Source organism: Capricornis sumatraensis, chromosome 19 (assembly GCF_032405125.1).
Source record: "Capricornis sumatraensis isolate serow.1 chromosome 19, serow.2, whole genome shotgun sequence".
NCBI lineage: Eukaryota > Metazoa > Chordata > Mammalia > Artiodactyla > Bovidae > Capricornis > Capricornis sumatraensis.
In genome coordinates, this window is record NC_091087.1 from 70,581,756 (window position 1) to 70,653,844 (window position 72,089).

Consider the following 72,089-nt stretch of genomic DNA (forward strand, 5'->3'; position numbering starts at 1 on the left):
GCTATGACCAACAGGAGATCGGAGGAAGAGAAGGCAAGATGGGGAAAAACATTTAAAGAGATGATAGCTAAGAATTCTTCAAACATAAAGAAATAGGTGAGCTCCAAGGCAGTATATACTGAGGGCAAAGCAACATAAACAGAAGTCTACATTTGGATATGTTATAGATAAACAGCAGAATATCGTGAATAAAAAGAAGATCTAAAAGGCAAATGGAGGGTAAAGCCAGACAACCTTCAAATAATGAAATTCTCAGGAGGAATAACAGAAGGTAGCAAGTTGAGGTAATTTGTTAATCACAGGCAAGAAGACTGGTTACATTGTGGCATTTAGGTTAATTGAATGCCAGGTAGCTATTTAAGGAGTTAAATAAATCTGAACGTGCCATCAGCATGATATCCAATATTGAAGGGGAAGAAAGAAAAGTTAACAGTCTAATGCATACCCAAATGTGTATAAACAAGCAATCGAAAAAGACCAACATGTGTATGGAATATACAGGAAACACATTTGCACACTCAGTTGTTCTGTTGCTAAGTCGTGTCCAACTCTTTACCACCCCATGAACTTCAGGCTGTTCAGCTTTCCTGTCTTTCACCATCTCCCTGAGTTTGCTCAGACTCATGTCCATTGAGTCAGTGATGCCATCCAACCATCTCATCTTCTGTCATCCCCTTCTCCTCTCACCCTCAATTTTTCCCAGCATTAGAGTCTTTTCCAATGACTCGGCTCTTTGCATCAGGAGGCCAAAGTATTGGAGCTTTAGCTTCAGCATCAGTCCCCCCAATGAATACTAAGGGTTGATTTCCTTTAGGATCAACTGGTATCTCCTTGCAGTCCAAGGGACTCTCAAGAGTCTTCTCCAGCACCACAGTTTGAACGCATCAGTTCTCCAGTGCTCAGTTTTCTTCATGGTCCAATTCTCACATTCATTCATACATGACTACTGGAAAAACCATAGCTTTAAATTATACAGACCTTTGTCACAGAGGCTCTTGGAAATTTTTAGAAAAGCTTGTAAAAAAGGTCATATTTGGGTAGCTGAAAAAGCTGCAGCTTAGAGGAAGAGAGATTTCTTTTTCACTATATATGCTATACACTGTTTGAAATCTTAAAATGTGTTTATACAATGCTTTCTCAGAAATAATTTCAAAACATTTCCAAATTGCATTGCAGACATCAGTGAAATAGAATGACATCATAATATTGAGGGATTATGGGTGTTATTTCTTTTCCCTTGCATTTTGCATTCTAAATTTTCTGCAAAGATTAGATAATGATGTTATAATCAGGGAAAATAAACTAAAATAGAAACAACTTTAATGTAAGTGGAAGTGCAATTTTCAGTTAAGTGCCCTTTCATGTAAATATAGGAAACTAAGAACTTCAGCCTTGGGAGGCATAAAATGGTGGTAGACCTAGGCTCGATCCAGGCCACAAGGAGAAATGCTTGTGATACAACATTGAGAGGAAAGGAAGAAAAGTGTGAATTTATTCTGCTTCTTTGGAATTATTTAGTTTTTGTTTTCCCTCTGGACAAGCAGTGGTTGTTGTTTTCTCTTTGATAAATACATAGAGACTTTATGTTCTTGGGCTCCAAAATCACTGCAGTTGGTGACTGCAGCCATGAAATAAAAAAGATGCTTGCTCCTTGGAAGAAAAGCTATGACCAACCTAGACAGCATATTAAAAAGCAGAGACATTTTGCCGACAAAGGTCATCTAGTCAAGCTACGGTTTTTCCAGTAGTTATGTATGGATGTGAGATTTGGACCATAAAGAAAGCTGAGCACCAAAGAATTGATGCTTTCGAACCATGGTGTTCGAGAAGACTCTTGAGAGTCCCTTGGACTGTAAGAAGCTCAAACCAAGTCAATCCTAAAGGAAATCAGTCCTGAATATTCATTGGAAGAACTGATGCTGAAGCTGAATCTCCAATCCTTTGGCCACCTGATGCAAAGAACTGACTCATAGGAAAATACTCTGATGCTGGGAAAGATTGAAGGCAGGAGGAGAAGGGGATGACAGAGGATGAGATGGTTGGATGACATCACCGACTTGATGGACATGAGTTTGAGCAAGCTCCGGGAGTTGGTGATAGACAAGGAGGCCTGGTGTGCTGCAGTCCATGGGATCACAAAGAGTCAGACATGACTGAGTGACTGAACTGAACTGAGACCTTTATACAGAGAACATCTCAGAAAACTTCTTGGCCATAGATGCTAAAGGTGGAAATGTTCAGATGGCTAGACAGCATCTTGCATGCAGTAAATCCTCAAAATCTATTTCTTGCATATTTGTCCTCTCCCAGTTTGTCCCATGGAGCTTTAGAAGGAGCCAGGATACACCAAAGCAAAGAGGCAAAATAAACCTGTAGAAACTACCCTATCTAGTTTTCCCACATCAATGAACAGTACCAGGTGTTCCAACCAAAATCCTCCATTTCTCTCTTTTCCTAACTACTCACATAGAATCCATAAGCAAGTTCAGTTGATTCCATCCCCAAGTGTATCTGGAATAATGCCATTCTCTTCCACCTCCGCAGCTACCACCCCGATTTGTGCAACCTCTCCACCTGCTCCCACTTCAACAGTTCACATTGCGAGTTAGCACTTCCTGCTTGGAAACCTCCTGAACAATGTTTCATGCAGCCTCTTCATCACTGTTTCTCAGCATCAGTCCTGCCTTGACTGAGTACTCAGTCTCCATCCCATTCCCCTTCTTTAAGGTTTGCTCTGTTGCACGCCACTCTTCTTGATTGACTGATGGATCCTTGACAGGTTGTCTGCCATCCCTGTTAGAATGTAACAAAAGAAGAGTGGGGTCCTTGGCTGCCACATTCACCAAAAAAATCCCAAAGAGGAGAGAGAGCTAACACATGGTAGGTCTGTAGTGAATTCTTGATGAATAAATGAACGAGCCGAAACATTCAGCGTATATTCTCTGCCAGACTGGGAGCATCTGGAGAATAGCATCAGCGTTGCGCATGCTTGCATCCCGACCTTCTGGTGCACGCAGTGTCACTTAGTCACTCAGTCCTGTCTGACTCTTTGTGACCACATGAGGCTCAGCCATGACCCTCAGCCCACGAGGCTCCTCTGTCCATGGGATTTCCCAGGCAAGAATACTGGAGTGGGTTGCCATTTCCTTCTCTGGGGGCTCTTCCTGACCCAGGGATCAAATCCACATTCCCTGCATTGGCAGGTGGATTCTTTACTGCTGAGCCACTGGGGAAGCCTCAGTACACACAGTAGGGCATCAGTAAAACATGTTGGGTTAATGAAAATTATGGCATACATCCCTTGAGACTTTACTACATACAGAGGTGGAGTTGATACACAGAGAGGCCACTCTCAAGCCTCCTCCCTCCATAAATAATTACCCTACATATACATAGAAGGCATTTACAAAGAGTTGACCATGTGTCAGGAGTGTCTCACATGCTTTACCCAAACTAACTCATCTATTTTTTTTTTAATTTCTTTATTTTACTGAGTGAGGTAAGCACATACTTTTGGTCTTCCCTGATAGCTCACTTGGTAAAGAATCTGCCTGCAGGCAGGAGACCCGGTTCAATTCCTGGGTCAGGAACAACCCCTGGAGAAGGGATAGGGTAGCCACTCTGGTACTGTTGGGCTTCACTTGTAAAGAATCCGCTTGTAAAGAATCCGCTGCGATGCGGGAGACCTGGGTTCGACCCCTGGGTTGGGAAGATCCTCTGGAGAAGGGAACAACTACCCACTCCAGGATTCTGGCCTGGAGAATTCCTTGGACTGTAAAGTCCATGGGTCACAAAGAGTCAGACGTGACTGAGCAACCTTCACTTTCACTTCACTTTCAAGCATATACTTTACATGGAATGTATCCTTAGCAGGTTTTTAAGTGTAGCCTGCAATACTGTTATCTACAAGCACACAGTTATAGAGCAGGTCACTTAATTATTTTAACAACCCCATACATAGATCAGGAGCTAACTTCATGCCCACTTTAGAAATAAGAACACTAAGGCACAGACAGGAAGAGGGTTAGAGCCAAGTCCGAATTTAGACTCCTCATCACCAGAGCTCTGGGGAGCTCATCCACTTTGCCCACCTGTCCCGACCACCACCTTTCTTTCTAAGCTCTGCTTACCTTGGGAGGACACTATCCAAAGCCACTGGCCCTAAGTGACACCATGTAAATCAATTACAGTTACATACGTATGAAAGTCCAGTTGCTTGGTGGCACTGGCCGAGGCGTCTGTCAATAGCCACTTGCAACTTGCTGCTATCTTATCAGAGAGCACAAAGAATCTCCCCTTTGTGGCAGAATGCTCTCAAATGCACTGCCTGGGACATGGATCCTTCAAGGGCAAAGATCATATCATACATTTATCATAATTTTTGGTAAGATGAAAGGGTCAGCTCCAGTAATTACTATAGTAGAAACCCATTAATAAATATTCAATGTTCATTCCTAAGGCATGTCTTTACCTCCTGGTGGCAAACTGGGATACCTTGTCACTAACAAGCAAGCGTTTATACGAGTCATACTTCCACTCCCCGTAAGGGGAAGGTTTAGGCCCTCTCATTCCCAGTGTTTCTCACTGCACCCCCATGCAAGGGCCAGCTTCCTTTATCTGCTTGTTCTCCTCCTAATTGGGGATGTTTATTGTAGTCTTTGTTTGTACATCTTTTTCTCAACAAATATATCTGACTGTTTAGTAGTTCTGAACTTTCAAAACCCAGGAGAGAAAGCTTGAAGTCAGGATCTACAAAAAATGTCTGCAACACTCAAAGCAAAGTCTTCCAAGACTGTGATTCTCTCTCTTTTTTTTTTTTTTTTTTTTTGGTGGTGTTGTTAAATTTTCTTCAGTAGCTGTCTTCAAATCCCATAGCATTCTAATGGATTTCCTGAAACATGTTAATCAAGACCTGCTGCTTCATAGGCCAGAGCCAGAGTTATTTGCAACATATTTGCAACTGTTCAGTAAAAGTAGCATACATGAAGGCCCTACTATGTGCCTGCCTTCTGTTAGGCATTGGGACTTTGGAAAGTTCCTACCATGTCTCTGGTCTGCTGCTAGGAACTGGGTATTTGGAGGTGGCCTCTGGACATCCAAAGGCTCCCCAACTTATGGAAAAGTGGGACATATAAATTTCCATTCATTCCTTCACTCATTCAATCAGTATTTATCAAGTACCTACTGTATGCTCGGCATTGTGCTAAGCAGCGGTATATAGAAGTGTGCAAAGCAGCATGAGTTCTTGCCTTTTCAGAAATTGTAGTGGGGAAGACAGTCCATAAGCAAGTAATATACAAATATGCAATATACCACATGCTGATAAGCAATGTTAAGAAACTTAGGCAGAGAGCAGAGGTTGTAAGGGAGGTTTTAGGCCCAGGGGCAGGAGACGCTCTCTGATTAGGTGATGTGAGTAGAGAGAGGGAGCCATGAGGGCAGATGGTGGAGGGAGTCCACAGCCTTGCCCCGGGGAGGTGCTCAGCCTCCCCGAGGAGGAAGCGGGGTCAGCAGGGGAGAAGGGCATCTCTGGAAAGGAACAGAATGCCTCACAGGCGCTGGAAGGACTTTGGATTTGATTCTGAGTGTTCTGAGCAGGGTTGTGACTTCACAGACTCACATGTCAGAGAAAGCACTCTGTACAGAGAACAGAGGCAGCGGACGAGGACGGAGACAAGGACTCAGCTGGCCAAGAACGACGATAATAACCCTGGGGAGAGGCCACTGGGTCTCAGGCTGGGCTGGTGGAGCCAGCAGGGTCTGCTGATGGGAGGAAGGGGAGGAAGAGAAAGGATGGGAGGAGGACCCCACAGTCAATCGGGACGGTGTGAGAGTTTGCCTCGGGGATGTGCACAGGCCTTGGGGACACACAGAGGATGATACCCAGCCAGGAGAGCCAGAGCTTCCTCAAGAAGTTTGACTTTCTGATGAACAAATCTTAATGTTTTTGTTGTTGTTCAGCTACTAAGTTATGTCTGACTCTTTGTGACCCCATGGACTGCAGCAAACCAACCCTCCCCGTCCCTCCCCATCTCCTGGAGTTCTCCCAAGTTCATGTCCATTGAATTGGTGATGCCATCCAACCATCTCTTCCTCTGCTGCCCTCTTCTCTTTTTGCTTCAATCTTTCCCAGCATCAAGGTCTTTTCTAATGAGTCAGCTGTAGGTATGCCCTGTTTGATACTTAGCGCATACTTATACTTTGCAGGTGGTACAGTGGTAAAGAATCCACCTGCCACTGCCAGAGAGAGTGTTCAGTCTCTGGGTTGGGAAGATCCCCTAGAGAAGGAAATGGCAATCCACTCCAGTATTCTTGCCTAGAGAACCCCATGGACAGAGGATCCTAGTGGGCTACAGTCCATGGGGTTGCCAAGAACCAGACATGGCTAAGCACACACACACACAGTTTTACACTAAAAAGGTCATTTATTGTCCATCTGAAATTTAAACTGAACAGGCTGTTCTGTGTTTTATCTGGCAATTGGACCAACCAAGGACTAAGTGAGGTATTGAAGACTGGTAGGTCTGGGTCATGTCAGTAAAGAAGAAACGAGTCCCGAGGGAGGGACTCACTCCTGTCCCTTCTCTGAATTTCTGTGGGGCTTCCAGAGAGCAAGACTCACACATCTGGTGGGTTGTGTGTACGAAGTAGGGAGTGTGGCTACACGTAACCCACTTTCAGTGTGTCCAGAAGTCGGAAATCACATCAAGGATCAGAGTTCTGGGGAAGCTCCCTTTAACTTAGGTTTAAGAAGAGTTTTCTCTTAAAGCCTGGAGGGTACAGGTTCACATTCATTGTTCACAGAGGAGAGGCCAAGATGCCCATCATTGGTTCCTTCCATTCTAAAGGTCTGCCTTGTGTAAGTTGAGCTGGAGCTGGAATGGACAGGATTTAGAGACGGGTTGATCATAGGAACCATCCATGCACAAAACATTCTGGAGTGTCTACCGTGCCCTAAGGGCTGCACTCAGTGCTCTGTGCAAATCCACACCCAGGCCTGACTGGCTTCAGGCACTGCTATCTTTCTCTACACTATTTACCCCCATCCCCACTTCCCCCCAAAAAGTGGTATAAACAAAGTGAGAAGGAAAGAGCTTGTTGAGCTGGAAAGATTGCTTGAACCAACATGGAAAGGTAGCTATGTGTGCTGTGATCAGGGGACAGTGAAGAAATCAGACTGATCTCAAAGAGCTCAGGAGAGAACAGAAGCTTTGTGTGGACCTTGAGTTCTGGCCACCCGCCTGTCTGTCTATTCTAGTGGGAAGTTTGGAAGACCTTGGTGATGGAAAGAAAGAGATGGCACAGCAGGAGGAAAACCAGAGAGACAGGCTGTTTTCCAGAGCCTACTCGCAGAAATAGCCGAGAATGAGGATGAGAAAACACCCTGCTTTCGTGAGATTTTTATTAAGAAGCAGAGCAAGACGTTAAGTAACGGCCTCTTTGAGTGCACATACTTGGCCAGGAAGCAGCCAATGATTTCGGAGAACTGTATTATTACTTTGTGTTTGCTTATCTTTTTCTCTCCTTACCTGAGAATCATCTGTAGCTCTATCTGTCTTTTTAAGGACATGTGAGAAAATAGAGAAGGTTACAGAGGACAGTCGAAGAATTGCATATTATTACCTGGCTTTCCAGAGCTGACTGTGCAATTGTTTGTTTTTGATGAGATAACAATGAAGATAGAATTGTTCAAAGCAAACGCTGTTCAAATTTCATACAGCCAGAGCTCGCTGCCCCAGTCACACGGATGGCTGCTCCCTCCCAACACTGAGGATCTCCAGTCCCCATCGTCACTGCCAATGGAACAGAGGGTAGGACGTAAAAGCCTCTTTGATCTCATATACCCATTGGGACCAATGATATTCCTGTGATATTGGGATGGTGCCAATTTCTGGGTACCAGGTTCTTACATAAAGTCCCAAACAAGCTCTTTTTGCTGGACCTTTTATTCCTTGCATCTGTTAACTCTTCCTGATTAAACAACACCCTCCTGCTTTTCCCGATCCACCTGCATTCCTCAAAAGCGCCGTTTTCCTCTGTTACGCTTTCCCCCAACACCCCAGCATATTCCCTCACAGTGCCTTTTGTTCCATGGAGGACACATGTTTCACACCTTCAGGAGGTGTCCCCTCTTCTTTATTCCCAGGTCTACCTTCCCGTGGGTCCATGAGCTCCCCAGGGCAAGGACCAAGTCTCTGCATTTCTGGAACACTGTGCCTGGCACAGAGTTACCTCGCCTGGGATTTTTGTCCAGTGAATGAATACATAACAAAATGTGTGAGTTTACTAGGAGTAGAAAGAGAGTATTATTTCAGGAGCCTTCTGTATGCTGTGTGGCAGACTCAATATCTTATTCCTATAATGCTTCTGGATGATTTTGCATTTTAAAAAAGAATCATGTTGACTATTTTTTTTTTAATTTTTATTAGAATATAGTTGCTTTACCATGGTGGGTTAGTTTCTACTGTATACAATGCGAGCCAGCTTTGTGTATATATTTGCCTCTTTTTTCTTGGATTTCCTTCCCATTTACATCAGCACAGAACACTAAGTAGAGTTCCCTAAGCTGTACAGTAGGTCGTCATCAATCCTACTCTCCCAGTCCAGCCCACTCCTCACATTCCCCCGTTGGTCCTCGTACGTTTGTTCTCTATGTCTGTGTCTCCATTTCTGTTTTACAAATAAGAGGATCACGCTGACTCTTCATGAGTCAGATCACAGATGTGGCGCCCATACCATTGATACGATGAGGGGAGCAGAGATCAGCCCATACCACTGGCGCCCATGCCATTGATACAATGAAGGCGGCCTGAGGTCAGCCCTCGATACTGTCTTCAGTCTCACCTAGAAAGTAGCACAGGCTCATACGAAAGACTCTGGCCTCCGGTGCCCAACCACTCCAAAAGCACACTCAGGCTCTGTTGCCTCCATTCTTTACAGCCTTGGGGAAATAACCTTTCACTATTCTCAGCCTCAATTTCCACAAAAAAAGAGGAAAACAAAAGTATCAACCACATAAGGATGTGGTGAGAATCAGATGAGCTAATAGAGGCAGGGCTGAGCACAGCTCCTGCTGCAGCAGTACTAAAATGCTAGGCAGCATTGCTGGTACCATCCTTTATTTTCATGCATGCGTGCAGCTGTTTATGACTTCGTCCCTTCCGCAGAGATACCTGTAGGTCTAGCTTCTTACTACACCACTGACCCCACGTACAGAATGGTTTCCATGAACCCATGAAAAGTCCTTGGGCCCAGTCCAGAGCTTTCTGTCCTTCTCTCTCCTGCTCTCCACTGCCCAGGCCAAACTCTCTGTCTCCTAGGATCCCAATCTAAAGATGCATCTTCCATGGACGGCTCCACCCTTCCCAGATCTGATGACTTAGCCATGGAATGGCGTTGGCTTTCTGTATGCAAGCTTGGGGTCAACATTGGTTCAGCTGCTACCTCCACCTACTTGAAAGCTGCCACGTGTCATATCTGCACTAGGCCAGGCCCTGAGATTTCACACCGGGAGAAGAATTTAAATTAGATGTTTGATGCAATTCCTTTCAGATAATGAGGTAGTGCTGAAATGGAAAATTTCACAGCTTCTGAGTTCTCTGTAAGTAAAATTGAATATAGATAATCTTTTGGAAGGGATCTGCCAGGGTTTATTTATAGCTGGGTTAATGAGAGTCACGGGGGGTAGAGTGTGGTGTGTACCAGACTCTGGCTAGACACTCACTGTTCTAGTTATGGCTGTGTAACAAAACTCAGTGGATTAAAACAACAATGTAATCTTTTTACTGCCCATGATTCAATGGGTCAAGAATTTGGAGTATATAGAGAATATATTCAACATGATATGATATATACTCTTCCCTGGTGGCATAGTGGTAAGGAATCCACCTGCAATGCAGAAGGTGCAGGTCCAATCCCTGGGTCAGAAAGATCCCTTGGAGAAGGAAATGGCAACCCACTCCAGTATTTTTGCCTGGAAACGTCCATGGACAGAGGAGCCTTGCAGGCTATGGTGCATGTGGCTGCAAACAGTCAGACACGACTGAGTGACTAAACCTCTTTAAGTTTACTAAAGCCCCACCTACAAGAGATATAATTAAATTAGAGAGTAAAAAGTCTTAACTCGGGTTATATTAACTAATATGTAGAAATGGATTCCGTGCAGTGATACACATTACCAGTTAACATGCATTAGTGTGTTGGTAACCAAATTGGTACATCCGAATATGTAGAGTTCCAGAAACCAACGTTGTATTATTCAAGAAATCCAGAAAAAATAGGCAATGGAATTATGCTGATTTTTAGATATAATTTTCCAGTAGTTTAAAAGGAATAAGTTTTTCATTTAAAAAGCCAGCAGGATCAGCAGGCAACTAAGTTCTGTTTTAGTTGGAAATCAGTGGGTGGGAATATAAAGTCACATTTTTTTTTCCTAAATGGAACAAGAGAAGCAGCAGATCTAACAAGTTGTAATCAGCCAAATTTCTTTTTTTATAAATACATGAGTAGAAACTTGGGGTTTTTCTTTTTTCCATGGTATTTTTTAATCCAGCAGAGCAGTAGCAAATCACCTTTGCAAATCTCCTTGCAAATTTTTGCTGCACAAAAGTCTTTCTTTGGAGGTCAAAAGAAGCTCTTCTGAAATCTCACAAATCTGTGGGAAACTGGGAGATTTACGAGGTCAAACTAGCCCAGGGCCTTTTGCATGTGAAAGTAAAAGGAGTGTGATTGTCTTACAGGCCCTCACTTGTCCTTACTCCAAAGGGATGTAAATACAGCAGCCTGGGGGGCACCAATTCCCTGGAACAAGATTGGGAAGCCAGGGGTGGGTGAGAGGGGTCAGTTATCTTAAATGGCTGAGAGTGCATTGAGCCAGGGGTGAGGTACAACCAGCGATCTGAGAAAGGCTTCTAGGGCTCAGGGCCAGAGAAGAAGGGTCACTGGGTGGCTGCAGATGGATCGTATTAGCCCGTGCCCCTTACAAGCCACCATCCTCAAGCCAGTTTCTTCATCTACATAGTAGGGTTTATGATGCGTATGCACCAGTTTTTGTGGGGTTTTGTTTGTTTTTTTTTGTTTGTTTGTTTGGTTTTTTTGGCCAATCAAGTGACAAAAAAATGCACGTGAAGGGCTCAGTTCAATTTCTGGCATGTAGGAATACCCAACAAAGGGTCCAAGAGGCAACAGCAGATCAAAATTGGTCGATGAACCAAGAGCTCAAGATCCAGCTAGGTACCCAGGGCAGAACAGGGTATAGGAAGATGTCCCCCAGGGAACATCTTGGGGGGATCCTTAACACCCTGTTAGGTAGGGGTGATTGGGCACTGATTTAGGCTGGTTGCTATCACACCCAACATAACAATGGCATTAAACACTAATGTAACTTCTTTTATTGAGACTGCTTCCTCAGTAGCTTATGTGCAGATGCATTTTGTGTGTGTGTGTGTGTGTGTGTGTGTGTGTGTGTGTGTCAGGAAAACTATTTAACAAATCTTATCCCATGTTCACTAACATTCTGTTTGCAACATAAACCCTGCAGTGAATCCTTTTGTAAAGGAAAGAATCTTCTAGCCAGGCAATTACACAGAGCATACTTTTTCTGTGGTCCATCTCTGATTAGTGTGTTCATTTTTACTGCCAAGCAATATCAAGGGTGTGGCACATGCTGGAATATCAGGGTGAAAATTCTGTCTCTTCAGTTTACTTAGGCAAGTGACTTAACCACCCTCTCTGTCTCCATTTTCTTATTTTTACATGAAGACAACGTCCATTGCTATCTTACCATGTTGTTAGCTGACGTAGTTGTGTATGGATGTGAGAGTTGGACCATAAAGAACACTGAGCACCAAAGAATGGATGCTTAGGAATTGTGGTGAGGAGAAGACTTGGGAGTCCCTTGGACAGCAAGGAGATCCAATCCGTCAATCCTAAAAGAAATCAGCCTTGACTATTCATTGGAAGGACTTTATGCTGAAGCTCAAATACTTTGGCCGCCTGATACAATGAGCTGACTCATGGGAAAAGACCCTGATGCTGGCAAAGATTGAAGGCAAAAGAAGGGGACAACAGAGGATGAGATGGTTAGATAGCATCACCAACTTAATGGACATGAATCTGAGCAAACTCCAGAAGATAATGGAGGATGGGGGAGCCTGGCCTGCTACAGTCCATGGGTTGCAAAGAGTCCGATATGACTTTGCAACTGAACAACAAAACTGAAGTGCACAATAAATGTTAGCTACTTTATCCTATTCCATCTCACATCATTGCTCCAAGATTTCCATTACCCACTTCCTTGGCCCAGAAATCTTGTAGGAACTTTGATAGCCTCCTTTCTACCATGCTTCCTAAAATGCATCGCCAACACTGTAAGATTCTACAGCCATCATGTGCTGGAGGCCCTGTCCCTCTTGTGGTTCAGATCATCATGAATCCATGCTGTGTTTTCAGTGAGAACCCCCACAAAATTTCCATACATCGTTGTTTATACTCCAACTCTAGCCTCTCCCAAAGCCACCCACGTCCGGTTTAAAGCCTTCTGCAGCTCCTCAAGGCCAATCCTGACCTGGACCCATGTTGCCTATTTCCTCATGTCCGTGTCCCTCCCAGGGCCCCCAGAGCCATCTACACTGGCCTTCTCCACTCACTTCTGAGGGCTCTCACTCTTTCTGGGCGCTCACACTCTTCTCTTTGTATTTCAAAAGAAGAGCTATTTAATTCTCTTATACAAACCAGGCTGTGCTGTCAGGGTCTGACCTCTTTTCTAGTTCTGTATTTCAATGTGCCTAGCTAAGCTTGATCCTTAGTGGGTGCATCATAGATATACAGTAAGTGGTAAGGAAGAAACCCCAGGTCACTCGAAAAGACAAACATTTTGGTGTGAATTTCAGAAGATGCCCTAGGTTGAAAAGTTACTCATCCAAGAATCTCTCACGAAGAGATAAGCCAGCTCTACTCGTTGAGTTGTCTATAATTAGACCATGACAAATAAGTTCAGAGCGTGTCATAAAGAGAAATATTTTCGTGAGCAGAAGCTCTCTTGTCCTTGAGATACTTTCAGTGTCACTCTCATCTTGTATTCTGAAATCTTGGTTATATTTCTGTCAGAGGCAACTCCTGATTTCCTTCTCTGTGGGTGGACAGTAGAGATATGAGGAGTCTCAGACAGTAGAGAAGTCCACAATTATATACGTTCAGCTATTTGACAACTCAGTGGCATTCAACATGATCAGTATACCCTTACTGAGTACCTAAGACAGGCAAAATGCGAAGCTATAAAAAAAGAGGGAAGGTGGGCAAAGACAAATGCAATGATTATCCAGTGTGACCAGAATATAAGGTGCTAATAGGTACATGTAGAAAATGCCCCTGGAGAGGCAGAGTCAGAGTCATAGAAAGATGAAATCCTAGCTTCACAATGATGAATTGCTGCAGAGGGTGCATGGGCCCCATCTCTTCGCGGACAGATGTAGACCTCATGCCTTTGCAGCGTGGCCTCTGCCTTGTTATACCAACAAGACTCATACCGTAAAATAAACAGGGTTCACGTTTCCACTTCATCTTTGTCGGGAGGTGGAAGGCTCTCAGGTCAGGTTGCTTCTGTAGGTCCACGGTCTGAAGAAAGTCCTGAGGGTTGGGGGAATGGATCCGGAATCCTCAGTTCAGAGGAAGCAGCTCAAGTCTTCCAGCAGGGAGAGACCAGGGTCTTCCTAGGAAGAGACGTGAGAAGTATCAGGGGGCTGCTGGTACCTGGAGCAGTCAGCGAGACAGGGTGCCCTGGAAAGACACCTTGATCTCCAGCAATAGATGGGTTCAAATTGTGGCTGGTTTTGTGGCTTTGGATGCCATTAACTTTCTGTACCTCTAATCATTCATCTGTCCAAGGGAGAAGACAAAGCTGAATGGACATCTTTTTTTTTTTTTTTTTCTAAAATTGTGTCCATTTCCCTAATGATCAATTGTTCCAAACTTAAAAAAAAAGAAGCTAAATCTGAACTTGGGATCTACAAATACAGTCTAACGAGATGAGCAACACCAGGACAAGGCAGCATCCACAAGGGGAGAGTCAGGGCAACATTAGACACAGATTGACTGTGCATCAGGAGGACAACTTTTTGACTTAACCCTTTCCTTTTCACCTTACAGGATAAATGGAGGGTTCTACCAGTGGGTTTACTACTTTATTTGGGGGGGGCGGGGGGCTCCAAAATCACTTCCCAGGTGGCTCAGATGGTAAAGTGTCTGCCTACAGTGTGGGAGACCCAGGTTTGATCTCTGAGTTGGGAAGATCCTCTGGAGAAGGAAATGGCAACCCACTCCAGTACTCTTGCCTGGAAAATCCCATGGACGGAGGAGCGTGGTAGGCTACAGTCCATTGGGTCTCAAAGAATCAGACACGACTGAGCAACTTCACTTCACTTCAAAATCACTGCAGATGGTGACTGCTGACATGAAATTAAAAGATGCTTGCTCCCTGGAAGAAAAGCTATGACCAACCTAGGCAGCATATTAAAAAGCAGAGACATTACTTTGCCAACAAAGGTCCATCTTAGTCAAAGCTATGGTTTTCCCAGTAGTCTTGAATGGATGTGAGAGTTGAACCATAAAGAAGGCTGAGCACTAAAGAATTGATGCTTTTGAACTGTGGTGTTGGAGAAGACTCCTGAGAGTCCCTTGGACTGCAGGGAGATCAAACCAGTCAATCCTAAAAGAAATCAATCCTGAATTTTCATTGGAAGGACTGATGCTGAAGCTGAAACCCCAATCCTTTGGCCACCTGATGTGAAAAACTCACTCGTTAGAAAAGACCCTGATGCTGGGAAAGATTGAAGAAAGGAGGAGAAGGGTTCAACAGAGGATGAGATGGTTGGATGGCATCACCAACTCAATGGACGTGAGTTTGAGTAAGCTCTGGGTGTTGGTGACGGACAGGGAAGCCTAGTGTGCTGCCCTCTATGAGGTTGCAAAGAGCTGGACATGACTGAGCGACTGAACTGAACTGAACATGTGGGTAACATCAAAGGGTTCTGTGAGATTTAAAATTAGATCACAGGAGAGATGCATGCACAATTGTTTTGTAATCTGTAAAGTCCCATAGTGATGTTGCTGGTGATGATGGTGATGATGACCATCTTGATGACTACGGCAATGATTCCTAAGGGTTCAGTCCCTGGGGGAGCATACAACCTGGGCCTGTTTTGTTTTGTTTTGTTTTTCCAAACCTTCTTATATACATATTTATATGTATACTCACTTACCTATACCCTATGTTATTGATAGAAAGGATTTAAGGGAGTTTCATAAAAACATAGTAATTTCATGTTATGAAAATAAAATTAAATTGAAAATAGAAACAAGAAACAGAGTAATGCCATTATTTGGGAGAGTAGAAAAGTCAGTATAATCTCTGGTCCCTCAGCTCCTGGTCACCAAGGCAAAGAAGAGAGCATGAACCATCCAATGCTTTCACTACCAGAGCAGAACAAACTGGCCAGTTCTTCAGGAGACGTGACCAATACCCTGATACTAAGCTCCAATAAGAATACTTCTAGGGGTTCTATGGTCAGAAATATAGTCCAGAGGAGCAGCTCACCCTGGCTAGGTTGGGGTCCAGCAGGAGCAAAGGCTTTGGGTAAAGGAGAGCTCAGGTAAGTCTTGAAGATGACCAAAATCAGATCAGGGAAAAATGGGCATTCTAGGCAGGAAAGCAGCATGTGCAGACATGGTCAAGGCAGCCGCTGCATTCCACGGCCACAGGCGGGTGTGCCATAAGTATCTGTCCAGAAGAGAATATGAATAAACCAGTCAGAAAACAAAACCGAAGGACTCGTTAGCTCAGAAATTCAACCAAGCAAACACGCCGGCCACATCAATGAGTCTGCGTGTTATTGACTACTATACTATGATAGTCACAAGTTTACGGAGATAATGGTAAAGAACCACCTGCCAGTGCAGGAGACATAAGAGATGCAGATTCAGTCCCTGGGTCAGGAAGATCCCCTGGAGGAGGAAATGGCTGCCCACTCCAGTATTCTTGCCTGGAAAGTTCCATGGACAGAGGAGCCTGGTGGGCTACAGTTCATAGGGTTGCAAAGAGTCAGACACGACTAAGAAGACAGCATACACACATATAAACTTAAACTGAAGCCTTCTTTGTCTTTCTCTTGCTACAATCTTTGTCTAAATAGTGCCTAGCGATAAGGCTTTTTCTAGAATATTCTAGCACCATAATGCTTCCCCACCAGGCATGGATATTGGCAGACTTCCAGAGGCAAGGTAACATAGGCTTCCTCCCCAGTGACAAATCCAGGCTGACATTTGGAATAAGAAAAACCGAAAAACTCCCAAAGCACTATGTTGATTAGCTGACCTAGTGGTACTGAGTTTGGTTAGTGTATTTTCTGCAACACGGTGATGCATAGATTGACCTTGGGGAAGCAGAGCTAAACGAGTAATGATGGGTAAGTTCAGAACCCAAACTGGGAAACCTGGCTTCCACTGCATGCCAGGTCAGGAAGGCACTAGACATCTGGATAAGTAATCCATTGCCCCATCCTTCGTTTCTGGACTCTCAGCCCCTCTCTGCTGTTTGATCCCACCTCTTTGCTCTCTCCCTCCCCAAACCTCTCTTCCTTCATCTCTTTCTTCTTCCTTTTTCTCTTCCTCTCTCTCACCTTCCTCTTCCCTTCAACTCTCTCTCTGAAAACATTTAGAATGTGCTTTATTCTGCGTCTCCAATATCACACTGGCATGTCTAGAAAATGGGTCATTTCCCCCTCATTCTGCCCCTTCCTAAGAGAGTTCATTCAATCCAATTATTCATCTATCCTTTCAGCTCTAGGGGATAAAAAATCTTCTATTATGTCTTTGTCAGCTTCTTACCCATCTACTTTCCTTTCCTCTCAATATATTGTATGTTGGGTTTGGTAGGCAGAACAATGGTCCCCCAAAGATGCTCATGGTTGGGCTCAGTATCCAAGTCACATCAGACACTTTGTGAACCCATGGACCATCATCCACCAGGCTCTTCTATCCAAGGGATTTTCCAAGCAAGATTACTGGAAAGGGTTATCATTTCCTCCTCCAGGGGATCTTCCCCACACAGAGATGGAACCCGTGTGTCCTGCGTTACAGGAAAAGTCCTTACCATTCAGCCCCCAAAGTTGCTCTTGTCTAGTTCTCAGCATCTGTGACCCTCAGCAGCCAGAGCAAGAAGAGGGCTCAAGAATCCCCACCTTCAGTCCTGCAGACGAGTTCTCTGAAGAAGGGAACGGCCCAGGGGACAAGGATTTCGTGAGCAGCTACTTGCTCCTCTGCGAACCTTTCAGACTGCACTCTCTGCCTTCGCAGCACATGGCAACAGACTGTTGAATCTCTAGGAGCCAGAACTCTGAATTTCATTTAGCATTTAATTAACTGGAATAGACTAAGAACTCTGTGGCAGCCACCTGATTGCAATCTGTGGATGGATGGGCGTTTTTATCTGAAAATGATGACCAGCTTATCTTCTGTCGTGCAGCTATCACACATGATATGTATCTCTCGTTATCCCAGCCAATCAAACACAGAAAGTTTATTAAGATTCTATCATTTGAAGTTATCACCAATGATAGGATTTTTCATCTGAATGTGCTTGTGTGGAATACCGTATTTTGTCTAAGAGACCCTCAGGGAAAAACGAGACAGGGGAGGTTATCACTAAGGAGCACGCAGTGAGTCTACAGTCAGTGACCAAGTCATTGAAGGGGTGTGGCCACCAGATGACTAATAACCTGATCATTTAAAAAGAAGTTTCTAACTCCTCTTTTTTTAATATAAATTTATTTATTTTAATTGGAGGTTAATTACAATATTGTATTGGTTTTGCCATATATCAACATGAATCCGCCACAAGTATACACATGTTCCCCATCCTGAAACCCCCTCCCTCCTCCCTCCCCATACCATCCCTCTGGGTCGTCCCAGTGCACCAGCCCCAAGCATCCAGTATCATGCATTGAAACTGGAGCCTATTATACAGAGTGAAGTAAGCCAGAAAGAAAAACACCAATACAGTATACTAACGCATATATATGGAATTTAGAAAGATGGTAATGATAACCGTGTATGCAAGACAGCAAAAGAGACACAGATGTATAGAGCAGTCTTTTGAGCTCCTCTTTCAAAAAAGAAAAAAAGTTGACATGGTTACAGAGGGAGGAATCAGAGTGATCTTACAGTAAGAAGGAAAAATAAAAAGAATTGCTTAGGTAACTGGAAAGGCAAGACTTATGATTCTGTATTTTGCTAAAAGTGATCTCTGAGCATCCTAGAAGCCATAGAAAAGAAGAAATGTGATCAATTCTGAGATTTGGGGATCTTATGAAATAAATCCATGATTTATGAGAAGCCAGCTTTCATCTGGATCATCTATGAACAGGAAATTTGGAGAAGAACCCAATTCCTCAAACACTCAAGTATTAATCCATGAAATCAACACATCTCTCTTGATACATGATTGCCCTACTGGTGCTGGATTTTCAGCGCTACATAAAACTTACCTGTGGACAAGGCATTCCGTGTGACAAGCAGGCGGTGAGACAACTGTAGTAGAATGTGAGAATGCTTCCACAGAGGTGTGCAAAGCATCCACTGAGGACCCAGGACCTCGGCTGATCCCTTGAGCTCTGTGAAATTAGGGATATTTTTAGGGACAAGACAGAGATGTAAAAGAGAGACTTTCATCTTGGAAAAGAGGAAGGAGACCTAAGTTAAACCAGGCATGAAGACGAGGCAACAATCATGCACTGTGATTGATTTCCATGTGAGAAGTTATTGATAAGTGTTAGCCACCAGGAGACTATGACACTTGCTCCTTGGAAGAAAAGTTATAACAAACCTAGACAGCATATTAAAAAGCAGAGCCATCACTTAGCTGACAAAGGCCCAAGGAGTCAAAGCAATGGTTTTTCCAGTAAGTCATGTACAGATGTGAGAATTGGACCATAAAGAAGGTGGAACACGGAAGATGATTTCAAACTGTGGTGCTGGAGAAGACTCTTGAGAGTCCCTTGGACAGTGAGGAGACCAAACCAGTAAATCCTAAAGGAAATCAACCCTGAATATTCATTGGAAGGACTGCTGCTGAAGCTAAAGCTCCAATGCTTCGGCTACCTGATGTGAAGAGCCGACTCATTGGAAAAGACCCTGGAGCTGGGAAAGATTGAGGGTAGGAGGAGAAGGGGTGGCACAGGATGAGATGGTTGGATGGCATCATCAACTCAATGGACATGAGTTTGAGCAAACTCCGAGAGACAGTGAATCACAGGGAAGCCTAGTGTGCTGCAGTTCATGGGGTCGCAAACAGTCAGACATGACTTCACCACTGAACAACAATCTCCATTCCCAGGCTGAAAGCTCTGTTGGACCACTCTGGCTTCCCTCTTCAGTGTCACATTCCCCGCACAAGATTAGACATGTTCCTAAGGAAACAAGAGAGTACTGAGCGGAACCTTGGTAACCCGGAGTTGCGGCAGATGCTCTTGGTAATTCAGCAACCAGAATTATCTGTTTAAGCCTTCACCTAAGTAATTTGGTCAGCATTGTTTGTCTAACACTGTTCAGACATCCACATAGAGGATTTACCAATTTTCCAAAGACCTCTGGAGTTTACAAGACCGCTTGACATCAATTTAAGCTGATGCCCACAAACACCCAATAAGGGAAAAATATCAGCCTGGTGGTGTGAGGCTGGGGATAAGTCTAAGGGCAACAATTTCTCTCGAACTTTTTCCCATTACATTGTTGTTGGTGTATAAGAATCTGTTTCTCCCACTTAGACCACAAACTCTCTGCATTTCCACGTGTTGCTATTGTTTCATCGCCAAGTCTTATCTGACTCTTTGCAACCCCATGGACTGCAGCTCACCAGGCTCCTTTGTCCACGGGATTTCCCAGGCAAGAATACTGGAGAGGGTTGCCATTTCCTTCTCCTGACCCACGAATTGAACCCATATCTTCCACACTGCAGGCAGATTCTTTACCACTGAGCCACCTGGGAAGCTCTGCATTTCCACAGCAAATTCCAAAATCTTTGGGTGAAATCAGAGTTGCACCACCTGGGAACCGAGCAAGCCTTAGGCACATAAATAATTAAACCTCTCTGAATTTTAAATCCCTCTTCAGGCAAATGTAGAGTGAACAAAATTCATCCATACACAACTCACAAGAGTTGCTAATCATCTGGTGTCTCCAAGCCCAATATGATCAACCTCAAAAGTCTTCAACCTCCACGCCATCACTCTCCTCTTTCAAGCCATCCCTACTACTTGGGAGCAGGTCTGAAAAACCGTCTTCTCCCCACTTCTTTTCACTTCTCCCTATCTTTTTAGAAAAATAAGGCATTGGCAGGCTCGCAGTGGGTTCTCTGTCTTCAGCCTTTCGTGTATGTCTGGGACCTCAGGACTCCCATCTTTCCTCACCAGCCCTCTTGTTTTCCTGCGTTTTTACCTAGTTTGGGGACCTACCCACCTCATGTTCTGACTCTTCTTTCCTAGAGCCATGGGGGCTACTTGAAATGCCTCTGACTCTGCCTTCTGGCACCATAACTCTTCACGATTACCTTGGAAACTCTGACAACAACCCTTCCTCAGAACTCATTAACTTGGCTTCCCCATTAATTCATTAGCACTCAGGAGCCCCGGCGAAGATCTTTCCTTTCCTCCCGCAGTCTCTGCCCTTACAAATTTCATTTCTGAGGTTTTCTCTCACATTTCGTTTATTGTGACATCATTTATAAAGTTCCCCCTCGACAGGAAAGGAGTCAAAAATAACTACATATCATTTTAAATTGCTCTGCTGGTAAGTCTGCGTTTTAAGAATATCAAGGGGGGAAACGTGTCTAACGACAGGCTACAAGTGGATAAAGAGCTGACAGGGTAATTGCGTTACCAGATGCTTCTCTACACCAGTTAGCTGCTTCCCGGGCCTATTTGAAGCAACGGGTGTCAGGTCAGTAATTAGGCTCTCACAGACAAACTGCAAGTACCATCTGATCACTTCTGAACACCCCCATCACTCCCATTTATGCCAAGTTCAATGTGAGACACACCGTCAACATCCTTTTCCCGCAAGGCTGCCAAAAGTTCCCAGGGACATCTCCCTCCCACCCCTCGCTCCCACATGAGTTAATAAAGTCAGTGCTTCCCCCGCATGTCAGAGAACTTGCTCCCAGGATGGCAGTCCTTTGGTGCCCTTTGGCAACAAAACCACCCCGTGGCAACTTAGATGCTGCTTTTTCGATTCTTCTGCTCTGACTGTAGGCTGGCTGACATTCACACTCAGGGCTTCTTTGCATAAATTTCTTTCCTTGACTTCCTAATGTGGTCACGACCTTGGATGAGTGTGAAGGCCACAGGAGATGAGAGAACTGACTTTATGTCCCATGTGCCATTAACTTGCTGCAGGGCATTGGATGGGGTCTGGCTCTGGGATCCAGCTAGACGTATGCCCATTTATTGACCCAGGATGGGTTCTACGGGCAAGGAATGGAACTGAGACCAGACTGAGTCCTGGGACCGTGGTCTCCTGAGAAGTGTCCTGTCCACCGTTCTGGATGAAGAGTCATAAAGGAAAGACTGCAGCAGGAGATGGCCTAAGGGAGCCATCTCTGTTAGAGGGAGGGTGCTGAACTCTAATCTGAAGGCAGCCAAAGGGAGCAACCTATCTCTGAAAGTGGATGAGAGCAGTCATCTTTGAAGAGGCCCATGAGTAGACTTTGGGGCGGGCTGCCAGGCCAAGGGAAGTCAGGAGCAGGTGGTCAAACCAGGATGACCCAGGAGCAGAATGGTTTTCTGCAACACATGGGTTGGGTTTTACCCACCCAAGCTAGATTACCTTTTTTGTTTGTTTGTTTTCTTTTGATAACAAACATTCTGGTTTCCTTTAGGGAAATGCCTTCTCCTACTGTCAACCCACATGGTCAAGTGAGGTTGACTTATTGCATTCTTAGTACAAGGGATGAATGTTATCCCCACTTCCTCAGCAGAGAAAGCCCTGGAACTGGTGCGGAAAGGATGCTTTCTGTCTTATGAGGATGGTGAGCTCATGAGATTGAGGGGAACACCTTAAGGAGAGAGATGATCTCAAAATAAAGCCAACGTGGAGGAGAGAGACCAACCTAAGTGTCGTCAAGCTCCTCCTGCCTGCAGTCATGCCTGAAACAGGAAGAGCTATTGGACTTGCCAGTTATGAGATGCAGTAAATCTCCTCTTATTTGGTTTAAGCCAGGTGCAGTTTGGGGTTTCATTTCCTGATGATGGAAAAATCCTAACCGATAGGCTTGGATAGAGCTCAGGCCTAGAGGAACTGGGCACTGGTCAGCTCTATAACCACGGCTCCCTTGACATGGGGAACATTCAGCTCTGAGAGAACTGAACACTGATGTAGGTACCAGAAAAGAGCAGAGACACCGTTGCCCAAACTAGAGCAAGATTCATGTGGCCCAGGGAGTCAGTACTGAGTCCCAGAGTGTCAGGGTCTTTAAATGTCTCCAGCTCAGGCCAAGGCAGGACGGGTATCCTGGTTGGGGCTAGGAGTTCAGCTGTGAGGAGCAGATGTGGGTCTCCCTATTCATACTAGCCCAGGGACTGCAGACAGGTCATTTCTTTCCCTGGGTCCTTGGTTTCCTCAAGTGTACAAGGAGAAGGTCAGATCATTTTCTTTTTAGATGACTCTCCAGCCCCTGAAACTATATAATAGCCTTTTCCCTTCTAACCCTAGCGCGCAGCAGCATTGAAACCAAAAAATAAAATGCCCAGGGAGGCTGTGAGTGTCTCGGAATGATGGTTCCTTGGACTAGAAGAGGATTTTTGAGAGAAAGGAGTCTGGCTTCTACCCTCATTATAAGAAACCTTCCATTTTCTATCACCTTTCAACCAGTCTTTCACACAGCTGTCTGGAAAGACTCCCAAAACACCAATGAGATCTTATTGTTTCTCTGGCTAAAATTTTTACTGGCTACAGAATACACTGAGTCTCTGTGAAGACTACGTGTGGCCAAAAATAACAGTTAGAGGATATGAAGCTGGAAAACCTTTTTCGCTGAAAATTTGAAATTTTATGTAACTCTCATTACAGTGCCTTTTACATTCTTTAAAACAAAGGCATAAGTGGCATCTATAAATGTTACATGGCATGATTTTATATGGTATGAATTTTATTATCCTATTTTTGTTTAATGCTTCTATAAAATCAGTAGAGAAGTTGAAAATATGGAAAGATGGAATGTGTGCTAGGAGTATGTGTCAAGACAGGGGTATAAATATACAAGGCCCTGTGAATTTTATAACAGAGTTGTCATTGCCTCAGTTCAGTCCTGTCCTGGATATGCTGTGTTGGCTCAAGCTTTTAACAGTTTGAGAGGTTCCTTGGCTTCTCGATCGTTGAAAAGTCGAGTCAGACTTCAGATATGACAAAGCAGCATCTTGACACCAGATAACAAGTTCCCTCTTCCATCACCCTTTCATGACAAAGCCATTTTTCAAACAATGTTCTATAAAAATTAGCTTTTCATGCTGCCCTGTGGGAAGCGTGCTCTAGACAGTGAGGTTTTTGCCAGTCTCTGAGCTGGATTCTGAGCAAGCGAAGAGAAGCTTTTTAGAGAAGATGAAACTCAAGGAATACCTTAGGAAAACAGAACCCCAGATGGATCATGTCAACATGTGGCAGATGCGGGGACAGAGATGCCCACAGAGGACCAGCGGAGGCCAAGCTACCACTCCGGGATGGGGCGCGAGTATTTCTGGTGGGTGTAGAAGGGAGCTGAGTTCCTGAAAATGGCCTGATGCAATCACTGTGCTGAATTTAAGCCGGAGATCTTCTAACCATGGCCTGACTAGTTTTCATGATCAAGGCTGCCAGTCACTGGTGGGGATGGTTCTGGTGACAATGTGGGTCACTTCTCTTCTTATTTAAAAAACAATAAAAATTTAGAACACTTTTATTTTTAAGCAAATACAAACAATTAAAGAATGGTAACAGCAACACTCACCACCATGACTGGGAGTGTGACAGCTAGTAGTCCTCAACCATTTTGGTGCCAGGAACTGATTTCATGGAAAACGATTTTTTCATGGACGAGGAGGTGGGGGTTGGTTTCGGGATGATTTAAGAGTGATCGATTTATTGTGCATTTTATTTCCAATTAAATGTTGCTGCTGATCTGACAGGAGGGACCTGTCCGGGGCCACAGGTTGGGGACCTCTGGCATAGACCACCTTGATCAGAGGAGGATCTCACTGAAGGATGGAGATTAACATAGAGAGGGAGGCAGTTCATTTGTTTCTCCTAACCAGGTGATTTCCTGAAAGAAATCAACCCTGATATTCATCGGAAGGGCTGATGCTGAAGCTGAAACTCCAATACTTTGACCACCTTATGCGAAGAACTGACTTATCTGAAAAGACCTTGATGCTGGGAAAGATTGAAGGCAGGAGGAGAAGGGGACGACAGAGGATGAGATGGTCAGATGGCATCACCAACTCAGTGGACATGAGTTTGAGCAAACTCTGGGAGATGGTGATGAACAGGGAAGCCTGGTGTGCTGCAGTCCATGGGGTTACAAAGAGTTGGACGTGACTAAGAAACTGAACTGAACTGAATTGAAGCAGGTGGTGATTTATCCCCTCAGTCAAAGCTGGGCACAGCAAGAGGAGGAGAGAGACTGGGAAATGTATAATGGGGCTTCCCAGGTGGTGCTAGTGGTAAAGAGCCTTCCTGCCAATGCAAGAGACTTTAGAGACACAGGTTCAATCCCTGGGTTGGGAAGATCTCATAGGGCCACACAGAACAGGACATGACTGAAGCAACTTGGCAAGCATAGCACAGCACATTGTATAATGGGGAAGTGAGAGAATTGGAGGGCTTCCCAGGTGGCTCCGTGGTAAAAATCCGCCTGTCAATGCAGGAGATGTGTGTTTGGTCCCTCAGTCGGGAAGATTCCCTGGAGAAGGAAATGCCAGCTCACTCCAATATTCTTGCCCAGAGAATTCCATGGACAGAGGAGCCTCGAGTGCTATAGTCCATGGGGTCTCAAAGAGGCAGACACGACTGAGTGATGAAACAAACAAGTGAATTGGAAGATTAAGACAGCATATATTTTCAATGTATTTTTTTCTCTCATTATTTTATTTGCATTGCCTGAATGAGTTAAAGGATGCCATGGTCAAATTTACAAACTTTTTAAGTTGGTTCTCTTCAGGTTGGTGCAAAACATATCAGTTGGGGATAGACTGAATTCTTGAGTTAGTTAACTGCAGCAGTAAAAGTACCAATAAGAGACCCTTCTTATCCAAGCACCTCTTAATAATTCTCATTAGAAACTAGTTAATGAACAGATGTTGATAATAAGTAAGTCAGGGCAAGAGTAGCCGGGAGAGGGGGCCTGATGTCAAAGCAGCCACAAGAGGTTATTAACATAGCCACTGAAAATTAAACTCAATGGAAAGAGAGCAGAGGGGAAAAAAAAGAATTATTGGGTCCTCTGAAGTTTCTACTATCTTAAAATTTTACTTTAAGATCTAACATGTAACATAGAGGAGAAAAAAAACAAGAGTAGGGCTTGAAGTTAGGTTACTTGGTCTTGAATGTAAGATCAGCGGCGTATCATTCAGTCAGATGATCTTTTATTTTGGGTTCCTCTTTCCTGTCCACTAGGATGGGGTAAACAAGCCTCACCTCATAGGGATTGTTGTTTGGATTAGAACTGAAACCAACAAAGAACCTGGCCGAGTGCCTGGACCCGAGTGAGCATTCAACCTGCTGTAGTCAATGTTATCATTGTCATGCTCAAGTTCCATTTAGCAAACGTGGCCACAATGTAAATATTGACCTGCAACCGCTTGGCTTTTTAGACCAAATTCTCAAAGTAGATTGTCTTATGTTTACGGAGATGTATAGGCCTCGGATTCTCATCTCTTTTAATCTGAGAGTCACAGCAATTGTTCTCTTGAAGATGGTGGAGGAAATGATATTTTTTTCTCTACTCTCAACTCTTAAACACTACCAAAAATAGTAATTTTTTAAAAATGAATGAGACTATCATATCTTCAAATGATGCAAGGGTATTACCACCACTTTAAACCATAAACTATGGAACATACCTGCCAAATACCACCTGGTCTAAACCTACATGGTGGAGGATGTTCAGCAATTATACACTCAAGCTTTGATCTCAAGAATAATGTACTGGCCCTAAGATGCCAAATTTTTGAGCAATGTAACCGATGGATATTTGATTAAAGATCTAGGGTTGTGCGTTAAATGCAGGAGATGTAGGAAATGCCTTTTTAGAGATCCTGTCCGAGAACACCGGATTGTCTAAAGAAGAGTGAGCTCCATAATGGTCATGTCCTTACCTCTTAGCTGATGAATATGGGTAGATATCAAGTGGATCTCCAGGAATGAAAGATGGCAGCACATTCATGATTGTAGCTCAGAGAATTTGTGGCCGTGCTGGTAGCCACAGCAAAATCCTAAATGTTGGAAATTCAGGCAAGACCTCTCCAGGGGATGAGAGAAATAGCAGGCCTTGTGGATAGGATGAAACACTTGATTGCCCCAGAGTTGTGACTTCAATTTGCTTAGCTCAGTTTACCCCCATCCTTCATGTCATTTGTCTATGCTGCTGCTGCTGCTAAGTCGCTTCAGTCGTGTCCGACTCTGTGCGACCCCCTAGATGGCAGCCCACCAGGCTCCACCATCCATGGGATTCTCCAGGCAAGAACACTGAAGTGAGTTGCCATTTCCTTCTCCAATGCATGAAAGTGAAAAGTGAAAGTGAAGTCACTGAGTCATGTCCAACTCTCAGCGACCCCATGGACTACAGCCCACCAGGCGTCTCCATCCATGGGATTTTCCAGGCAAGAGTACTGGAGTGGGGTGCCATTGCCTTCTCCGCATTTGTCTATAGGTAACCTGAAAAAATCTTAGCTATGAAAAGATGTTTGTTTTTGTTGTTGTTCAGTCACTCAGTTGTGTCTGACTCTTTGTGACCCCAGGGACTGCAGTATGTCAGGCTTCCAGGCCCTTCACCATCTTCCAGAGTTTACTCAAACTCATGTCCATTGAGTCAGTGATGCCATCCAACCATCTTATTCTCTGTCATCCCCTTCTCCTCCTGCCTTCAGCCTTTCCTAGAATAAGGGTCTTTTCCAATGAGTTGGCTCTTTGCATCAGGTGGCCAAAGTAATACCAAAAAAAAACTGTTAGTAATACCACAAGAAATATTAACAAAAGATATGCATGTATACTGCAGGTGGAGTTATTCAAGTTGATGGAAAAGGAGCTTAGAAAAACAATTCTGCATAGTTTTGAGGTAATTTTTCCTTTCTATAGATGAATTAAAGGAAGGCATACAGTGGTTCAAAGAAAAGATTATCAGATACTAAAAGAACTGATAATCCAGAAAATAATTTTTAAAACAGTATTAGAGATGGAAATCATTTTAGAAGTAAGAAAAACAGATAAACACAAGTGATTTTTTGTAAAAGTTGGAGAATAGGGATTTCCCTGGCAGTCCAGTTGTTGACTTCACCTTTCAGTGCAGAGGGCGTGGCTTTGATCCCTGGTCAGAGCGCTAAGATCCCACGTGCCTCACGACCAAAAAAATTAAAAAGAAGAAGCCAGTGCTGTAACAAATTCAGTGAAGACTTTAAAAATGGTCCGCATTTAAAAAAATCCTACAAAATAAACTGGAGCGTAAACTTGAAGAAATAACACAAAATACAGTGGAAAAGGAAAGCAACAAAAAGCATTACAGAAAGGTTGTAAATTTGAAAAGCTAAATAAGAGTCAGTGTACTTATAATTCATGCTTCTGAAGAAAGTACTCAAAAAACTATTCAATGATAGCTTGAAAGAAAGTTTTCTTAATTGAAGACCAAATCTTACAGAGCAAGTAATACATTATACCTCAAGAAAAAATAACAATGCAACTAACTTAAATCAAGGGCTAGAGAGAGAGGTGAGAAGAGTAGCCACTGACATGCGAACTTCTTTCTCTTTCATAGTAAAAACCAGTAGATGCTCTTTAACCTCCAGATATTTTTCTAAAAAAATCTCAAGTCTTTTCAAAACTTTTCTCTCATTTTTAATGAAGAGATATTTATTGAAAGATTGTTATTCTTTATAAATAAAATTAAAAATACATGTGATTTTTATTAAATTCATAATTACTTTTTTCTATAAATATTCTTTCTAGCTGTACTATAATGTTTCCTGTTAATATTATGTGCACAAAAGTGCCCGAATAATGATTACCAAATTTTGACAATTGTTACTCCTGAGTGATTTAAAATTAGATTTTTTTACCTTTTTCATTTCTTTTAATTGCTTGCATTTTTTAATAATTAGCAGAATTTTTAATAAAAGAACAATAATTTCCCTTTTGATGTAAATAATGTTTAAAGTCTGTATTGAATGTGTTACAATATTGCTTCTGTTGTTTTCATTTGCATTTTTTGACCCTGAGGCAAATGGGATATTAGTTCCCTGACCAGGGACCAAAGCTCCACTCCCTGCATTGGAAAAGCAGAGTCTTTTTTCTTTAAACTTTTTATTTTATTTTTGTGTATAACCAATTAACAATATTGTGATAGTTTCAAGTGGACAGTGAACGGACCCAGCCATACATATACATGCATCCATTCTCCCCCAAACTCTCCTTTCATCCAGGCTGCCACATAGCATTGAGTAGGTTTCCATATACTGTACAGTAGGTCTTTGTTGTTTATCCATTTTAAATACAGCAGTGTGTACATATCCGTCCCCAAATCCCTAACTATCCTTTCCCCCACCCCCCACCCCAGCAAACATTAAGTTTGGTCTCTAAGTCCATTAGTTTCTTTCTTTTTTTGTAATAAGTTCATTTGTATCATTTCTTTTTAGATTCCACATATAAGGGATGTCATAGGACATTTCTCCTTCTCTGTGGAATTGGGAGTCTTAACCCCTGGACTGCCAGGGAAGTCTAACAATTATTTACTTTTGTCACCGAGCTCAGCATCAGAGAAGAGCCAGAGGGACAAGTGATTAAGGCCCCTGGGCACACAGTCATCCATCCCCATTTTCTCACAGTTTCGTGGGCCCAGGTTACAGGAGAGCTACATGTGTGGTTGTCTACGGCTCTCCTGGAGTTTGTAGGTCAGAAACAATCCTCCCCCCATCACTATCCAGTGAGTCATTCTGCCAGCTAGAATCACCTGAGCCCCTGGAGCTCAGACCGCTGAGAAGAGAGGTTGGTGATGTGCCATCTTGGAACAGAGGCCTCTCTGCTTCAGTCCATGCCTCCTGGATACTGTCCAGTGCCTCCTACTGCATTTAGAGCAAAGCCTAGCATCTTCATGCGTCCCACAGGAACTGTGGCATCTGGCCACAGCCACCTCACTGCCCCTCCAGCCACACCAGCGCAGCGTCTACTTCCAAATGCTCCAAGCTTCTTCCTACCTCACTGTTGTTGTTTAGTCTCTTCAGTCCTGCCCAGCTCTTTGCAATCCCATGGACTACAGCCCACCAAGTTCCTTCGTCCATGGGATTTTCCATGCAAGAGTACTGGAGTGGGTGGCCATTTCCTTCTCCAGGGGATCTACCTGGACCAGACCTTGAACTAGCACATCCTGCATTGCAGGCAGATTCTTTACCACTGAGACCTTTGCTTTTTCTTTGCCTAAAATGCTTCTCCCCCAAATCTTTATAGAATCTCTCCCTCCAGACATCAGCTCACCACCTCAGCAAGGCCTTTGTGATGACCTTTCCACTCCACCCCTGAAACTCTTTGTCTCCTTCTTGACTCTTACCATTATCTGAAACTGGCTCATTCACTCATTCCCTTACTTGTCTATTGTGTCTCTCCCCCTCTAGGCTCTAGGAAACAAAGGACCACCTCTGGTTGTTCTCTACCATGTCCCCAGTGCCTGGAACTACCCCTGGCATATAGTAATCACCCAATTAATATCTGTGGCACCAAGACTGACCTCATGGGCCTGGGACTTGTGCAGATATACATGGTCCCAAGTTCAGACGGGCCCTTCACTTGAATTAAGCTCTGCTTGGGTCGCAAAGAGTTGGACACAACTGAAGTCCCCAGCACACACATTCACACATACGTGCACACACACACACACACACACATGCACACAGCTATTGCAGGACACTTCTCAGATACCACTAGTGGTAAAGAACCCACCTACCAATGCAGGAGACATAAGAGATGCGGGTTCAGTCCCTGCGTTGAGAAAATCTCCTGGAGGAGGGCATGGCAACCCACTCCAATATTCTTGCCTGGAGAATCCCATCGACAGAGGAGCCTGGCAGGCTACAGTCCACGGGGTCACAAAGAGTCAGCCACGACTGAAGCAACTTAGCACATTGCTATTGTGAGATTCTTAGTTTGGTGGAGAAATGTTTCTCATTTTCAGTGTTCATTAGCCTCTACAAATTAGGCGCTTGGCTCTCTGCGGAATAAACAAAGGAATGAATGAATGAATGCTACCATTACACCAATTGCTTCAGCATCCAAGCCTCAGTTTCCTGCAAGATATGGAGGATAATCCCTACCCTGCCTGACACACAGTGCTTCATGGGATCCTAACAGACAGTGTGCAGAAGGCACAGCCAGTGGGAATTCTTCAAGACATTCCCCTCCCAACACACAGCTCCTCTGCCCAGCTAACCAGACCCAGCCGACACATAGGTGTCACTGGTAGATTTTTGTCTAACTTCAAAGACCATCTGCACATGCTGTTTTCAGTTTGTATTGCCCGCCCCTGTTGTCTATGTGGCTAGCTCCTCATCACCATCAAGACAAAAAGAGGATATTGCTGCTCTAGAAAGCCTTCCCATCCTGAGGACCCATGGACCCTACTCCAAATTTCCTCAAAATGTTTTGCTTGTATTTATCATCACACTGTTCACCCTGTGAGGCAGGAATTATCATTTCTTCATTTCAGAAACCTCTCCTGCCCCCTCAGTCCTAAAGGAAATCAAACTTGAATATTCAGTGGAAGGATTGATGCTGAAGCTGAAGCTCCAATGCTTTGGCCACCTGATGTGAAGAGTCGACTCATTAGAAAAGACCCTGATACTGGGAAAGATTGAAGGCAGGAGGAGAAGGGGATGGCAGAGAATTAGATGGTTGAATGGCATCACCGACATGAGTTTGAGCAAACTCGGGGAGATAGTGAAGGACAGAGAAGCCTGGTGTGCTGCAATCCATGGGATTGCAAAGAGTCAGACACAACTGAACATTGAACAAACTTCTGCTCCTACACTTTGTACCAGGTTCTGTAATTAACACCTTGAATCCAGAGGTGTCTGAGGCTCCTCCTGGCAGGGCAATAGAAGGTCTTCCATCTCTTCTTCCAGCTCTGCTGAGGCCACAGTAGGTGCTCAGGAATCGTTTATAGGATGAATTAATAACTCAAAGTTAAGGTCAGGACTTGGGGGACCTCCTGATTTCTTACCAAGATGGCTGCACATTTGTGGAACAACCTTGGGCAAGTGGTTGACCCTTTCATGTGAAAAGTTTCCCCTTCTGCACAAAAACAGAAAGAAAAGAGCCAGACTAGATATTTTTTCCCTTGTTTCCCTCTTGTCTAGTGCCAAAAGTCTATAAGAAATCAATCAAAATAGCATTGGAAGTTGACATTTAATAGGTATGTCTTAGGTTCTGGACCTTGGAAGAGCAGGTCAAAAACTTCTGGTCAAGAACTTCACACAGTAGATAATTATTTTATCCCAGTTTTTCAGAGGAGGAATACATGACCTAGAAATCTCATACATTTTGTCTATTGTCACACAACTTTTAAATGACCATTTCAAGATTAGAACTTACTTATTTGATTCAAGGGCTTCCCAGGTGGTGTAGTGGTAAAGAATTCACCTGCCAATGCAGGAGACACAGGAGTCATGGGGTTGAGCCCTGGGTCAGGAAGCTACTCTGGAGGAGGAAATAGCAACCCACTCCAGTATTCTTTCCTGGAGAATCCCATGGACGGAGGAGCCTGGCGAGCTACAGTTCATGGGTTTGCAAAGTGTTGGACATGACTGAGCACCTGAGCGTGTATACATCTAACCCAAAGTCTCTGCTTCAAACTATTACACAGCGCTGCCTCACACCTCCTGGCCCCAACCTGGACTAAAAACAGAGAGCCAAACTCAGTTAAGAACATGGAGTGGAGGATTCCACATACTCCATGTGTTTTTTTCCACTAGCCACCCTCCACTTAGTTAGGGTTCAAAAGCTGGGCACCCACCTCTCCTGGCTGGCCTGAAGTCCCCCTCAAACCCATGAAAGTTAGTCTCCAAGGGGCTTCTGAAATTCACACCCACAGCCTGTCACTTACATGTATCTGAGACACTCAGAAGAGATGATCTTGCCCCAAGAAGCTGGATCCTGTGTTCCTCTTCAGTCCACCCAAAGTCAAGATGCAAGTGCTTGATTTGGTGACACAAGACCCCCTCCATGTGACTGCCAGGAAGTCGATCTGCTGATGGATCCTCCCGTGTGATGGATCCTCCCGCATAAAAGCACCAGCCCTTTCACCAGGCTCGCCCTCTGACAATTATTACTGCTGCAATAAATTCTCCAGTAAAACAAACAGACACGCTGTAAATTTATTAGTCTGGGCACTCGGTGTTACTTAACGTAACGGCTAGTCTTTAACAGGTAACTACTGCAGTAAATAAACCAGTGTATTTAGGCACTGTCAGCCCTAAGTGTTCACGGGGGCCTAGTGAAATGGCACTGGCCTTTCTAAGGCATGATATATGCCTACATAAATTACATTTGCCCACTCAGAGGTTTGAAGGCAGCAGACCACCTGGGAAGGGAAGAGTGTGGCATCTCAGAACATCTCCGTGAACTTCAAATGGGATATGAATGGGACACACGGAACTACGTATGTAAGCATAGATGTAGGTGGAATGTGTGTATGTAGTCTCCTTGTGAAATAAACCAATGCCCTAAATTTTCATAGTATGAGAATGCATGTGAAATAGATTGGTTTTCTGTTTGTTTGGTTTGGTTTATGCTGAGCTGTTTCCAGAGAACTAAATGGAGAAGAGAATATAGTAGAGGAGAGGGGATAATTAGCTTTTGATGAACTGGGTCCTTGGAGGTCAGCGAGCCTGACTCATCGTTTTTACATCCTCCAAGGCTTGGTGCCTCTCCAGGCACCAAGTGTAGGCAGATGACAAATGCAGACTTTCTGTGCCAGATTCTGAAGTAGGCTCTTTACGCAAATGTTTACTGGGGCAGGTATTAGACTCCCAGAGCTGCTGTAACACAGTCACCACAAGCTGGGTGGCTTAAAACACAGAGATTTATTCTCTCGCAGTTTTGGAGGCTGGAAGTCTGAAATCAAGGTGTCAACAGGGCCATGTTGACCCCTCTGGGGCTCTTAGGAGATCTTGCCTTGTCTCCTCCTAACTTGTTGCGTGTGACGGCCATCAGTCCTTGGTGTTCCTTGACTTGCAGCTCTATCACTCCAGTCTCCACCTCCATCATCACATGCCCTTCATCTCTGAATCTGTGTCTTCTCTTCTTATAAGGACACTAGTCATATTGGACCAAAGGCCTATGCAACTCGAGTGTGATCCCATGCTTATTAAAATTCCATTTGCACCAACCATGTTGCCAAATAAGTGCATGTTCTGAGGTCCTAGGAAGGACATGACTTTGGCAGACACTATCCAGCCAGTATAGACATCTCCCATGTATCAAGGTGCTTTAAAGAGCATCATCTCATTTTACCTTGGAATGCTTTTTTGAGTAGGAACTCTTATGCCCATTTTACAGATGAAGTCATTAAGATTAGAAGTCAGATCTTAAACAGTGCTCTAGAACTAGTCATTGATGAACCCAGTGTTCCAACTCAGCTCTGATCCCAAAGTCCTCCTTTCCCCCAAAATTCTGAGAGTCAATTATCTGTTCAGTGCTCAAACCACATGAAGATTCCTTAGAGCCTTGTCTATTTTTTAAAGATTTTTATTAGAGTTTAGTTGACTTACAAAGTTGTCTTCGTTTCAGGTATACAGTAAAGTGAATCACTTATACACACACACATATATATAAATTGTGGTTTTTCCAGTAGTCATGTACAGAAGTGAGAACTGGACCATAAAGAAGTCTGAGCATCAAAGACTGACGCTCTCAAAATGTGATGCTGGAGAAGACTCTTGAGAGTCCCTTAGACAAAGGAAATCAACCTTGAATATTCATCGAAAGGACTGATGGTGAAGTTGAAATTCCAATGCTTTGGCCACCTGATGCAAAGAGGTGACTCATTGGAAAAGACCCTGATGCTGGGAAAGATTAAGGGCAAGAGGAGAAAAGGCGACAGAGGATGAGAAGGTTGAATAGTATCATTGACTCAATGGACTTGAATTTGAGCAAATTCTGAAAGATAGTGAAGGAAAAGAAAGATTGGTGTGCTGCAGGTCATGGGGTCACAGAGTCGGGCATGACTTAGTGATTGAACAACAAAATATATGTACTGGAGAAGGAGGGCTTCCCTGGTGGCTCAGCCATAAAGAATCTGCCTGCAATGCAGGAGATGTAGGTTCCATCCCTTGGTCAGGAAGATCCTCTGGAGAAGGAAATGGCAACCTACTCCAGCATTCTTGCCTGGGAAATCCCATGGAAAGAGGAAGTTGACAGGTTACAGTCCATAGGGTCACAAAGAGTTGGTCATGAGTGAGCAAGTGAGCATCTCCATTCTTTTCCAGATTATTTTACCACATCCATTATTACAGAATATTGTGTAGAGCTCCTTAGGCTACACAATAGGTCCTTACTAATTATCTGTTTTATATAAAGTAGTGTGTATATGGGCTGACTTAACACAGTGCAGCATGGTGTGTATATATTAATCTCAATCTCCTAATTTTAGAGCCTTCTCTTTAAAAAGCTGTGTGTGTGCAAGCGGACATGTGTGTCTTTGTGTTTAATGACATTCATCGCATTGGAAGACATAGTTTGAATTGTTTAAAGGCCAACTGTCAAAGCTCAAAGAGCCAGGGCCAGGAGAAGACAGTATATAATGGGACCAAAGCTTTCTTCAGACCATATTTGGATTCATGGCCTGTTACCCATAGCCCTGAAAATAAATGGACCGATAAATAATTATTTCCTGCCCCACATCTTACCAAATATGACTGTGCCTGGCCTGGTGGTCAAGGAGCCAACCCATTGTTCAAATGCCGAGCCTCACCACCTACTTGGCTGTAAAAACAAATGTGGTTTCACTTTCCTGTGAATCCCAACTCAAAAAATAGAATGGCATACAGTCAGCAGATGCCTTGTGTTGGCTCCCCACTGTCAGGCCCTGGGATCAATTAGACAAACACCAAACAATGGGCTCCCTCCGAATATGGTCAGGAAAACTGTGTCCTTGGGATCTGGGGATTCCAGCACCATTGCTTGAGAGATGTGCTCAGTTCTTAGACAGCATCCCTTCTCCGAAGGTGGGAACATGTGGAAATCCATTGCACTTGGTCTCAGGGCAAGTTCTAAGTGAGAATGAAGACAGTGAATATCATGTATTGCCACCCAGGGAGGCAAGTAGCAACTAAAACAAAACCCGTGTGGTTTGGACACACAAATAGACCTAGACTTGAAAGCTCCTCCTTTACCACTGGCCAAGCTATTTCATCTCCTTGGTCTCTTTATGGGAAGTGAATTATGCCTACCCATGTATAGGCTTCCCTGATGGCTCAAATGGTAAAGAACCTTCAAGCAATGCAGGAGAACCAGGTTCAACCCCTGGGTTGGGAAGATCCACTGGAGAAGGGAATGTCTACCCACTCCAGTATTCTTGCCTGGAGATTTGCTTGGACAGAGGAGCCTGGCAGGCTACAGTCTATGGGGTCTCAAAGAGTCAGACACAACTTAGCCACTGAACAACAACAATGATGTATAGACCTAACAGGTCAGCACAGATAAAATTCCAAACCAGCTGTAGACTTAATCCTTAGAATTCCTCAGCCTATTTGCCACAAATGGGGAACGAAGGTGAACACTGACCATTATAATCTCAACTAGTAGAGTCAAGATGTGAAGGGCACTGTGCTAAGTGAAATGTCAGACAGAGAAAGGCAGACACTGTATGATATCACTTACATGTGGAATTTAAAAGGTACGACAGAGTTTGTTGTTCAGTCATGTCTGACTCTTTGCGACCCCATGGACTGCAGCTCACCAGGCTTCCCTGTACCTCAGTACATGCTCAAACTCATGTCCATGGAGTCAGTGATGCCATCCAACCATCTCATCCTCTGTTGCCCCCTTCTCCTCCTTTCCTCAATCTTTCCCAGAAGTAGGGTCTTTTCCAATTAGTTGGGTTTTCCCACCAGGTGACCAAAGTATTGGAGCTTCTTCTTCAGCATCAATCTTTCCAATGAGTACTCAGAGTTATTTCCTTTAGAAATGACTGGTTTGATCTCCTTGTAGTCCTAGAGACTCTCAAGAATCTTCTTCATCACCACTGTTCGAAAGAATCGGTTCTTCAGTGCTCAGCCTTCTGTTATCCATACATGATGAGTGTGGTCCAGCTCTCACATCCATATATGACTACTGGAAAAACTATAGCTTTGACCATATTTGTCAGAAAAGTGATGTCTCAGCTTTTTTATACACTGTATAGACTTGTCATAGCTTTTCTTCCAAGAAGCAAGTGTCTTTTGATTTTATGGCGGCAGTCACCATCCACAGTGATTTTGGAGCCCAAGACAAGAAAATCTGTCACTGTTTCCATTTTCCTCCCAACTATTTGCCATGAAATGATGGGACCAAATGCCATGATCTTAGTTTTTTTGATGTTAAGTGTTAAGGCAGCTTTTTCACTCTCCTCTTTCACCCTCATCAAGAGGCTCTTTAGTTCCTCTTCCCTTTCTGCCATAAGGGTGGTGTCATCTGGGTATCTGAGGTTATTGATATTTCTCCTGGCAATCTTGATTCCAGTTTGTGATTCATCCAGCCTGGCATTTCACATGATGCACTCTGCATATAAGTTAAATAAGCAGGGTGACAATATACAGCCTTGATGTACTCCTTTCCAAATTCTGAACCAGTCCATTGTTCCATCTCTGGTTCTAACTGTTGCTTCTTGATCTGCATACAGGTTTCTCAGGAGGAAGGGTAAAGTGGTCTGGTATTCCCATCTCTTTAAAAATTTTCCACAAAGAAGTACACACAACAAAAAGAAGCAATCTCACTGATACAGAGAATGAATTAGTGGCAACTGTTGGGAAGCGGGGGGAAGCGCAAATACAGAGCTGGGAAGTGGGAAGTACGATCTATCAGGTGCAAGATGAGTTGCTGTTGTTCAGTTGCCAAGTCATGTCTGACTCTTTCAGACCCCATCGACTGTAGCATGCCAAGCTCCTCTGTCCTCCACTATCTCCCAGAGTTTGATCAAATTCATTCCATTGAATCTGTTATACTATCTAATTATCTCATCCTATGCTGGCCCCTTCTTCTCCTGCCTTCCATCTTTCCCAGCATCAGGGTCTTTTCTGATGAGTCAACCCTTTGCATCAAGTGGCCAAAGTTTGGAGCTTCAGCATCGGTCCTTCCAGTGAAAATTCATGGTTGCTTTCCTTTGGGGTTGACTGGTTTGATCCTCTTGCAGTCCAAGGGTCTCTCAAGAGAGTTCTCGAGTACCACAATTCAAAAACATTGAGGTGGGCTACAAGACGTATTGTACAATATGGGGAATATAGCCTATATTTTCTACTAACTGTAGATGGAGTGTAACTTTTAATTGTATTAAAAATAAAAATTTTAAAGAAAGAAAGCCAAGAAATTATTTGCACCCAGATCTTCATCAGAGTCAATGGTATGCTTTCCAGGGTAGAAGCGGTAGAGGACCTCTTATAAGGTAATGCCTTCAGAAGGTGTATTTCTGCCCCAATGGGGTCTCCATCTAAAACACTGGAACTGTCTGTTCACATGTGTACATGACCCACTGGACCATGATCTCCTTGAGAGTGCAACCATGGATACTTCATCCCAGTCTGTCAAATGCCTGCTGGACAGCCTGGCACGTGGAAGGTTTTAACAAATATTCATTGAACAATAGAAGGGGACACCAACCCTCCCTGGTGCCCCCAGAGCATGTACACTTCACCTGCTATGGCCCCAGACCTTCCTGGAGGTGATTGCATGGATTTCTTCCTCAGAAGATTCAACCTTCATGGTTCAAGGATCCAAGGCACCCTCAGTTGCTTTCCTACGGCTTAGTGCAAGGCCTGGCACATTGCAGGTGCATGACAAGTCACTGGTGAACTATTTACAGCAGCCAAGACATACAAGCAACCTAAATGTCCATCGACAGAGGAGTGGATAAGGAAGATGTGTGGTACACATATGTAGTGGAATACTATGCGACCGTTAAAAAGGATGAAATAACGTCATTTGCAACATGAATGAACCTAGAGGTGATCATACCAAGTGAAGTAAGTCAGAAAAAGAAAGACAAAGATCATATGATATCACTTATATGTGGAATCTAAAAAAAAATGGTACAGATGAACTTATTACAAAACAGGTACAGACTCTCAGACATAGAAAACAAACTTAGGGTTACCAGAGGGAAGGGTTTGGTAGGGGAGGGATAAATTAGGAATTTTGGAGTAACCTACACACTACTATATAAAATAGACAGCCAGCAAGGACCTACTGTGTTGCATAAGGAGCTATCCTTAATATTTTATGATAACCTATGAGGGAAAAGGCGATGCCAGTGGTAAAGAACCTGCCTGCCAATGAAAGAGACCTAAGAGACGCGGTTTGGATCCCTGGGTCGGGAAGATCGCCTGGAGGAGGAAATGGCAACCCACTCCAGGATTCTTACCTGGAGAATCCCATGGACAGAGGAGCCTGCGGGCTACAGTCCATGGGGTGGCAGAGAGTCAGGCATGACTGAAGCAACCTGGCACACATGTGCGTAAGTGACTCAGCAAGCATGCATACACATATGTCTCAGATTCTTACATATATACGTACAAAATGTGTGCGTGTGTGCAGCTGAACCACTGTACACCTGCAACTGGCACAGCACTGTAAGTAAGCACACTTCAAGTAAGAAAACAATTTTTTTTTTTTATTTCTGCTAAAAGAGATTTTGAAGCTGCTAAAAGAGATTGAGACGCTTTCCACAGCATACTCTGGGGAAAATGATGAGGGAGTGAATTTGACCTTATGGAGCCCCTAGCACACGGTAGATCCCGTCCTTGGTACCTTCCTCTCTACTGATCAGCCCACCCACGTGCACACTCAGACATGTGTGCACACAGCCTCATCCTCATTTTTACAAATGAGCAAAACTGACGTTGGAGGAGCGAGCCAGCTTGTCCCAGACACACAGCTGCTGAATGTCTGCGTTGCTCCAATCTGATGGCAAAACCCTTGCTACATCTCATTGTCTCTTCAAAATCAGAAAAACAGTGCCTGCTTTGCCATTTTTACCGAGAACCAGCTGGGAGTCCCTCCCTTCTGACCTCCTGCCATTCCAGGGGTAAAGGGTGCACTGAGGCAGCCAGCTGGGCTGGACAGTGAACCCAGTCGCTGCAGGGAGAAGCGAAGGGCTGGACCTTCTGGCCAACATACCTTTCACACCCCGGGACCTTCTGCACAAAGCTGGGACCCTCTGTCATGGCCAAGGGCTGGTGGGTGTAGGGAGAGGGGAGATCCCCATCGCTGAGCTCTGGGGGAGACTGATCAGGGCACCAGCACGAGCTGAGCCTAGACCCATGTCCCTGTGGCCAGTCACCACACAGCAAGGATGGAATGCTACCCAAGTTGGCCAGGGTTCCCTCAGGCACGTGGGCGACCATGTCACAGCGTGACATCTGGCCTCGTGCCTCTGCCCTGCCTGTGAATGAGCCCCAGGGCAGAAACAAGGAGGCCTGTTGCACAGAAACTTAGGGGAAGAATTGTAGAAAGAAACTGAATCCCAGAGGCATGGCACCAGCCACTGGCCACCAGTCCAAGGACACCTTGTTTTCATAGCTGTCATCTCTTCCAGGTAAGCTTATGGAAAAGAGCTGGACAAAACCATACAATGAGAATCAGCGTATCAGGATTTTCTTACAGTCTCTGAATCAACAACTTATTTGGGAAGCAAAAGGACCAGCAGCTGGAGAATTCCATAGCAGTTGAGGGCATGCTGAACCCTTACTCTCATGATCCCTTTCAATCCTCAAGACAAGGCCTGGATGGCCATTTGGCAGATGAGAAAACTGAGGCTTTTCAGACATGTGTAAGAGGAAGCAGTGATAGAGCAAAGAGCTCCTACTCCACATTCTATATGGAATCCGAAAGCAAGAAGCTGAAATCAGAATCTGAAGATTTCCTGCCCAGATCAGGAATACTCTAAGTCACAGAGAGTAGGAAAGCATGATTATTTCTTCCTTTATAAGATGTTTCTCAGATGTCTTCTTTGATCCCTTCTTTATCCACTCTGAAGGGGTCTAGCACACTTCAACCTGTGCTCTGATATGTGCCTTTTTGGGGCTAAATGGATCATGTACCGACGGGAGAGTTGGACCACAAAGAAGGCTGGGTGCCAAAGAATCGATGCTTTCAAATTGTGGCATTGGAGAAGACCCTTGAGAGTCCCTTGGACAGCAAGGAGATCAAACTAATCAATCCCAAAGGAAATCAGTCCTGAATATTCATTGGAAGGACTGAGGCTGCAGCTCCAATACTTTGGTCACCTGATGTGAAGAGCCTACTTATTGGAAAAGACACTGATGCTGAGAAAAGATTGACGCAACTTAGTGACTGAACTAGTATGAAAGTGAAAGTCTCTCAGTCGTGTTCAACTCTTTGTGACCCCATGGACTATATAGTCCATGGATATCTCCAGGCTGGACTACTGGAGTGGGTAGCATTCTCTTCTCCAGGGGAATCTTTCCAACCCAGGAATTGAACCCAGGTCTCCCACATTGCAAGCAGATTCCTTACCAGCTGTGCCCCCAAGGAAGCCCAAATGCTGAACCCTGATGCTGGAGAAGATTGGAGGCAGGAGGAGAAAGGGAAGACAGATGATGAGATGGTGGATGGCATCACTGACTCGATGGACATGAGTTTGAGCAAGCTCCGGGAGTTGGTGATGGACAGGGAAGCCTGGCGTGCTGCAGTCCATGGGGTCGCAAAGAGTCAGACACAACTGAGCGACTGAACTGAGGGACTGAACAAGAAAATTCTAAAAGTTATATGTATTTGTTCAAGGCAGGTTTTGAGCCCCAGTCTTCAGAGTGGCTGACATCTGTGTTGCACTTTGGTGCCCACAAAGCACATGGTCGTACATGTCCTCCCACCTCTGTGACTCAGAACCACACTCACCTCTTGACCAGGAAAGAGGCCTGGAGGGTCAGGGCCCCTGCCTACCTGAGGACAGGCTCCCATGCTGCCTCCTCCAAGCTGCTTTGCACCAAATGCTCAGTGTGATGCAGTCCATGGAGAATCCCCCACACTCTCAGCACCCCCGAAACCTGTCTTCAATCCTCCCATGTGTCCGCTTCCAGATTCCCCCATAAACACGACTGGAGCAAAGTGGACCCCCTGCACCCACCCCCCAGACACACAGCGTCTCCACTCCAGCACACTGGACACACCAGCCGACATGTCTTTCCAATTAGGCCAGTCCTGAGCGGCAGAGAAACAGGAAACCACTCACAAGCTCAGACCCATCCAGACGCAGGAAACCGGGCAGAGAGAGCCGCGGCCCCAGCTGTGGCGTCAGCCCAGGGCCACCGCACCAGGCAGCAGCCCGTCAGACACTGCCTGGCCTCCCCCAGAGCCCAGGGCGAATGGCTGGGGCAGAGATGGGAGAGAAAAAATGCACCCCACCATGCTGCAGCTGTGACGTCTTGAGCAGACTTCTTCTCTCCAAGAGAGACTCCTGCAACTGTCCTGGGGCCCCTCCCTTAAAGGCCCAGGGTGGAGACACACATCATGAGATGAAGTTTGCAAATCTCAGCCCAATGCCTGACATGAAGTCAGGGCCCCTTCAGGGCCAAGAGTGGACAGTCTCCTGACCCAAGCCCTCCCCAGGGTGCCTGGCAGCTGAGCTGGGAGGATCAGATTTGGTTCCCATTTTGCAGATAGAAACACTAAGTCAGGGTCTGTGTAAACTGCAGTGGAGGAGCGCGAGGTTCAGAATCAGAGGTTTAGAGTTTCAAATCTCAGCCCTGCCAGCTGCTACCTTTGGACCGACTGCTGTGACTGTTTACCTTCCAATCTGTATAGTCAAAGCTATGGTTTTTCTAGCGTTCATGTACCAAATGTGAGAGTTGGACCGTAAAAAGACTGAGTGCTGAAGAATTGATGCATTCAAACTGTGGTTCTGGAAAGGACTCTTGAAAGTCCCTTGGACTGCAAGGAGATCAAACCAGTCAATCCTAAAGGCAGTCAGTCCTGAATATCCACTGGAAAGACTGGTGCTGGAGCTGAAGGTCCAGTGCTTTGTCCACCTGATGCAAAGAGCCAACTCCTTGGAAAAGACCCTCATGCCGGGGAAGACTGTGGGCAGGAGGAGAAGAGGGGAGCAGAGGACAAGATGGTTGGATGGCATCACTGACTCAATGGACATGAGTTTGAGTAAACTCTGGGGGATAGCGAAGGTCAGGGAAGCCTGATGTACTGCAGTCCATGGGGTCATGAAGATGTGGACATGACTTAGCAACTGAACAATCACCACCACTCTGTTTGAACACACCCTCTCTAATTCCTACTCTTCACACCCTGATGGGGACCTTGGCTCCCTGTATAATGGAGATTTCTGAGAATTGGAGAGCTAACGTAGTGCACACCTGGTTCCATCTCAGAGGGGCAAGCTAACAATCAACGTTTTTAGATTTTCAAGCCTCTTCTCTCCATGTAGTATACCTAATAACCCCTCTGTACAGGGTCTGGCAAAGAGCTCACAGTACTTCTACTCCAGAACATTCATGCAGAATAAAAACCAACACGCTGGAGCAGCTGGGGTCTGCACTGGGTGGTACTGAATTAACAGATTCCAGGAAGGATGGCTTCATGCCCCACTGCCCACCCTCCAGAACCTCTCTTTGCCCCTGAAAGGTCAGCTAGGGTTCAGAGAAGATCCATGCACAGCCATCCACATGCTCCAGCCCAAGACTCAAAATTCGGCAGCACCTTAAAAAATTAAACATGGATTCATCAATTTCATGTCTTGGTAAGCAACTAAAAGAACTGAACGCAAAGGGCTTCCTTGGTAGCTCAGTAGTAAAGTTTCCTCCTGCCAATGCAGGAGACATGGGTTCAATCCCTGGTCCAGGAAGATCTAACATGCCACAGGGCAACTAAGCCCATGTGCTACAACTGCTAAGCCTGTGCTCTAGCCCCCGGGAACTGTGACTGCTGAGGCTGAGTGCTGCAACTCCTGAAGCTGGTGCCCTGCAAGCAGAGAAGGCCCTGCGCTGAGGAGCGGAGCACTGCGACTAGAGAGCAGCCCCCACTCGCCCCGAGAACACTAGAGAAAAGCCCACTGGGCAATGAAAGCCAAGCACAGCCAAAGATAAATAAATACAAAATCGTTAGAAAGAATTGGAAGCAGACACTTAAAGAGGCAGTCGTACACCCACGTTCAGAGCAGTATTATTCACAAACAGCCACAATATGGCTGAGGGTCCATTGAAGGATGAATGGATGAGCAAAACGTGGTCTGTCCATCTGATGGAATACTATTCAGTCCTGGAAAGGAAGGGAATTCTGACACATGTTCCAACAAGGACAAACCTTGAGGACATTGCGCTACATGAAGTCCCTAAAGGACAAGTACTGTATAATTCTAATTATTTGAAATACCTAAAACAGGCAAATTCATAGAGACAGAAAGTGGAACACTGGTGAGCAGTGGCTGAGCGAGGAGAAAGGGAGAGCTGGTGTTTACTGGATTCCGGATTTCTCTTTGGGATGATGAGAGGAGATGAAGGCGTTCTAGCGACGGATGGTGGTGATGGTGGCACACTGATGCATATACCGAAAGCTGCCAAACTGCACGCCTAAAACTGGATAAAACAGTGAATTGTATGTGTATTTCACCACATCTTTTGGGAAAAAAAAAAAAGAAGTCAGCTAACTACATTCGCTGCAAATTTTCCTTCCCAAAGTTTACTGCAGTGACTTCATGATTTGGCTGTGTCGTTTAGTCGCTCTTTGCAACCCCGTAGACTATAGCCCGCCAGGCTCCTCTGTCCATGGGATTCTACAGGCAAGAAAACTGGAGTGGGGTGCCATTCCTTTCTCCAGGGGATCTTTCTGACCCAGAGATTGAACCCGGGTCTCCCGCAATGCAGGCTGACTCTTTACCGTCTGAGCCACCAGGGAAGGTTTTTAAAGAAAGTGTTAGTTGCTCAGTCATGTCCAACTCTGTGCAGTCCCAGGGACTGTATTCTGCCAGGCTCCTCCGTCCGTGGGATTTCCCAGGCAAGAATACTGGAGTGGGTTGCTGTTTCCTTCTCCAGGGGATCTTCTCAACCCAGGGATCAAACTCAGGTCTCCTGCATTGTGGGCAGATTCTTTACTGTCTGAGCCACCAGAGTGAGCATGGGTGTAGGGGGCCCCCAAAAGTTGAGGTGCAAAGAGATGGGGTCAGTCTTGGAAAAACAACTTTCCGACAAAGACAGACGGGGTGTTTTAGGTCTTCCCAGAAGCTGGGATGAAGGGTTAACAAGAAAAGAAAAGAGCCATGTTTCTCCCTAAAATTGGACAGTCAGAGGTTTTCATGCAAAGGAGCCATTAAGTGTGAGCTATGAGTATTTGATGAAAACTAATATCGCAAGTAGAAGAAGGCCTTTTGCATTGTCTGGGTGCCCACAGAGCACACAGCCCCCCCACCCCCCCAAAGACTGGCTCAGGGCTCATGGAAAGACCTCACAGGGCAGACCTGAGCTCCTCCAGCTCTTTCACTGCAACTAACACAGTTTTCTTTTATTTGGGATAAAAAAGAACCCACTAAAAAAATAAAGTGGAATAGAAAGATTACCAAATAACTGAAGGCACCCAACCTGAGGTCTTTAAACCCCGGTGAAAAACTAACTCTTCCAACACAAGAATAACACTAAGAACATACGACATAAACCTCTCTCTGCTCCCCAACCTTCTTTGTAGAAGATTATGTGCAAACTCTGTGTGTGTCTGTGTGTGTATGTGTGTGTCTGTGTGTGTGTGTGTGTGTGTACATGGGCATGTGTTCATGCTGAGTCATGCTCAACTCTGCAACCTCATAGATTGTAGCCCCCTTAGGCTCCTCTATCCTTGGGATTCTCCAGGCAAGAACCCTGGAGCGGGTAGCCATTTCCTTCTCCAGTTACATGGGCGCTTATCATGACTTCTTTTAGTTTGTTGGACTCTGCCTTCATTTCAAATTGCTATAAAATGCACTTGATAAAATATAAGCCTACTCCATTCAGTTTAGTGAGTGTATATGTGTAGCCACCCACCTGCACACCAACCGAGTTTTCACACTCATAAGTCCTGGTCTTCCTCACAGCAGGAAGGAAGCAGAGCTTTCTAGTTCAGTTTATATTTTAAGGAGGAAAACCAAGCCCCTAAGAGTATATTAACCTGTCCAAGGTTATACGTGGAGCATTCCTAACCCTCACCCCATAGCATGGCTCCATGCATCAGCCTCTGCTCAGAGAGTGGCTCAAACCTGGGAATCAGGCCCAGTGAGCTGCCTGTGGAGCCAGACAGCCTTTCAAACAGCTGTATCAAATGTTACACCATTTTAGTCAAGACACTTGAAACAGTGATTGTACCCTTTAGAGTTATTTTCTCGAAATCAGAGATCTCCTTGAGATGGCCTTTGTTACAAAGGGGTTGCTTTCACTCAACAGCCTACTCATAATTGTTTCGTAGACATCCATTAATTTTTACATGAGGCTTTCCAGGTGACACAAGGGTAAAGAAGGTGGCAGTAGTAAAGAATCTGCCTGCCAGTGCAGGAGACTTAAGAGACTTGGGTTCAATCCCTGGGTTAACAAGACCCCCTGGAGTAGGGAAACCCACTCCAGTATTCTAGCCTGGGAAATCCCATGCTCAGAAGAGCCTGGCAGGCCCGAGTCCATGGGGCCACAAAGAGCTGGACACAGCTGAACGCACACACACACACAACTTTAAATAATAATATTATCTTCATCATTTCCAACTAGAGTCCTGCTTCGAGTCTTCCACACCCTATCAACATGGTATAACTTTTCTGTCATTATTTCCTTAAAATAAGAAAACCAATAAGCTGTTTGTGATTCCTCTAATCAAGACCGCATGCCTACAGTGTAGAAATTCAGCATTTTTCAGAAACAGTAAATCTACTCTGTCAGATACGATGATGTGGGAATTGTTAGGAAAAGATAATGATTGTATTACAGGCATACACATTCCTGTACACACACACACGCACACACACAGCAGTTAAAACTGACGTTTACAGAGAGAAGTCACCCAGTGTGTTCTAGGGCTGTTGTGAGCACCTGCTGGAGGCTGTGGGCAGCTCAACAATGATGCTGAGCTTATGTTGCTGAGTGTGAGTTAATCTACACAGGAAGGCTGACCTAGTGGCCTTGGATGTGGCAGGAAGAGGACTGAGTTAGTAGTCAGGAAACCACACGGGCCTGGTTCCTACCTTGCAATCGCAATCATCAGTGTGACCACATGTGTGGGCACACCAGCTGGCCCCCACATGTGTATCTCCAAGAGCCCCAACAGCTCCGATTTCATCAGAAGCAAACCTGAGCTCAGAGGAGATGTCCAAGGTTCCCCAGCTGGGTCAGCCAGGTCCCAGGCCCGTCCCCACCCCTTGCCACCCTCGATGTCCATAGGCCTTGAGGAAATCTTTCAGCATCTCTGACCCCTGGCTCCTCCATGTATAAAATGGGAGGGGTGGACAACGTCAGCGTTAGGAGTCTTTTCCAGCCAAGAAAGGTGGTGTGTGTTTCAGGCCACAGCATCACCAGCTGAAATGATCCCATTGCAATAGCTCTGCGCCCTAGCGCCCCTCTGTGGGCAGGGTCTGGGAAAGCTCGGCTCGCATGACCCCACAGGCTGTGCCAGGCTGCCGTCGACGGAGCTCGAAAATGGCCCCGATGACTGCCCTCCCCGTATCCATGACCTTTGCCCTGTGACTTCGCAATTCCTTCCGGTGGGACCCTGGCAGAAGGAAATGTGTCATAGCTCCTAGTGAAGGCCTTGAAAGGTCCTGCCTGCTTTGGCTTTTACAAGGAATGCTGCCAGGTCAGCATTTTACAGGTGTTTTACAGAACACCTGCCCGGGATAGCTGGCTGGAGAAGAGAGAGGACACATGGAGGAGAATTTGCCCCACCCCGCACCATCTCCTCTAATTATATATTAGCACACAATCAACCATCCCAAGTTTTGCAGCCTAAAACAGCAATTTGTTACTGCCTCTGTCAGGCCCACGGGTTTCCCATAAGCTTATAAACAGAAGACAGCTGGGCTTGAAATCATCTGATGGCTCAACTGGGTTGACCATCCACCATGGCTTCTCAATTTATTTGTTTATTTTTGGCTGAGCCTTTTTGATTTTTAGGCAAATTGAAGAATTGATGCTTTTGAGCCGTGGGACTGGAGAAAACTCCTGAGAGTCCCTTGGACAGCAAGGAGAGCAAACCAGTCAATCTTAAAAAAATTAAACCCTGAATACTCATTGGAAGGGCTGGTGCTGACGCTGAAGCTCCAATACTGATGCGAAGACCTGACTCATTGCAAAAGACCCTGATGCTGGGCAAGGTTGAGGGCAGAAGGAGAAGAGGGCGACAGAGGATAAGATGGTTGGATGGCATCACCAACTCCATGGACATGAACTTGGGCAAACTCTGGAAGATGGTGAGGGACAGGGAAGCCTGGTGTGCTGCAGTCCATGGGGTCGCAAAGAGTCAGACATGACTTGGGGACTGAACAACCACAAAGTGCTGGGTCTTCGTTGCTGCAGAAGGTCTTATCTGGTTGCGGCAAGCAGGGGCTGCCCTCTCATTGTGGGGCTTCTTTCTGCAGTGGCTCTTCTTGCTGCTGAGTGTAGTTTCTAGGTGCATGGGCTCAGCAGTTGCAGTCCCAGGGCTCCAGAGCGCAGGCTCAGTAGCTGTGGCACACGGGCTTAGTTGCTCCACAGCACGTGGGATCTTCCCAGATCAGGGATCAAACTCGCATCCCCTGCTTTGGCAGGCAGATTCTTTACCACTGAGCCACCAGGGAAGCCCCCACCGTGGCTTCTTGGTTTGTGTGTCTGGAGTGTCACCAGGATGGCTCGAACAGCTAGGGACCGGTTTGACACCTCTGTCTTCTTCCCCCCTCTCCCTCTCTGTTCTCCATCTTCCTCCTCTCCATGTGGCCAGCTCAGGATTCTTCACAGCATCTCTTATTCCCTGGAATAAGGACAGTGGCTCCTTCACCTCTGTCTGCCCCATCCGAGCCCAGCTCAGGCCACATGCTGCATATCTCCCAGGCTATCACGTGGCTCTGACGTTGGGCTTTCCTTCCAGACTAGCCTCAGTGGTGCTCCTTGGATCCTTCCTCTGGCCTCTGGGGTGGCTCACAAGAGGGAGAAGATGATTTGGGCTTCATCTGAAGAGCTCCTCAAACTGTCCTCATGCAGAGGACCTCCAGTCCCATCGCCAGGCTGGCTTCTCACTGCCCTCCTGGAGGTCTAGTGACTTCTCCTAAAATGAGGCACCTGGAGCTGAGTGCACCTCTCAGGAGATGTCAGACTTAACTCATTACCACCCCCATTCAAACAATCATGCTTGTGTTCATCAGACTTACCCCATCGCCTCCCTCACTCATAGAATCATGCTTCTGTTCATGCAGCAAAACTGCGTTAGTGCAAAAACTGCCTCGTCCTTCTGGACCTCTATACCAGTCACCACTATTCCACGTTCATCACCACCAGGGTCCAAGAAAAATGCTGCTTATTCTATTTCTCCCCTTCCCTTATCTTTTTTCCCCCAGAAGTCTTTTTCTCCTAGACCTGATGTCGGAAACTTGCCTTCATCCTTGTTAAAGAGAAAATAGTGGCATTTCATTTCACAGGATGAGCACCAACTCAGAAGGGTCTCAAGACTCCCACCTTCCTCAGTGCCTGTGTTGCAAGGGATGGGAGGGTACCTTCTTATCCACACTGAGCCTCTATCTCACAATCTAGAAAGTAAGGTCAACTGTGCCCACTTTCTTAGCAGGTCCAGGGAAGTCTTTTAGTGCCTTGCACAGTGTCTGACACTCAGGGCTCTGAATAAACTGAAGATGCTATTATTTAATAACAGTATTAACAGTTATGAAAATGATACCAATTCCGTCACAGCATAGCTTATGGTCTCAGAATTCAGATGAATGGGGACCCATTAGATGCTCATCACACCAGCCAATGTATTTGTAACCCAGCCTCTCATCCTCCACAAATGGTGGGAACACTGTCGATGTTTTTAACTGACTTATTAAGGGAACCTTGGAATCAGACAGGGAGGATGATGAAGCTGTCAGGCCTCTATTGCTTCTACTAACCAGCATCTGTCATGGATAGTTTTTTAAATCATTTTTTTTTATCTCCCTAATGTTACCATCACCATGCCCATATTTCTCTATCACGGCTGCATAATTAAAAATCAAAGTAAAATATTTTGCTCTTAAATTCTTTTAAGGCTGTCATTTTATTTTCTTCTCCCTCTATCCCTGGAGCATCCTTCATCTTCATTTCCAGCTCCCCCACCAGCAACTTCAAAAGCATGCAATCTTTCCATTACCTCCTCCTCCCCAAATCGCAACTTGACACCCTCTGCTTGGCCTGCCCTCTTTGTTGGAATATGTTCAATTCCCATGGTCTAGAAGACAGGGTATTTTTTTTTAAAGTTGCTTTGTTAATAATATGCCTCAGTTTAAAAAGTTTGCTCAGCAGCGTGTGTCTCTTAATATGTGTCAACTTCTGTTTGGATCAATTGACGTGGGATGCTATATTAATTATTCATTTTTACAGAATGGAAATTAATTATTGTGCATGAGATTCTAAACACATATGGCAACAGTGCCAGCTGGACTGGCCCCCCTGCCAGGATTTCGGAGACTCAGATTCAGAGGTAATATGTTGTTTTGTAAAGCCAAGACCTCCTAAGGGTTCCAAGATAGAAGAATTGAAAAACTGACATGTTTCTGTATGTGGTCCAACTCCTGGCCCTCCTTGAATGCCCCCTTAACTTCTCTGCTATCTCTTCAAGAAACCGTGCTGGTAAGGGGGTCTATCTGAGTCTATCACTTCGGCTGCAACCACCTAAGACCTTGAGCCTTTGTCCTCGCCTCCAAATCTGTCTTTCTGTAGCAGGTGGTACCCTAACCTCCCTCCCCCAAATCCTTCGGAAGGAGTCCTCCTGGAGGGAGTGACAGGTCTGGAGTGCTCCCTTGGCACGCCATCTTACCTTTGTCCTCCTGTCTATCACGTTGCATGAGATCACTTGTCTATGCAAGCATCTCAGCCACAATTTGGTGTGTTTTATGGGTAAAAACAACGTCTCATTCTTTCCCGTATCCCTTCACTCCCACGGAAGAGAGATGGCTTGTTAAACTGAGTTGACCTGTTAGTTTCATGGAGAGAAGTAGCTCACAGAAGTGCCTATTCCCCTTGAGGAACATGAGAAAGGAAGTCAATTATTGGTAGAAGAGAGGGCGTGGTACACATCTTTATTTAGAAAGATGTTACTGGGCATTCTGGATTCCCAGGAGACATGAGTCCAGACCTTTGGCATTGAAGGGGAGAACTATTTCAAGAAAAGCAATGAAGCCAGTGTCTAATATCCCAGCTCTTTTATCTTCATCTTCTCACTTTTTTTTTTTTGCGTTTTTTATTTTTAATTGAACTATAGATGATTTACAATGTTATATTAGAGAGGTTCATAACAGCGATTCAGTATTTTTCCAGACTATACTCCATTAAAAATTATTACCAGATAATTGCTCTAATTTCCTGTGCTATACAATAGATCCTTTTTTATTTTTTAATTGCAGTATAATTGCTTTACAGTGTTGTTAGTTTCTGCTGTACAACAACATGGATCAGCTATATGTATACATATATCCCCTCCCTCTTGGAAATCCCTCCCACCCACCTCTCCTTCCACCCCCCTGGATCATCCCAGAGCATCGAGCTGAACTCCCTGTGCCACCAGCGATCTGTCTTGCGCATGGTAGTGTATGCGTCAGTCCTAATCTCTCAGTTCGCTCCACCCTCTCCTTCCCCTCCTGTGCCCAGAAGCCCATGCCCTGCAGCTGCATCTCTCTTCCTACCTGTCTCCTCATCCCTCATTAGATGCAGCAGAATGCTCAGCTGAAAATCACAGCTCAATACACACTTGCTAAATGAATCAAGACTTGAAAGAATGAACAAAATTAGGATGGTTTCGATCACAAGTGGCCACGAAACTTTTAAATATATATATTTTTTAAATCCACCCTAAAGAGCCAATGCCGAAAAGAAACACCTTGGTCCCCGTCATTGAAGAGCACCGGTGGATGGCTGATATAAATGCAGGTACTAGTGACATCACTAGGGACCAGATTCACCCCACCCCTCAATCCGGCTTCCCATAAACTAGATCTATTCTCAGGAAGAATCTCACCTCTCCGTAGAAAGTTGGGTCCGGCAGCTCCATACTTCATTTCTTCTCAAGTTCAAGTTTGCACAGGAAAGAGAGAGAACCGACTGCTCCTGTCATGCTTAGAGCTGAGTTGACTAGACTAGGGACAAATAAGATTGGGGCAACCTAGAGACAGCAGTAGGTGGAGCTCCTTAGTTAGTGTCAGTCACTCAGTCCTGCCGGCCTCTTTGCGACTGCGTGGACTGTAGCCTGCCGGGCTTCTCTGTCCATGGAATTCTCTAGGCAAGAATACTTGGAGTGGGTAGTCATCCCCTTCCTCAGGTTATCTTCCCAACCCAGGGAACCCAGGTCTCCTGCATTGCAGGCAGATTTTTCACTGTCTGAGCTACCAGGGAAGCCTGGTGGACATCTCATGAATAAATCTGGAACAAGTATAAATCTACTCAGGGCTCAGGGCTCCTTCCTCTCCTACAAAAAATGTCCTTCATCTCCCCATGGATCCCAGACACCTTCCGGCCTCCTATTCCCGGACTCCACCTTCAGAATCCTGAGATGGCCAGTCGCACCTGCTCTTCTAGCCCTTACAGGTATTTTTCTAAACAGGTGTTTTCTTAATACCTCAAAGGTATTTCCACAAAAGCCGCCTTTCCATTCTTCTCAATGCCCCTCGTCATTTCTTCATTTTCCTAAAATTTCCACAGTAACGCAGAGTAAAATAATATCCTTCCATCTAAAGGATATTATTCAGAGATGAATGCATCCATGCTGCTGCAAATGGCATTATTTCATTCTTCGAAAGGTGTTTTTAAATGAGTTCTTTTATTTTAGACTACTTTTAAATGTATAGCAATTTTTCAAATATAGTACAGAGAATCCCCATGTACTCTTCACCCAGTTTCTGCCATTGTGAACATCTTACATTGTCTTCAGATATATGTCAAAACTAAGAAACCAACATCAGTACATTAATAGTTACTAAGCTCCACACTTTACCTGGATTTCACCGGTTTTTCCATTAAATTTCTCGGAAGAATTCAAGGGACTTGCATTGCTCTGACTTTTCCTATGCCCCAGCTTCCTCTGGTCTGCTGCAGGTTCTCAGTCTTTCCTTGTTTTGATGACCCTGACATTCTTGAAGAGTAATAACCAGGCACCCTGTAGAATGTTCCCTAATCTGGCTTTGCCTGGTGCTTTTCTCATGATTGGATTAGAATGTTGGGCTTCTGGAAATAATGCCACAGAACTAGAGTGACTGACTTTCTTATCATGTCTTATCAGGGGCTCACAATACCTGTACAAAATAATGTTACTACAAAAGCAGAGGCAGTTATCATTCATTTTATGCTTTTATTTTTTAAGTGAATGTCCAATGGCCTATGGAAGTTGATGTATTTTTTTAAATTAGAAAAACGTGGATTTAAGGATCCATGCCTAGCAGCTTATCATGGTACCATTACTAACAGTATCTGATAAGGCCTTTTTACTACTTTAAGGGCACTCTTTGTCCAGAAAACTAAACCTCTGGGTTTTAGCTCATTTAGAGTCTGCTTTTTAGGATGTTATGGATGCTTATTTTTGCTGATGAAAAGACTGGGTGTATGTAAACTTCTGTTGCAGTACTTGACTATATCAGCCTACAACCAGGATTGAGGGTGAAACCCCTAAACATATGGGTTGTCCTCTTATTGTTATACAAAGTGAAAGCTTAAGAATCCCCAAAGTTGTTGATTACATTGTCACTGAAGCTGATGAAACACCTTAGGCCAAGGAAGTTGAGTATCTCTCAAAGCGCTGTGACCCGTAGCTCTAGATTTTCACTTATTAATGGTTGCTCTACTGTTCCTAAAGATAGAAGATGAAGTTTTTGTTAGTAAAGGCCAAACTTTTGCAAACTTTGTTAATAAGAAATATATGCCCTGTTACTGGAGAGATGGGTTAGATCTCTCCATATCAGAAACGAACAAGCAAAAACAAAAATTATCCACTACCATGGCAGCCTCCCTTTCCAGCTGCAAAAAGGCTTCAGTTGCATCTTGAGAATAAGCAAACAATGACCAAAAGTTACTTACTGCCCGATTGTGGGGGAGAAGAAGGTTGGAGGTATTTAAAGTTCTCAGGGTCTGATTTCTGTCCCTGTCCCATCTTTACAGAATTGTGTTGTTGGCAAGTAACAGAAACATCCTTGAAAATACTCTCAAAATTACCCAGCCAAAGAGGATTCACTACCGTGATCAATTTAGGTATATCATTATGGGTAAAACAATGAAGCATTTTTTTCTAAACTCCAGAAGATCCTTTGGTGTGACCAGATGACAGCTTTGTGAACATCACAATCATCTTCAAGCATGTCCATTTTGACCTGCCTTGATGTTTCTTCTCTAAATCAAAGACTTATTTTGGCAATCATTGATGGCCTGTTTGAAGCTATCTGGGCTTCCCCGGTAGCTCAGTTATTAAAGAATTCGCCTGCAATGTGGGAAACCCCCTTCGAGTCCTGGGCTGGAAAAATCTGCTGGAGAAGGGATAGGCTACCCACTCCAGTATTCTTGGGCTTCCCTGGTGGCTCAGCTGGTAGAGAATTCACCTGCAATACGGGAGACCTGGATTCAGTCCCTGGGTTGGGAAGATCCCCTGGAGAAGGAAAAGGCTACCCACTCCAGTATTCTGGCCTGGAGAATTCCATGGACTGTACAGTTCATGGAGTCGCAAAGAGTCGGACACAACTGAGTGACTTTCACTTTCTCTTTTGAATCTCTCCAAGGCATTTCCTCTTTGAGCAGTGTGAGAAAACAATTTATGCTTTTATTAAATGCAAGATTCTCTTTAAATAATCAAAATTCACTTTTTGCTTTATTTATGTTTTATCAGATGTGTCCCAAAATTGAATCTGATCAATCTTTGACAGCTAACTAATAATCCTTCAGACTTTCTCTTATTAATTCTATTAATAACACAACACCCTCATCCAATCTTTTTGTCCCTGTTTGGGGCATTTGCTCTGTTCATTTTTAATATATACAGAAATGCATCTCTGGTTAGTTAATTTTCACCTTGTCGAGTCCACCAGAATGCTCTAGTTTATATCTTCCTGGATTTCATCAGCTAGCATTTTAACATCCTCACCAAGCCCAGTACCCTACCCAAATTATTCTTTGTTCTTATTCACATAGGTGAGAAATTACTGAACAAGGCAAAGATGAGGGCTGAGTCCCAGACTCAGATCTTTGAACTTTGACTACAGCACGCAGGTCTCCCTGTCCAGCATCAACTCCTGGGGTTTACTCAAACTCATGTCCATTGAGTAGGTGATGTTATCTAACCATCTCATCCTCTGCTGTTCCCATCTCCTCCTGCCCTCAATCTTTCCCAGCATCAGGGACTTTTCCAATGAGTCAATTCTTCACATCAGGTGGCCAAAATATTAGAGCTTCAGCTTCACCAGCAGTCTTTCCGATGAATATTCAGTTATGAAGTAAAACATAAAGAAAAAGGGTTGCATTGAGCCTGGCACTGACTTGTACCCTGAGTGTTACAGTGTCATTGGTCCGAGTGTGGAATGATTCCACTGGGGAATCATTGAGAAAATGTTAAGTTCCTGGAAACAACTATGTCTTGACAGGATTAGAGCCATGGGCTTGCAGAGCTTAAGGACCATGGTTAAGGCCATCAGTCAGTTGACTGGGCTCAGAGGTTCTCACTGGGGAGCGGTGGGGAGAAAGACAGTGGGAGGGAAACACAGGGGATTCTGACAGTATCACCTGGGGGAAATCTTTTCAAATGCTGGCAAACATAACTTTCTGAAAGGAAGATAATGGATACACAGAAGATTAATAATAGCTGTGACTGATGTAGAGGGGCTTCAGCCTGCTGACACTGGGCTCACTGTTTCGGAGACATTCTCTCCGCTCTCCATAAAAACCTTATACGTTATTTTCCCTCATTTAAAGATGCAAGGACAGAAACTTAGAGAGATTAAATAACTTTCCCAAGGTCACACAGTTAATAAACAGTGTTAAAATTACAACTGGATACAAGTCTATAAAATTTCTGCTGTCCATTGTGAGTTAGCCAGCTACCCACCCCCCACCAAGTGATATGAAAAGTGTCCTGGTTCAGAGGAAACATGCGTACACACACACACTTTAAACTTCCAAGATGTTTATGATTGAAAATGTAGTAATACCATCAAAATTATTCCTTAAAAATAAGGGTGAGAGCTTACCACCAAGGTACCAAAGAAATTATAAGTGTGTGCCTGCCCAGTCACATCCAATTCTTTGCTACCCTATCGACCAGGGTCCTCTGTCCATGGGATTTTCCAGGCAAGAATACTGGAGTGAGTTGCAATGCCCTCCTCCAGGGGATCTTTCTGACCCCGGGATTGAACCTGCATCTCCTGCCTCTCCAGCATTTGCAGGCAGATTCTTTACCCCTGAGCCAGAAGAAATGTACACGTGAGGTACTTAACTGGGAGGGTGAAGAGGCAGCAGTGAGGTCCAAGATGCAAGAAGGCGTGGGGAGCAAGACTGAGAAACAGAAAGGCAACTCTAATCAAACACTGATTGCTTTCAACCCCAATAATGAGGCTAATTTATATAACTAAAAATACAGAACCAAATTCCTGGGAAACAGCAGAGTAGAGTAGCCCTTCCTTGTCTGACTATGTTACCTTCCCAAAGAGCCTCCTGGTCGACTCCAAGTTGAGATGTTGAAGATTTTATGGGAAATCAACAGTCAGCAGGTTTAAAAACCACCCATGAGCTGTGGAAAACCTTATATGTAATTTTATGTGTCCAGAAATAAAATGCATTTTACAAGCGATGAAGACAATACATCCAATAGAGGAAATAGCAATGAATTTTTCATCACTGAAAGTGATAACAATTAATACTTTCTTAGTCATTTTGATACCATGGCTGCCCATGAAGGCAGCAGGGAGTTGGTCTTGTCCACACCTGTGTTCCAGATCCTGTGTCCAAAGTCAGTGCTGGAGAAATATTTGTGAATTAATTGGAAGGATTGATAATGAAGCTGAAACTCCGGTAGTTTAGCCATCTGATGTGAAGAGCAGATTCATTGGAAAAGACCCTGATGCTGGAAAGATTGAGGGCAGGAGGAGAAGGGGGTGGTAGAGGATGAAATGGTTAGATGGCATCACGGACTCAATGGACATGAATTTGAGCAAACTCTGGAAGACAGCGGAGGATGGGGGAGCCTGGCATGCTGCCGTCCATGGGGTTGCAAAGAGTCAGACATGACTGAGCAATTGAACGACAATAATACTTATAGTAGGTATTAACTTCAAATTCTCCCAAGGAGACACATGGATGTCCTAGAGCTGGTAAATGTGTGGGCACTGGCATTGACTCACTGACTCAAAAGTGATTCCATTTAAATTGATTCATCGGGCAAGAAAAGTCATTCAGGTGCCAAGGCAGGAGCTGACTCATATAGTTCCTCCATTGAAAAACAGAAGAATATTTTTGTGTTTTCTGTCTGACACACACTGAAGAGCCATCCATCTTTCTTCTGCTGCTGTTTTTCTACATGAATACCTGTTGACGTCTGGGCGATCAGAACAGTGTCCACGTGCAAAACAGCCAGGTGGATGCTTTAATCTGTGAATCTGTCTCAACGCGTTGCCTGATGCTTTCACCAAACATGCCCTGGCCATCCTGCCCAGGACACTGCGTACCTTCAATGGGGCAGGTCAGGAGCAGCTTCATAGGGCTGTGTGTCACATGTGAGGCTAAACAGGGCCCTGTGCTTGAAAGGGATTAAGGGCCCTCCACGCTTGATTAACCTTCTTAATTTCTGAACACGAGGTCCCAGATTTTCATATAGGGCTGGGCCTTGCAAATCATGGATCAGACCCTATGCCCGTCACTGTCCTTAAGGTTCTTTTCAAAAAGATAGAGCAAGCACAGTGTCTTCCCCCCAAGACCACACAGTCCAGTTGACAGCTCAGACGGGTGAAGAAAGAGTGCAGAGGCTAGCGTAAATCTCTCGCCTCCTCTGTTCCCTTCCATTGGTCCTGCAGAAACCCTACTTCCTGAGGTCTGCACTCAGCCCCTCCTGCGGCCACCGCCTCAGGTCAGACCCTCCCCATGGCCGGCGGGCCGTGCTTTGCTTTCTCAGCTGGTCATCTCCTATCCTCACATCCCAGCCCACCTGTTTACAGCTTCTCCAATCATGCCCATAGTCCTGCCTTTACTGGCCTCACACATGCTGTTCCATCTGCTCGGATTAATCCTTCCACCCCCTACAGTCACACACTCTCTCTCACTCTCTCTCCAACCAGCTGCCCTTTCGGACCTTTAGGAGCTACTTCAAGGGCCACCTCTTCCAGGATGTCTTCCCTGACTCCCACAGTCAGGCGAAACCATACTTTTCTGTTCTCCCAACATCCCTCTGTGTTGCAGCCCCATCACGTCCGGCACTCAAGCTCGGCACACATGCCTGCTTTTGCTAGTGGATTCTGAACTCTGCTTCCAGCAACTGTGGCTTTTCTCGTTTGAACCGTGGCATGTGATAGGGGCACTGGCATAAGGCATATGGTGAGAGCGTTGGTTGTGGGTTAAGGAGTGAGCCAGACTCCTTGGCAGGACTGACATCTGTGACCCAATAGGAGAAACAACCACCCAGGGATGCACGTTGCTTTGATGCCCAAGCTGAGATCTGGTCCCGAGCTGCCCTCTACTTGCCCTAGAAGGGAAGCCATCTTCGCACCTCCTGCATCCCCAGCACCGGTGACTTCCCGGCCAGGACCCCATTCTGGATTCCCGCTTCTCACTGCCCTTCCCACTTCTGGATACAAGCCCCGACTCCTCGCAGCCGTCTCGGCCACACACAGACTCTTCTGCCTTGTTTTTCCCCAAGAGAAAGCTGACTCCCAAAACAGGGATCTCCTCTATCTTCCGTCTAACCCAATGTGCACTCTGAAAGCTCTCAGAAATGCCATTAATTATAATAATAGTGACACTTTGTACTTTTATAGCCTCTTTCATCAGAAGATCTCTGAGTACTTAAAAAATATTATCTCATTAATCCTCACAACACCCTCGTGAGACAGCTGGCAGGTAAACCTATCCCAGTTTATCAGGAGAGAGAATAAAGACAGAACAGTGACGTCTAGAGAGGCCCCGTGTGCACGTGCATGCTAAGTCACTTCAGTCGTGTCCAGCTCTTTGTGAGCCCATGGACTGCAGCTCACCAGGGTCCTCTGTCCACAGGGACTCTCCAGACAAGAATACTGGAGTGGATTGCCATGCCCTCCTCCAGATGATCTTCCCGACCCTGGGATCAAAGCCTCTTACGTCTTCTGCATTGGCAGGTGGGTTCTTTACCACGATCACCACCTGGAAGCTAACAGAGATGGAAGGACTCTGTATCAAGATTCTGAGCCAGCAGGTTGGGAAGACCCATCAGTGGACAAGTCCCAAGCATATATTCTATAAAAGCATTTCTGTTTCAGATTCGTTACCCATGTAGGCTATCACAGGATATTGAGTAGAATGCCCTGTGCTACACAATAGGTCCTTGTTGGTTTTCTATTTTATGGATAGTAGTGTATATAGCTCCTAATTTATCAGTGTGTATAACTGATTCACTTTGCTGTGCATGTGAAACTAACCCAACACCATAAACCAACTATACACCAGTAAGAAAAATTAAATATTAAATTAATTTAGTGGTCTTAATAGGTTAAAACCTGTAGTTCCTAATTTTTTAAACCTCAATTTTACAAGCCTTAAGTAAGGCTCCCTCCCTCCCCCACAAAAAACCTATCTGGACCTCATAGGTGAGTGAATAATAGATATGTGTGATATTTAATTGGTGTTTAGAAAATGATACCAAATCATTGACCTTTCTGAAGAGTCACCTTCTTATTTTTCACCAAATACTTTCTGAACATCTGCTCATGACCTGCTCTCACTGATGACACGGCTGAACTCTGCTTATCAACAAATGCTAGTGAATCCTTCCCCCCGCCTCTCTCTGAGAGCTAACGAAGCTTCCAACAAAGAGGAAAGAGTATAATCATTTATGAATCCCAAGGCCCTTTCAACATCAGGAACACAAAACAGCACCTGAGAAAAAGTATTAATTATGTCTTTTACCAAGGCATTGGCACTCTCATCTCACTGAGCCATGGTTGACATTCCTAACATGGAGCCGAGCAGGATTTTGAAAGTGTCTGGTTCCACATCTCATTTTGCCAATGGAGGGAAGTAGCCCCGCAGAGAGACTGGGGGGGCGGGGGGGTCTCTGTAGGGTCGAAGGATGCACAGAGGCTGGGGGAACATAGATGGGCTTTGCTTGGCTCCCGTTTTTTCAGAGCACTCATCTTTCTCACCACTGAACACCTGAATCATATGTTTGGGAACATTAGAGAAAGTTCTGGTAAACACCAGCCCTTTCATTTTTACTTCCAAATAGAGCTGTGGGTGTTGCATGGGGGAGGCGTGGGTGGGAAGCAGGGCTGGGAGGGCAGGGGAGGAGGCTTCATGTCAGGACAAGCCCGAGGGCTCAGCGAGGGGTGGCAGCCATGCACCCAAACGGGCTCCCCCGCTGGAGTGAAACAAGCCCTTGAGCCTCTAATGTGTGCAGGATAGAAAATAGATACCTGTCTGATATAATTAATTGTATTTTTCCTAAATTTAACATTGCCCGAAGGGGAAAATCATTTTGCTTCGTAAAATCCCTCCTGCCACACAGCGTCTACCAGCCGGCCAGATTTAATTGCTGTGATGAAAACCACAAGAAAGACCAGGTTCCCACTCAATCTATAACCACATCTACTGAAGAATAGCTTTAATCACCTTTGAAAGGGTGACCACAGGATAATTAAAGAGGAAGGGCGCTCATTGGGAATTATCCAGAAATATCAAATCTCAGCTTATCATGGAGTCCGACTTAAAATGTCTTGGCACTGGCTCCACTCCGACAGCCCCCACTCCATCTGAAGCTAAGCCCTCGGATTTCCATTACCTCACGGTAGAGAAAATAGGCCTGTTTCACAAGTCGGCGTCCCCCCGTGGGTTGAAAGGTTGAAGGGGACAGTTGTAGTTGACATGAGAAAAACATGGGGCCGGATCAGACTCGAATCCTCTCTCCTCTGTCACCTGCCTGTGACCTTGGCAGGTGACCTAACCTCTCTGAGTCCTCCTGCCCACAGTGAGGGTCAAGAGAGTCATTATGCAGGGTTATTCAGGCCGAAGGCTCCATTCACCTGCCTTTCTTTCCTTCTGCAGAGCGCCCACCCCTTTCCAGAAAGCAGACAAAAATGAATCAGGGCTTGAAACTCGTGGAGGGGACTTGGAGTCGCCAGGAAGGAACGGAGATTCAGAGCTGGAGGCCAGGCTGTGACCGCGGAGGGGTGGGGGCTGTCTCGAGCGTTCCTTTTCTCCCTCTACTGATGCTCTTCCACTTTGCCCAGGGCAGGGCGCTGAGGGGCAGCAGGGGAACCAGTGGAGCGACATTCTTGGCAGCCTGTGCGCACCCAGAGCAGGCAGGCTTTGTTCCAGAGCCACATTCCCAGGCCTCTGGCTTTCTGGCCTCCACTCTCTGGAGAGGTTGCCTAGGATGTGACACCCTCCCTCCTCTCCGTCCAGAGGCCTCTCCCGCCAGCTCCAAGCACAGGCTCAAGGTCCTTTTAGAAGATCCAAGGAACAGAAGCATCACCAGCCCCTCAAATCCTAGGCTTTCCTCACCTGGTGGTGGGGAGGGGAGCAGGGGACCAGCTTGCACATCCTCACAGCAGTAAAGAAGGATGAGTCTGGAGGGATTCATTCATTTCTCCATCCATAACTAGATGTCCACTGGGCGTCTCCCCCAACACTTTCACTTAAAGTCCTGGTGGTCAAACTTGACCTAGGCTTTCAACAGCCACAGCCCGGGACCTGTGACCTCTTCTTCCTTCTGCATCTCACTCCCTGCCTCCCTCTGGCTCTGAGCTCTGACATCCAAACACCATACCTCACCTCCGCCCTCACTCTCAGACCCAGCCTCCAGAGGCGAAGTCCAGCTGCCCCCTAGCCTTCAAATAATCCACTCATGTCTCCTGCAGCAGGCTGAATAATGTCGTTCCCAAAGATAATCCATGTCTTAACCCCTAGAACCTGGGTACATCACCTTATGTGCAAAAGAGATTTCTGCAGATATGGTCAAGGATCTTGCAATTCAGAGGCGATCCTGATTTATCTGGTTGGACTCAATGTCATCATAAGGGTCCTTGTATGTTGCATGTAGAAGGAATCAGTCTTACTGTAGGAGGTGGGGTCACAAGACAGGAGGAGGGGGCGATGTGAGGTGGAAGGGAATGTAGGTAGTTTCTAGAAGGTGGAAAAAACAAGGGAAAGCTTTCTCCCCTGAAGCCTCCAGAAAGGATTTGCCCTGCAGACATCTTGATGTTAGATCTGTTCCCAGAACTGCGAGACAAGAGTTGTGTTTAAGCCACCAAGTCCATGGTTATTTGTTATTATGGCAGTGGAACACTAACTCACGTCCAGGTTTCGGGAGCTATATGAAGTGCCACATCCTGGTGTACTTGACCTTCTACAAACAGCTCAACAGGATTTTTCCCAAGGGCATGACCCAGAAGTGTTTTCAGTGGCAGGTAATGCAGTATCAGACAGGTGATACCTTATCTTGCCCAGAGTGTGGCGGTCAGCACATTGTGAAATTCTTGACTCTTCCCTCAAGGTGCCAGGAAGGCTGCTTTGACTCTACAAATTGTATTCACATCCAGTCCTAGAAGAAGGGTTGGATGTGATGCCAGACGAGTTAATCCTTTTATCATAAAGTGAACGTTTTCCCAGAAGCCACCAGAGCTGTCTTACATTTTGGTCTCATTGTCCAGAACGTGGGGGTCCCATGATCGATCACCTTTCATCTTCCCAGAAAGCTGAAAACTAATGGGACAGGATTGCAGGAGTTCACTTAACCCAAATATGATCCATTGCCTTAATACCCTGCTGTTGCAAACAAAACCAGGCGACATTAACCAGGAGCAAAACGGTTGGATGGGCTAGTGGCCCTGTAGAAGCCACTCTGTCCTCAGCAACCATCAGCCCAAGTTCTACCCACCAGAACCCGTACCCCTTTGCCCGAGGAGGGAGAGGAGCTGGAGGATCTTCAGGATTACCACCCGTCCCCTGCAGTACTCCACCAATGCTGGATGAAAGATGGTGGGAAACCCCCCAGCTTCTTCATCCCCCCGATGAGATAACCCTGTGAGTGCTGGACACCGTCTCCCATAGCCGCCTCCGCAGTCAGGCTCCAGTGGCCGTGCTAATCTGCTCAGCAGTGACCTCTGTATTGGCCAGCTCCACAGCCGGCTTCATCTCCCTGCTCCGCCAGCACGTCTGCCTAGATTACCTTCTGAATAAGTCACTTGCACACAATTTCCTGTCTCAGGGTCTGCTTCCGAGGCACCCCAGCTGACAAAAGCCAGTGAAAGGAATTTTGTCTCCCACTGCATTTTCACTCAGGAACAGAAAGCATCAGTGCCCACTCCAAAATGTACTTTCCAAAGCACTCCTGCTAAGTCGCTTCAGTCATGTCCGACCCTTTGCAACCCCACGGACTGTAACCCTCCAGGCTCCTTTGTCCATGGGATTCTCCAGGCAAGGATACTGAAGTGATTGCCATTTCCCCCTCCAAGGGATCTTCCTGACCCAGGAATCAAACCCAGGTCTCCTGCACTGCAGACAGATTCTTCACCATCTGAGCCGCAATTTCCCAGCAAAAGCTGAATGTTATTCCTAGGACTCTTCCACAAAATGCTTGAAAGTTGGAGCTTTCTCTGGACCATCACACATGCATCCATTTATCCAGGAATTGCTGAAGCTGGACTCTGGCCTGTCTGCTGGGTTTCCTAAGGTGAATAGATACAATCCCTGACTGCCATGAGCAACCAAAGCAGATGGAGGAGAGATGAAAAGGCCAGGCAGCCCAAGAAAGGAAGGCATCAATCTTACCAGAAGGGGGGTCTCACACTGGAATTGATCTGAAAAGATGAGAAGAAAGTCAAGTCAGGAGAAGAAAGGGTTATGTAAGCCAGGGGTGAAGCAAAAGAAGACAGAGTTATCGCAGAGAGACCGCAAGTGAGGGCCTCGTGAGTCACGTGTAATGCTGGGTGCTGGGGAGGGATTTTAGGAAACAAAAGATGAGCTGGAGAAGAAGGCAGAACTGGAGAAAGAACGCCTGTTTGGAGACACAGCACCCACCTCTTGGGTATCTTCTCTGCTGAGTTCTCAGTCCTAGTGTTCATGAAACCGGCCCACCTCTCTCGCCAAGGTGGCTATTACTAAACTCTTTCCTTTGCACAACCATTTATAAGGTGTTGTAACATAGATTCCCATCAAATCTTCACCACAAACCTTTCCTCCCATTTCTCAATTAGAAGGTCAGTTTCTACATGATATAGGGTCTTTTCTAAAGCCACACAGATAACAGGGGGAACATCCAAGATTTGAATTGAAGTCATGTTCTTCCCAAGATTTGAATCGAAGTCATGTTCTTCCAAAGGGATTCTAACCACCCTCTTTTCAACTAAGAAAATAGACAAGGAGTCCATTTGCCTAATATACCTGGTTTCATTAATGGCAAGGCTCCATCATTATGAAAAATTATCTTCTTATCAGATGCATCAAATTCTGCTGTCCAATATAAGACAAGCCATTCACATTTTCTAATATCTAATATTTTCATTTAAATTTTCTAGTATCACACTTTTAAAAGACTCAAAGGAAACAAGTACAATTAATGTTAATGACATAATTTATCTAACCCAGTACACCCAAAATATTATCCTGTCAACGTGTAATCAACATTTAAAAATCACTCATTATTATGAGACATTTACATTCTTTGGTTTGTACCAAGTCTTCACAATGTGGGTATACTTATACTTACAGCACATACAGTTTGAATCAGCCACGTCTCAAGTGCTCAAAAGTCTCATACAGTAGTAACATCACACAGACCAGGACAGCTCTCTCTAAATTCACATGGCACAGTGGTTAGAGCCCCGACTTGGAGTAGTCTTGGATTTTTCTCTCCATCTCCATTTCAAGTTGCATTGCCAGCCTTTACCAGTTCTGATCAGTGGGGGTAAAAAGGGGACCACTGAGCAAAGCCAAGCCATGTGAACTCATAGACTGGCCGGTAGGCAAGAAGCCAGTGATCTGGCACAAAAGTCAGCCAACCGCAACCCACTCGCTGGCCAAAATCAGCCCCCAGTGAGTTTTAATGTAGCAGGTGAACTATGAATGGTCTTTCCATTTGCAAAGGGTGGTATAAATAAATAAGCAAACAAATAAATAAGAATATGAAACAGCAGTGCTACATGGCTAGCACAACCTAAAATATTTACTATCTGGGCTGCTGCTGCTGCTAAGTCGCTTCAGTCGTGTCCGACTCTGTGTGACCCCATGGATGGCAACCCACCAGGCTCCCTCATCCCTGGGATTCTCCAGGCAAGAACACTGGAGTGGGTTGCCATTTACTATCTGACCCTTCACAAAAAACATACTGATCTCTGGTCTAGTTAGCTGTATATGTATTTTTTTTTTTGCATAAATAGAATTCATAGCATTTAAATTCTATTCTGTCAGCATAATTCTGTACTCTTTTTCCTATTAATTCAATATTTCTATAATTTCAATATTCAACAATTTTTTTCAGTAGTATTTCCATTCAGTGCTTGGTTAGCTGAATTTGCAGTCAGTGATTTATTTTGTTTTCAAGAAAATCACTTCTCTGGTCTGTTATCTGGGATGCTACTATTTGACCAATGGTCCAGGTTTTGTTTAGTTGTGTCCTTATACTTAAGGAGGAAAACTGAGCTCAGCCCCTGCCTTTATGGGAGTCATATTCCTTTTCCTGGACTTTATATATCACCCCTTTGTCTTTGGACATTGGAGACTGCACATGTGTTCTCACCATCATCTTCCACTCATCTTTTGATCTGCTCAACCTTGAAACAGAGGGACATTTTTCATCAAGGTTTCCCAGAATTACATTGCCTAACTTCTTTCATATTTCAGAATGCAAAGCTGTTGCATTTATGTCTGAAATACAACTTTGCTGGGTGTAAGATTCTTGATTCATACCTCATATCATTTAGAATGCCATAGCCACGGCTTGGAGTGAAAAATCTAAAGCTTGATTCTTCTTTGTTCCAGGAGACTTGTATTTTCTGCTCATATGTCTGAAGGATTCCATTTACCTTTGATGGTCAGTAAATTAAACAGGATATGTCTTGGTATCAGATATTCTTTATCTACGTATTTTCTAAAACGCAGTGTGGCCTTTTAACTTGAATAAGCTTCCTCTTTCTTTGCAGGGAAATTTTCCTTCAGTTATGTCAATGGTTTGTTGGCTTTGGTGTTTCAGGCCACAGATTAATCTCATCAGATACTATCTATCAGACTGCACACTAATACCTTTCCTCTAATTGCTGTAACCTCTTTACTTCCTCCTCTGCATTCATCTCAAGCACTTCCTTAATATCAGTAATTCAGCACTGCAACCATATCATCCTGTTCTTTGTTTTGTGATTTATATAGTGATTCAGGCATGCCGTTGCTTCAGTTTTCAGGTTTTCTTAAGCCCATGACATCGCTTGTCTTCTTATCGCATGATTTTCATCTATAAGTTTCTCTTTTGCTAAACTCATGGCCATATTATATTCTTCTATGAAAGTGAAAGTGCTAGCCACTCAGGTATGTCTGATTCTTTGTGGCCCCATAGACTGTAGCCTTCCAGGCTCCTCTGTCCATAGAATTCTCCAGGCAAGAATACTGGAGTGTGCTGCCGTTCCCTTCTCCAGGGGATCTTCCCAATCCAGGGACTGAACCTGTGTCTTGGGCATCGCAGGCAAATTCTTTATCACCTGAGCCACCAGGGAAGCCCGTATTCTTCTATAACGCAAAGCAATTGCTAGGAATACTCTTTAGTTCCTTGGGTTGTATTGTCTTCAGGACTAGGTTTTCATTTGCGCTTTATACACAGTGTTCTTTGTCATTTTTTTACACTTAGCCTTTGACATATTTGCATAGTGGCCAAATTATATCTTTTCATCCAACTCATCTTAAACAAGGGCATTTCTGTCCAGACCTTCTGTTTTCTCTGATTCAAAAAAACAACCTTTCTGTGAAAATTGGAATCAGATCCCTCCTCCTGGACAAATGTCCTGGACCACTGGTCACTCCCCCTGTAGCAGCTGCTTTCCTTTCCAGGAGCAAGACCAGCAGGCAACCACATGTCTTATAATTCCATAAAGAAATAACTTCTGCTCCAACCCTATCCTATTTCTATCCTGACTTATAAAGGCTGTTGCTGTATAAGGATGACTCAGTGAATTTTCCTCGGCTTTTCCCAAGGGTTCCTCTTCATTCCCTTAGTCTACCTTTTTCAAAGTTAGGATAGGGAACTATTGACCAAAAAAATATATTTGAGAATTTGGTCAACTCCCTTTTCCATTCCTGTATTAGTTGGGAGTATGGCCTTCCCTGGTGGCTCAGTAGTAAAGAACCCAGCTGCCAATGCAGGAGATGCAGGTTCTCTCCATGGGTTGGGAAGATCCCCTGGAGAAGAAAAGGACAACCAGCTCCAATATTCTTGCCTGGAGAAGTCCGGGCACAGAGGAGCCTGGAGGGCTGCAGTCCGTGGGCTCACAAAAGAGTCGGACGTGACTGAGAGTCTATAAACAACAACAATTACTTGGGAGTATTAAGATGATACGCAAACAGTCATTTCAGAATCTTTAATTTCTCCTTTTAATGCTCCTACGATTGCATGTGAATAGCATGAGATGGTGTTTTATTCATTACTGAATCTTTTTATTGTTGACTTGTTCTTATCTATTTTTATCCATTTTATTAGGTGTTACAGAAGGAAGATTCTGGGGACCATCTTTATCTCAACACATATGTTCAAAAGTCCCCTCCCTTTCGTAATCCCAAACTTCAGTAAGTTGGCAACTACGCCTTCCTCCTCTCTATGCATTTTCCCACAGAAGTCCTCTTATCAGCAATCCCCTTCCTCCTTATTTTCAAACACCCAAGTCCCAATCATCCTTTAACACCCAAATCAAATGACACTCCTCCCTGAAGTCTTCCTTATCCACTCCTCAAAACATGACCTCTTCATTCCCTTGACCCTCCCACTCCCCTTTCCATTCTCACACTGATCACCACTTCCCACTTGGCTCTAAATGTCCTTGTGACCGTGGCGGCCCCTCTGGCTGCACAGTAATGTCCGTGCTGGAAAGGTCTGTATGCCCTTTATGCCTGTGTCCTTTATATGTAGTGAGATAAAGAACCAAGTACAAGTTCAGTTAACATTTCAGTTAGCTATCAAGCCCGTACTCTTAACATCCAGGAGCTACAAATCCTGAAGCTCGTGAGCCCTCGAACCTGCGTTCCACAGCAAGGGAAGCCAGCACAGTGAGAAGACCCGGAACCATGATTACAGAGTGGCCCCCGTTTGCCAAAACTAGAGAATAAGTCCACACAGCAGTGAGGACTCAGCGCAGCCAAAAATAAATAAATAAATTTTTAAAGTATAATTTACAATCCTTTTAATGCATACATAAAATCATGTCTCTTTTCTTGTCCAGCTCCCGAAGTGCCTTTCCACCCGGCTCAGTCACGGCCAAGATTCTTGAACCACAGCGGGCACCATCGTGAGGGCAGAACCGCTGCCGCTGCCCTGACATATCCACCCCCAGCTCCCTGTGCCTTCTTTGCACCACGGGGCCCATGCCAGACTCCTCACTTTGCCTCGGACTCTCCAAATATCTCGGGCCTCTGCTCTTGCCTTTCCACCCGCCTGGAATGCCCTCCCCCAAGATGCTCGGGAGACAAGCTTCCTGGGGCCCAGCTCCTGCATCCCTTCATAGCGGGCCTGAATATTGAATGAAGAAAAGCAAGAGCGGCAAGGTGCCTGGCACTTGGCTCTGCCTGGGACTGCTGCCATCATAAGGATCATTAGGCCATGGGACGTGAGGAACGGTGTGGGGCTGGTGGTCCCAACCTCTTCCTTCTTTCCCGCTGGAGCAATGGAAGACTTAGAGTTTGGGATGTGATATGCTGGCGAGAGGTCAGGGGAGAACAGGTGAGGATCTGGACCCCTTTTGTGCTACTTGGAGCCCACCAGCCCTTCCTCACTTGTAGCCTCATAAGAAGGCAGCCTTCTGGGTAGACTTCCTTTATCCTGCTTGGCTCTCCCACCCCCTCCACTTCTATAGGGTTTTCTTTTCTTCTCTGTAGCTGACCATTCCTAACTTCTCAAAAAGATGTTTGTGGCCAGGCCCACCTGTCCCATCAAGATGTGAACTTCTTATGGCTGAGATCCCATCTTTACCTTCTGAACTGTGGTACCCAGTACAGGACCTGGCACCAAAGAAACAAAGAAAGTAAGTGTTTGCTAATGCATGCCGGAATGATTGAATGAATGAATAAGGCAGTACTTATTCTTCCAGCAGAGTAGTGCTCTGGCTTGAAAGAGCAGATACATTTCCCCAGATTGTCAAACTGAGACCTGAAAGAGTAGAAATATTTCCCCAGATTGTTAAACTGAGGCCAAGGAAGCAGATTCCTTTTCTGTCAAAAATCGAGATTCATCCCAGCCCTGTGGACACCATCCCTCTTATTCCTTTATTGCCCCTTCCCTCTCCGAAGACTCCCATCCTTTATTCCCAAACCCTCTCCCAACCCCTCCCTCAATCACCCCTTCCCACGGGTGTCTCAGGAAGCCTAACAGCTTCTCTGCAACTCAGTTTCATAAATTCTTCTTCTCTGTCCCGTGTCCCAAGCACTGGAGCTCACTCAGGAGCTCCTGCTGACCTGGGTGTCCTAATGGCTGGAGCCACATATTTGCAGCATTTTAAGAAAAGTCATGCACATCTAATTACGTGGAGACACCAGCACATTCATTTCCTGGTTTTCGCTCACACAGATGGTAGGAAAAAATTTGAGAAATTTAACCCTAAAAGACTATAGAACACATTGCCCACATCTGGAGCTGGATCAGATATGGGACCAGCAGAAAGGAAAAATGTTTCTTTTCTTTTTTTTTTTTTTAATTCCTCTGGAGCCAAGGAAGACCACACTCCCTCTCCTTGACTTCGCAATGATTCTGGACTCCTCATGGAAATTTCTGTTCAAATTCCACCACTAGGAGGGCCAAGGAGTATCAGAAATCCCTCACGTTTCTCAGAATTGTGTGTTTTGGAATTTGCTTACGGGAACTGGACAAAGTCATTTACAAAATCGAGCTTTGAACTTGGGGACATGCTTTTCAAACAAATGAGTTATAAATGCCTACTGTGTGCTAGGTACAGAGTAGGTATTTGGGAAAGGAGAACTTAGGAAGACATGATGCCTGCCATTAGCTCCCCCACCAGACTTCCTGTGAATTAAAAGAGAAAGAGAGAGCTTCTTCTGAGTAGGTGTGGCCTTGCACCAGGACACAGCTTGGTAAGAGGAGCATGGGCTGGGTTTCCCTTCTCACTTGGTCTCTCATCCGGGTGCTCTGGTGTAGTCAGCAACCAACACAACCAATGTAGAGGGCAGTCCTGCCTGTCATCAGTGAGCCTTGCTAGGTATTGATTAGAGAGTATCTCAGATGCCACGGGACAAGCAGACAGACTTGCTCTGGTGTTGGCTCTGCTGTGGCTCAGATGGTAAAGAATCTGCCTGCCAATGCAGGAGACCCAGGTTCAACCCCTGGCTTGGGAAGATCCCCTGGAGAAGGAAGTGGCACTGCACTCCAGTATTCTTGCCTGGGAAACACCATGGACAGAGGAGCCTGGTGGGCTACCGTCAATGGGGTTGCAAAGAGTTGAACACGATTGAGCAACGAACAGACACACTTGGCTCTGCTGCTCACAAACTGTGTGAGTTGGGATTAGGTTCTTAGCATCTCTACTCCTCGTTTTCCTCATCTGTAACTTTGGAATAAGACTGACCTCCCCAGGTTGTCCCGAGGATGAGATGGCAGGGTAAGTATGAAGACACTTTGATAACCAAGGAATGCTTGTAGATATGGTCATCAATCCATAGTACTGTTATCACCCGTGTGATCGTGGAGATCATGTTATAAACCAATGGCCATCCAGTGCAGCTAGAAATCTGTCACTCAGAGCACTTTGCTTCGACGTCATTCGTCACAACAGGATCCATTGTGGATCTTAAATCTTCTCTTTGAGCTCTACTTCACATCCTTTTATGCTTGCCATGTACACACATCCACATAAGGCAAGTTACAGGTGGATTCTTTACCACTGAGCTACCAGTTTTTGTGCTTAAAAACTGTCTTAAAGGGCTATTTTGACGGCTGTGTTGCTAATAAACTTGGGGCAGGGAAGTAAGAATGAGGCGGTAGCAGAGAACAGCTAGAGGTATTGGCAAGGTAGCGGTATCGCCACGCAGAGCACAGAGTAGGTAACCTTAGAGCAGGACGACGGTATATTAATAACAGCCCCTGCTTAGCCCCATGCTGGATGTCCTGCCTGGGTCTCCATCTTCTGCAGCATGGTCTCCTTTTGATTCATGGGTGTTGAATGAGTAAATGAATCACTACTCATGTATTTCTAGGCCTAACTGGGAGACCAACAAGGCAACAACTGAGATGCTGTGAGGCAGGTATTACAGTAGTTACATCCAGTGTCCCGGAGGAAAGGGAAGCTGACTTTTTAAGGGGCAGTAAGTGGGATGTGAGGAAAGTCCTCACAATAGCAGCGATGTCGAAATGGGCGTTAAAGGGTACAGAGGAGCTTTCCAGTCATATGGGGAGGACAGAAACACACAATGGAAAGGTCAACATTAACGAGTGCTCAGAGATAACACATATGTAGAATGTTCATAAGCTCACGAGAATGTTCTGCACCTGGAAGGGAGTAGGTGTTCAGTAAATCGTCACTGCATGAATGAATGATTGCTGTAGGAGAGGTTGAATCCAAGTCTGGGGTCCAAGCGGGCTTTTCCAGTGAGGAGGTATTGAGGTAGTTACTGGTGTGAGTATTCTGTGACCTTTAAATAAATCCCTGGAGGATAAGAATTGTGTGGTTATCATCTCTGAATTCAAAATGCAGAGCCAGGGCTTGAGACCAAGTAAGATATGTTGACTAATAACTGTACTTTTTGCTATACCAGCCTCTCTCCCTGAGTCCAGGCTCTTTGATTCTAGTTCACTGACACCCTTGAACACTTAGGATCTAGTGTGTATAAGGCAAAACTTGACACCTCCTGTCCCAGCCATGCTTCTCCCCATGCAGCAGTGGACACTGTTAGGATTCACATCTACCTTGTCCACCTCCCTTTCTTATCACCCAGTTTGTCTCCGCTTTTCCGGCCTCTGCAATGAGGCAAGGCGTGCACTGAGACGAGAGCACTGAGTGCTGTGTGCACTTCTTGCTTGGGACC